Below are 72,089 nucleotides of genomic sequence, written 5' to 3'. Positions count from 1 at the left end.
CAAGATACAGAATGGGCATTCAATGCGCAGTGCAGTTATGACCCATCTTTGCATGACACATGTATGTCTGCAGTAGATTCAGATGTATGGTACTTTGACAGTGGTGCCACTAAGCATATCACCTCGCAGCGCAGTTTATTCACTTTCCTTGAGTCTGCTCCCACAGGGAATACTGTCACTTGTGCCAATAACTCCTCTTATCCCGTTAAAGGAGTTGGACAGATTGTGCTGAATGTTGCAAATTGCAACACCTTTACACTTTTTGATGCATTGTATGTGCCAGGGATCAAAAAGAATCTGCTGTCAGTCTCCGCATTTGCCAAAACAGGTTTGGTTGTAAAATTTGTGGATGACAGATGTACTGTTCATGATCTCTCTTGTGGTGACATCATTGTAGCATCTGGTTCACTATGTCGAGGGCTGTATAAGCTCAATATGGATGGCAAATGTGTAGAGGATTCAGCATGTGCTATTATGGATACGCAGGCTATTTCAAATGCAAAACTGTGGCATGCACGTTTTGGTCATCTGAATTTTGCAAGTTTGCTGCGCCTGCAGAAATCTGAAATGGTGTCTTCTTTGCCTAAGCTTGAGGCACCTGTCAAGCATGTTTGTGAGGGCTGCATATTGGGTAAAATGCAGCGTGCTTCCTTTCCCAAAGATGGATCAGTGAGAGCTGAACGCAGATTGCAGCTTGTTCACAGTGATGTTTGTGGTCCCATGCAAACTCCATCATTTGGAAACTACCTTTACTTCGTGACTTTCATTGATGATTTTACCAGGCATGCATGGGTATATCCTTTGAAGGCAAAGTCCGAAGTGTTTTTGTGCTTCAAACAGTTTTTGGTTATGGCTGAAAATGTGTCAGAAAGTAAGATGGGCACCCTCCGTTCAGATCGAGGGGGGGAGTATATGTCTTCAGAATTTAATGCATTTCTGGCTGAGCGTGGGATAAAACACCAATGTACAGTGCCGTATACACCACAGCAAAATGGTGTGGCTGAGAGAAAAAACAGGTCTCTCATGGAAATGGCAAGATGTATGGTTAAGAGTCAAAGTCTACCACATGGTTTTTGGCTTGAGGCTGTCATGTGTGCCACTTATGTACTAAACAGGTGTCCCACCAAAGCATTACAGGTTGTCACTCCATATGAGGCTTGGCATAGCCGCAAGCCATCTGTTGGCCATTTACGTGTTTTTGGTTGCCTGGCATATGCATTAGTGCCTGTGCAACATCGCAGAAAATTGGATGACAAAGCTGTTAAATGTATTTTTGTTGGATATAGTGCTGAGAGCAAAGGCTATCGTTTGTATCATCCACAGACAAAGCGCATTTTGGTTAGCCGTGATGTTGTATTTGTGGAAGATGCAGTTCAGCCCTTGGTTTCATGTACTAAGGAGACAGATATCAGCTCACGTGATGTCTACGATACATTGTTGCCTCTTTTCAGTGGTGCACAGTCAAGTGCAATACCTCATGAGGCAGTTTTTCAGCCTATGCAGGTTTTAAATGATGGCACAGATCAGCCTATATCTGATGCAGATGTGCATGATGCACTTGAGGATGAGAGACAAGAGATTGAGGGCTCTAGGAACATGCCTAGATGGCTGGTGCAGACTTTGCGTGACAGCAAGTTGGATGCCCCTTTGTCTAGTCGCACTCGTTCTGGCTCTCATGGTGCCTCTTATGCGTCAGATTGTTATGCATTGGCTGTTTCTAGTATGTGCGATGAAAGTGAGCCTGTTTCATTTGATGAGGCACAAAGTTCAGAAAATTGGATGGCTACTATGCAAGCAGAATACGATGCTATTATGAAGAATAGTACATGGTCTTTATGTGACTTGCCCCCTGGCAAGAAGGCCATTGGCACTAAGTGGGTATACAAATTGAAGCGTAAGCCTGATGGCACAGTGGATCGCCATAAGGCTAGGCTTGTTGCAAAAGGTTATGCTCAAGAGAAGGGCATTGATTTTGATGAGACTTTTGCTCCCACATGTCGTATGACCACTGTTCGTAGCATCTGTGCATTAGCAGCTCATAATGGTTGGAATGTACATCCGCTGGACATAAAGACTGCGTTCTTAAATGGAGATTTGCATGAGGAGGTGTATGTATCGCAGCCTCGTGGTTTTGTTCAAAGAGGGCAGGAAAACAAAGTGTGCAGGTTAAAAAAGGCTTTATATGGTTTAAAGCAAGCTCCACGAGCTTGGTATGAAAAAATACATGCATATTTGACTGCACATGGGTTTCAGAATAGTCCAACAGAAAGCACTTTGTATGTTAAACGTGTGGATGGTGTACATCTAATCATTGCTCTCTATGTCGATGACATGCTGCTCACAGGACCAAATGAGAGTCATATTGCTGATTTTAAGGCTGATTTGAATGCCTCTTTTGAGATGTCAGATTTGGGGCATTTGCATCATTATTTGGGGATACAATTTAAGCAGTGTGATGGAGGTATTGCTTTGTGTCAGACAAAGTATATTGAAACATTGTTGCGGAGATTTGGCCTTGAAGACTGCAAGCCTATTGCTACTCCAATGGAGACAGGTTTGAAGTTGAGTCTTCATGATGCTGGAGATCACTTTGATGTCACACTCTATCAGACAGCTGTTGGTTGCCTCATTTATGTATGCATTACGAGGCCAGACATTCAGTTTGCAGTCTCACAGGTGAGCAGATTTATGCATAGCCCAGGCATTAAGCATTGGCAGGCAGTGAAGCGTATCTTTCGCTATTTGAGTGGTACTCGGCATCTTGGGTTGTTTTATCCCAAGGGGGGATCATTGCCGCCAGATTTACATGTTTTTTCAGATTCTGACTGGGCTGGTTGTTATGACACACGCGTGTCCACGAGTGGTTTTTGCTTCATGCTTGGAAGCTCATGCATATCATGGTTGAGCAAGAAGCAGCCTACTGTGGCCACTTCTAGTTGTGAAGCTGAGTACAGGGCAGCTTTCACAGCTACGGTTGAGTGTGTGTGGCTCAGACGCCTTATGGCTGATTTGGGTGTTGGGCAGCCATCTGCCACCACCATCTTCACTGACAGTCAGAGCGCATTGGCAGTTGCGCGGAACCCAGTGTTCCATGCTCGTACGAAGCACATTGAGGTGCACTACCATTATGTCAGGGAGAGACTCTCTGCAGGAGAGATCAGTTTGGCTTATGTGCCAACACAGGATAACCTTGCAGACCTTTTCACAAAGGCTCTGCCTCGTGAGAAGTTCGAAGCTTTTCGCAAAGCTTTGGGCTTACTCCCTTTTGTGGATTCGTCCACATAGCTAGACACTTCCCTATACATGAGTGCTAGCTCTTGTTCACCGCATCACTCCAGGGGGGATTTGTTACCATATTATAGTAGTGATGTGTGTGAACACACTTAGGACCGCCGGGGCACTTTTTCCCTCACTAGGAGGTTTTTTCCCCCGTGCATTGTATATACGCCCATTATCTTCTAGGGCTTGTAATCTTTCATTTTTGGCACTCATAATACACTACTGTGTTGTGCTCAAGCTTCCTCATCTTCTTGAAGTTGTGTGTGCATTCCTGCAACCCTAATTCCAACACGCCTCTCTAACCCCTTCGCCTCCTTCTCCCCCGCCTCTCTTCTCTCCCCCGCCACCTCTCCCCCCTCCGCCTTCTCCTCCGCTGCGCATCTCTTCCCCTCCGCCTTCTCCCTCTCCTCCCTTTCGTCTCGCCCCTCCGCCCACCGCTAGCTCCTCCCCGCCTCAGCTTCCCCCCCTCCCCCCCGCCCCACCCCCGCTATCCTGTAGCCCTCCGCCTCTCTTTTTTCCTCGCAGGGTTGTGTCCCTCCCGTTGTTGGTGACCCCAGTTTCTGGCCTTTTCCCTCTGGAGGACTCCATGGAAGCCGCTCCGACTAACCCTGCCGATTCCGGTCTCCGTCTGGAGTTCACAGCTGAAGATCTTCAGTTGTTTGTTTCCACAGTTTTCGCTCTTGAGGCCTCCTCCTTGGTCTGCAAGATAGTGGGTAGCCGATGCGGAGAGAGCTTCGCGACCTTCTGCAAGGCAGCCTTGTTGGCGTGCCCGCCAAGATCGTCAGCGTAAATTTTTTGGGACGTGGCTACTACCAGGTGGATTTCGAGTCCCCACAGGCAGCTCAGATGGTGCTGGCTCGGAGCCCCATTGCCCTCCGCTCATCCCGGGCGTTCCTGGCGCGATGGACTCATGGTTTCGACCCCGCTTCTGACCCGCTAGAGCAGGCGCGACAGGTTTCCCCGTCACTATCTGCTTTCCTGGACTCCGTAGGGAGTACTTGCCCCTCTTGTCATCCATTGGCAAGGCGTTCGGGCAGGTGGTGGCCTCAGACAGCGGCTTCAGTGATTGCTCGGGCAGTAGGACTCCCGGCCATTCGACCGGAGTCCCTCCCGAAGACGATCCTTCTCCCTTGTCTTTCTGGAGGACATCTGATACAGCGTGTGGAGTATTCGGGCCTCCCCGGCCAGTGTTACACATGCCGGGAGATGGGCCATCTCGCATGCGCCTGTCCCCGCAAGGGGGTTCATCCTTCACGCTATGCCGCCTCTGGACCCCCTGCAGGAGACCCGAGGGGTGGCAATCCACCTCAGACCGGACATCCCTGGCTCACCACAGCAGGCGCCATCATCTGACGAGCAGGCCCCGGCGGAGGATGTCGCGCAGACCCAGGAGGCTGGCGGATGGCAGGAGGTTCGCCGGCGGAAACGCCCGGCCCGCAGGGACCGTCGCAGACGCCAGCAGCAGGCAGCACAGGCTGGCGGACAGGTTGGCGGACAGGCGACTCCGGTTGGCGTACAGGCACCTACCCGCACTTATGCTCCAGTCAGGGATAGGCGACCAGCAGGTCCCACCCCGATGGACGAGGATTCAGACTCAGTGCCCGTTTTGAGGTCGCTGGGCTGGAGCCTCCCACGTGGAGACCCCGCTCCCGCCTCCCCCCGCGGGGGGCCCCGCCCCCTCCTTGGAGCAGATTCCTGAGGATCCCGGGCCGCACTCTTCGACCCCCGGCTCCCCTTCCCCTCACCCGGAGAGCACTCCTTCCACCCCCCCTCTCCCCCCCCACAGCCCCCCCCTCCCGCCTCCCCCAACGGCCCCCCCTGACACCTATCCTCTGGCAGATGCCTCTCCATCCTCTCCTCGCTCTCCCCCCTCCTCGCCGCGAGCCCCCATCCCTCCCTCGGCCTCTCCAGGATACTTCGCCAGACCACCCACTGCCCCGGGGCAGTGCAGCTGGGTAGGCCAAAGCTCAGTCCCCAACGGGCTGTTCCACCGCCACTCCGGGCCGGTGGAGATGGCGATCCTTGCTTCGCCCGCCACCCACAAAGTTCTCTCCAGCCTGGGGCCCCCGCGAGTGATGGGGCTACCAGTGGATTACGGTTTTTTCAGGTGCCTCCAGCTGGATGCTGGCCCGTTCGAGACACTGGTCGCACCCTTGCGAGTTTGCGTGGTGTGCCATCCCTCTCGTTCTCCCTCAGTGGTGAGCAGCATGGTGGCTTTCTCCTTTCCTCTCAGTGTTGCCCCAGACACAGCATGGGATTGCAACTCTGTAGAGGAAGTTTTGCGTGATCAGATACTAGAGTTTTCTCACCACTTCAGTGACTTGGGGCTCACGGACCTATTGCAGACCCGATTACACTCAGCCCGCATGAGCTTGTTTGGTATAGGAGACTGGCGGGCGGATCCGGTCCACACCTCAGTTGAGGCGATGCTTCTGATTCTCCTCCATGCCGCCCCGAGGGTGCAGCCTACCTTTAGATACATATATGCAGAGGATTGGTCTCACGCCTATGCCCTGGACAGGGCGAAGGCGGAGTGGGGCTGGACACAGAGACACGTCACCCTCTTTTTGGAGAGACTCCGCACCCGGACAGACAGTGATTATTCTCCCTCCAAGCCGGTGCCCAAGACTCACAAAGTGGAGGGCAGATCATCCGGGCCAGCTGAGAGGGGTGAGCCAGTGGAGGCTGCTTCACTTGCCATAGCTCATCCATAAGGATCCTCTCATGGAACATCTAGGGTCTCGGTGGACATCGCTGCTACATTGGTCGGGGCAGACTTCGCCAGGAGATCCAGAGGGCTCTCATTGGAGGACCCATAGATATCCTTTTCATCCAGGAGCACCACCTTTCTGCCGGGCGTACCCGCACCTGCGGGAAGATCTTGCCAGGCAGGAGTCACACTTTTTGGTCACCGGCATATGGCTCCCAGGGGAACCACGGTGGAGTATACATCTCAGTCAGCGACGAGCAGCTTCTATCCGAGGTTGTGGACTCTGGCATTCTGGTCCAGGGTCGTGCGCAGTGGATCATCCTTCGGGTTGGGGAAGACCGCATTGGCTTCCTCAACTTCTACGCCCCTCTAATGGGGCGACCGGGAGAGCCGAGTTCTGGAGCACCATTAGGCAGTCCCTCCCCTTGGCAGACCACTGGTGCCTCGGAGGGGATTGCAACATGCTGGAGGATGCAGAGGACAGGATGGGGGGCAGCCAGGAGACCATTCATGGGCCGGAGCTCGCTGCCTGGGAGGAACTAGTGCTTCAGGTGAGAGGCCAGGATCCGTGGACTCTCCCGGAGTTTGGCAGGTTGCAGGGGAGTCTATCTTTCTCGCGCTCGGATAGACGGGCCACAGGAGTTAACCTTTCCCGCATCGACAGGTTTTACATTGATGACTGGGCCTGTGATAGAGGTGGCACAGTGGGCATACTTGCAGGCTCCTCGTTTTCAGACCACTTTCCAGTGCTTCTCCATATCGAGGACCCCACGAGAGGAGAGCAGGGCCAGAGCGTCCGGATTCTAGATTGTCTCATAGAGGAGCCCGAGATTGCGATCAGAGTTGAGCAGGTATGGCAGGAGCTGCAGTTCAGGAGAGGATCGGCAGCCAGCGATCTTGCCAGTGGCTTGCAGGAGATCAGCCAGATGCTCAGACAGGCTGCCTTGGACCGGCTGGAGGCCTTCAGAGAGCAGGAGAGGAGCCTACGGAGGAGTCTCCAGGAGAGGAGCCTACGGAGGAGTCTCCAGAGACTCCTCCGTAGGCTGGAGGCCTTCAGAGAGCAGGAGAGGAGCCTACGGAGGAGTCTCCAGAGACTCCAGGAGAGGGATCCTACGAGCCCTTGGATCTCAGAGAGCAGATGGAGTCATCTCGCACTGAGATCAGATCCATCTCGAGGAGAGGAGGGTGGAGTTCCGATTCCATGCTCGGGCTTCTTTTTGGACACAGGCTGGAGACAGAGTGACTCGGGATTTCTTTGAGGCGACAGGGCCTCGCTTCAGACGAGAGGGTCTCAGGCGTCTTCGGTAGGCTGCTGATGGCCAGGTTGTGGTGGATCCCCCCAGGGTTCGGGCTATAGCCACAGATTTTTACAGGGATCTTCTCTCTGCTGAGCCAGCAGATGACAGGGTGAGAGAGGCTCGGGAGGCAGTCTGGAGCTTCACGAGACCGGTTGTGCCGGCCCATTTGCAGCACTCCCTTCTTTCCCCCTTCTCGGATACGAAACTGGAGGAGGCTCTTCAGGCATTACCTCGAGGCAAATGCCCAGGAGAGGACGGTCTTTCGGTGGCTTTCTTCCAGAGGTATTGGGGCCTCTTACATAGGGGCTTCAGATTGGCATTCCAGGAGATTATGGAGTCAGGAGTCATGCCGGACAGCATGGCAGAGGGGTTGATCCACTTGATCCCCAAAGAGGGAGGAGACAGACTGGAGATTAGACAATGGAGACCGATCACCTTGCTAGGCACGGCCTACAAGGTCCTAGCTAAGGCGATCAGCAGGCGACTTCAGCCTCACCTTCCGGACATCATCCACTCCACGCAGACAGGCTTCATCCAGGATAGGAGCATTCTGGATAACATTTTCTCTTTCTGGGAGGCTACAGCTCTGGCTAGATTTTGACAGGAGGATCTGGCAGTGCTCCTTCTCGACTTCGAGAAGGCATATGATCGGGTGGACTGGGCCTTCTTGGAAGGCACTATGGAGAGGATGGGCTTCCCCCCTCAGTGGATCAGTGGGGTCTCTGCACTCTACACATCGGCTCATAGCCAGGTGCTGATACAGGGCATGCGCGGAGAGAGGTTCCAGCTCTCGCGCTCGGTGCGGCAGGGGTGCCCCTTGGTGCCCTTTCTTTTTCTTTTTGTGGCGGAGGCCATGAGCACTTTTTTGACGGCACAGGATACAGGTTTGCGGGGCCTCCAGCTTCCCATCCGCACCTCGGAGGAGCTCCTAGACTCGGAGTTTGCGGATGACACTGCTGTCTATCTTCAGGGAGGTGAGGAGAACCTCCGCCGCTTCGCCTTAGCCATGGACAGGTTTTGCAGAGCTTCGGGCGCTTTGATCAACTGGCACAAGTCGTGTGGGTTGTGGGTCAGCTCTATGCCCCCCCCCCCCCCCCCGACTTGGAGGCCAGTTGACGGTTTTCAGTGGTGGCTGCCCCCCGGCACTACAGTGCGTTATTTGGGATGCTATGTGGGCATTGACATATCTCCGGAGCAGCAAATAGCCCCCCTTCTTCTGAGCATTCGGAAGAAGCTTCTGTATTGCAGTACCGCTCGTTTATCTTTGGCTGGCCGAGTAGTTGTGGCCAACCAGGTTCTGCTTGCTACTATGTGGTACATCACTTCTTGCTGGGCCTTCTCTCGGGCGTGCATTGGCCAGGTGCAGAGGCTCATCAGGAACTTTCTTTGGTCCGGTGGCGAGACGGGCGGCCCGCCAGGGCCAAGGTGGCATGGGCGGTGATCACTCAGCCGAGGGAGAGAGGCGGCCTGGGCATTGTTGATCCTATTTGCCAAAGCCGATCATTGCTTGGCAAGTTGGTAGTTCGTGGCCTCTTGCCAGGCGCGCTGAGCCATGGAAGGAGTTTCTTGTTTCCAGGATGCTCAGCCGCACCCCTTCTCTTAGCAGCCCCTGGACCCCCAGCATCAGGTGGATCTTTACAGAGCAGCGATCCAGAGGAGTGGGCCTTGGCTTCGAGGAGCGTTTTGCAGCTAGCCTTCTGAGGGCTTGGGCGCATCTGAGGCCATCACTCTTCCAGACTCCCCCGGGCACCGATGAGGAGCGCTTGAGGCAGCCTTTGATCTGGAACCCCTTGATTCGTCTCCCCAGTGGCCATATGGTTGGATCGCGGTCTCGCGTGTCGTGGGGCCCGCTGAGCTCTGGCCCAGCCCAATCCCTAGACGACTGGATAGGTTTTCAGCAGCTGCCTCTAGAGGCTCAGGAGAGGAGACTCAGTGGGATGAGGGGCAGAGAGTTGATGAGACAGGACATTGAGGCGGCCATCCCCCGGGAGTGGCGGACCCCAGTACAGGACCCTCCACCTCCACATTGGATGGGTGTCTTTACTCGGCATGAGATCCTTCTAGCGGTCTGCGGCACAGCGGAGAGAGTCGCCCCACTCACTTTCGAGGTGGGAGAGGGTGGCCAGCTTCAGAGAACACGACTAGATTTGGATGGGCTCCAGGGATGTATTCTTCAGAGGGTGCGGGTGGTTGGCTTTCATCAGAGACAGTGGCATGTAGACCCCTCACCGGCCTCGATAGGGGAGGACTGTTCTTGGAGATTATGGGCTTGGGACAGCAGGCCTCTTATTCGCCTTCTCAGTGGGATCCAGGTGAGTGGTTTTGGCGAGATCCCTACTTGGCCCCTACCAGCCCAGGCATCCCCTTTTTTCAGTACTCAGCGAGGCTGGGGCGACAGATTCAGAGACACAGGATAGCGAGCACCCCGGCGGCGGCCGAGCATTGGCGGCGACAGGGGCTCTCCCCTACCTTTCTTAGGGACTTCTGGCAGCGCCTTTGGGCCAGCTTCCGGCCCCGGAAGGTGACGCTGTTTCTCTGGCTCACAGCGCATAGAGGACTGGCTGTGGGGGCTTGGCTAGCTTTCGGCAGTCACCCAGCGTCCTGCCCTCGGTGCGGCCATGCACAGGAGTCGCAGCGGCACTGCTTATGGGATTTCCCACAGGCACAACAGGTCTGGCAGCGCGCTCTCAGGATGGTTTTTGCAGGCTCACCAGGTGAGATGCTGGTGACGTGGGGTGCGGTGGCTTGGGCCACGGACAGCGGCCCGGCCCTTGGATATGAGGACGTCCCTGGCAGTGCGACCATCCAGGTCTCTGACAGGGCGATGGCGGTGGTTCTGATGCCAGACTTCTCTTCGGCAGCCCCTCAGGAGGGGGTCGGGCACAGATGGGAGATGATCAGCAGCATGACGGCTTGGCACATTTGGAGAGCCCCGATGCAGGGAGGCCATTGACCGCCAGGCGACTCCACCGGCGGAGGTCATACAGGCCCTCTGGGTGGACATCATTCACACTTTGAGTGGGGGGAAACTCCAGGGTGACTCGGATCGCATGAGAGGGCACCGCAAGGCTTTCCTCCGCACTTGGCAGCCTGGCCCTTTCCTCACCGCGAGGGGCGAGGATGTCACTTGGCACTACAGGCCTCCAGTTTGGCTTTTCTCACCTCCCACATGTACTACTAGGTAGCCCCCCCCAGAGAGCGGCCAGCTGGAGCTCAGGTGTTCACTGTGTTTTTTATCCCTCCTTGCGAGGTGAGCTTTGTAGCCTTATGGCGTTTTCTCATTAACTAACAGAAGGAGCGTTTTTCCGGGAAAAAAAAAGGAGAAGAAACAGTGGAAGGGGCTGCTTTACCACTTCTTCTCTGCTGTGCTGGGCAGCAATAAATGCTTGATCAACTGCACGCTGCCTGGCCCTGTTTTGCCTAGACTGCGCTTCTTGCAAGAGTTTGTTGACTAAAGTATCATACTTGACAGCATCAGGTCTGTCCTCATTAAGAAGTCTCCACGTGAAAGCAAAAGTCTGATATGTCTCAGGTAAAGCATCAAGAACAGTCTACACAAGGAATGATTAGGAATAATGATTGGTGTTGATGCAGGTTGGGGTATGATGGACAAAGGAGATAGGCGAGGAGAATAGTATCCCATTTGTGGTCCTTGCCTCAGTGGTGGTGGGCTAATACGTGCTTCATAGGGATCCACATGGTATTTGAGATACATTCCATAAGGCGAATAGTTATTGTACATAGGTGCCGTGCGACGCAAAATGTTCTAGGTAGGCTCTTTCCCTTTTGAGACGAGAGGTTTCCCTTTGAGAGTCTTTCCCTTTGAGACGAGAGGTTTCTGGGCCTAGGTGAGCTGTCTCCTGATCTGGGTTTGTTACACGCCTCCTGTCTTGATACGAGTCTATCTCTACAGTAGTCGGCATGGTTCCCTAGACTAATGGATTAGTCTGAATTGGATGATTGGGGCTCTGATCCATCTCTGGTCTAGGGTCTAGCAGTGGTGTGGTTGCTCTCTCTGGCTGGTGTTTCATGCCTTTGTCCCTAGGATGAGGATCGTCCGACTACGTGTTTCCCATGCTAAAGTTATAGAGTCACGTGGCAAGACTTCTTTGTGAATGTGCAGGGGATTCAAGGTCTTGCTCGAGGATCAGTGGTCTGTCCATGCACTGGGCAGCCAATCCTCCTACCTCTAGGTCAGGGGTAGTGCGTCCCATGTGCTAGGATGTTCTTTGTTCTCACTGGTGCTGTCAAGCACTAACACCATTTGACTCCACACTGTGTTGGACCAAAGGGTCTGATCTCACAAGCAAATGCATGTAGGAAGGTTTAGCATTGTCCCTCACAAACAGAGGGTTGTTTCACACCAATTTTCCTGAACGTAGGTGCATGAATGTGGCGAATGATAGTGCCGGATCACCCTCTGAATAGGAGACCCTCTCTTTCTTTCTTTCTTCTTTTTAGAAAAAGAGGGTGACCATACGTATATAAAGGTACAAGTGTGGCTTAGTGGAAGGTGCGGGCGTCCGCTAAAGTTGGTAAGTGCATGGCTAAAGTTGGTACGGGTGTGGCTTAGTAAAAGGTGCGGGCATATGCTAATGTTGGTATGGGTGTGGATCTGTGAATGGACGTACGTTAGTAAAGGTATGACTGTTCGCTTATGGGAGGAATGGGCGTACGCTTGAGTAGGTACGGGGTGGCTTATTGAAGGAACATGTGTACGCTTATAAGGGAATAGACCTTCACTTTCTCATGTACCACCATACATCTGTAAAGGTATGGACATACGCTTTCAAGGACTGGCAAGTCTACTGAATGCACCAGAATGGCATGTCTCCTGAGAGCTGCCGTGTGATATTCCCCTGATAGTGCAATTGAACCCTCTTTTTACTCCTTTTCAATGCTCTTTATGCTTCCTTTAATGTTCTTTATTCCTTTTTAATGCTCACTGCTCTCATTGATGAGGTAGATTTGGGAAGATCTAGCCAGGAAAAGCAAACAATCGTGGCTAATAAGCGTACGACCGTATGTCTGAGAAGTGAACGGCCCTTCACTTCTCGTAGAAACTAGCCGAAACTGAATGCACCCAATTTCTTCTCTAGATTCTCTCTGATTTTGGCCCTTCCTTGGTGTTTTTTAATGATTTTCTTTTTGTGGATGGCTTAGGCTAATCCCAATGTATCCAATGATGCCTAGAATGCTTAATTAAATCTAATAACCTAAGATTAAGCTACTTATACAAATTTTTATCTAATTTTGATCGAAACAAGAAATTAATAGACTCAAGAGCAAGATTAGGAAACTTACTTTTGTAGCTCCCACTTTTGATGTAGCTTCCCAACATCCCCATGCTCCTCATGCTCCATTAAACTCCATTAGTTGAAGAAAAACAAGATCAAACCAACAAACATACATATCAAAACATACTCCTACCGGTGGCTTTGCATTCCAACCGGGCAAATCAAGGCTCTAGAAAGTGATAGGATGTGGAGGACCCTAAGCTAAATGCGTTCCCCACTAGTAGCGGCACTAAAGATGTTAACCAACATGAACATGCTTCCTTGCACAAGAGAAAGAAGGCTATCCAAGGGTCGGTTCAGGAACTAGCAATTAGCCAACCCTAATGAGGGTTAACTCCCCTATGTGAGGCCGCTAGGGGCTCACACTCCACCACGTCTTGTGTCACTGAAGTGGAACTTCCACAAGCTAGGTGAGGAGCAAAGAGAGAAGGAGCTATGGAGAGCTCAACTTCTACTCAATGCCTTCATGTGTGCAAGAGTGAAAGAGAGAGAGTGAAAGAAGAAGGAGAAGAAGAGGCAAGCAATGAAAACATCACCTTCATGCACATACCACAATCAATCAAGCAAGCAAGCATAGATCTCCACAAGCTTACCACCATAGCAACAAAAAGAGTGAGAGAGAGAGGAGAAGAACTCAAATGTGATAATGGATGAAGAACCAACATTGATTCTTCTAGCTCTATGTACACCTAGGCTCATTGATTCTTCTAGCTCTATGTACACCAACATTGATTCTTCTAGCTCTATGTACACCTAGGCTCATTCTCATGGGTAGCATTACACAAGTCGTAAGCTCGGTTATCCTATATATCTTTTACATGAAACGCTTAGCGCAATTACATCAAAATGAGTTATATGAAGTATAAGCACACTTTTAAAAAATGTCAACCAACGAGTGTGGTTAACACACCCTCCTTCTCGGTAATAATTGCATTTACCTTTCTTCTCAGGCTTATGACCCCCCTTCTCGGCATCCTTTCCATGAGACTAGGCTAATTCTGCCTTTGGCATATAGCTACCGTGAGAAAAAGCTTTGTCTTTACCTTTTTGATTGCTTCTTGGCAGTGAATGCTTGATCTCCCACGCGCACTCTAATCAGTTTTGCCAAGATTTCTCTTCTTGAGCACTATAACCAACTCATCACATGTAAAGGCATTGGGGTTACCCTTCATCATGAGCTAAAGTGTGGATACAAAACCTTAGTATAAATCTAGTAGTAAAGTTATGAGAACAGTAGACACCAATGAACTTGCCGAATAGGCCTCATCAATACATGTTGAGAAACTCATCCATTGAGTCTCCCTCATTCATATGCTTGGACTCTTACTTGCCCATGTAGGCCACTAGCGCATCCCAAGCTTGCTTTGAAGTTTTGCATGAGTGATTATGAGGAATCTCATGTGTGTGTAAAATTTGTTGATTAACGGGAGGAGTTAAAGGTCCTCCACATTTATGTGTGTTTGTAAAGGTTTATTGTTTAAATATTATTTAGTGAGAGGTGAGTGTAAAAAAGGTAAAAAAGGTGAGAAATTCCAAGTGATGTAAGCAATGATGATAATGGAGAGAATCAAGGGTAGCATCATGCATGAGATGATTTAGGTGGTGTGGAGATATAGGTGATTTAATAGAGATAATGTTTTTTTATTTTGATGCTATAAATTAAAGTAGTTGTAAGCTTCTTTGTGAGTGATTTGTGATGAGGCTAGACCTTTATTTATGCTAGGTATTGTGTCCAATTAAGTGTAATAAAAGAATCAATACCCTTGTCTTAATCATGTATTTAATTCACTTACTATGAACTTCCCTAGATTTGCGTAATTTCAAATTGGTATAGTTAATGATTAAAAATTAGCTTAGGTCTAAAATTTGCTCTCCATTTATAGTTTATCGTGTTCAAATAGGGTTTCATTATAGTTGAGAGAGCATGTGTACCTAGCTTTGGTTCTTCATTCCTATGGTGCCACGCATGTGATTAAGCAAGTGCCTTCGACCCTTGATTCATATCAGTCACACCAAGGAGAGGTACTGATTAAGGGCTAGGACTAGATGACATGTCAAGGGACATGAATCCTTAAAGGGGAGTTGTTGAAATATTGAGTCTACATGTATGGGAGTGGCAAGAGTTTGGTCATGTGAGTGTTTGGAATTTGTTGATGGAGAAGAGGCAAGGGTCCTTCACATTTTTTTGTGTAAAGGCTCATTGGTTGAAAGGTATTTTGGTGAGAGGTGAGTGTAAAGAGGGTGAAAAAGGTGAGAGTCCACCAAGTGATGTAAGCAAGGATATGAATTGTCATGGGGCCACGTGGGCTATGGTGAGAATAAAGGGAAGCACTAGATGGTTTAGGAGATGTGGAGATAATTTAGGTGATTTAATGGATATGATTTTAGATCTAAACACTCAATCATGAACTATAAAATTAATGTAACCACAAGCTCATTTGTTTATCCAAATTACATCCTTTTATATGCTAATTATTGTGTCCATTTAAGTGCAATTAGATGTCATTATCTTTGTCTTAATCATGAATTTAATCAGCCTCCTTAGATTCATGTTGTTATCTTTGTCTTATTCATAAATTTAATCATTTGCTACGAACCTTCCTAGATTTGTGTACTCTCAAGTCCACTGAGTTAAATTTTACATATACTTGAATGTTAAGAGCATGTGCACCTAGCTTTGTTGCGATTTGGCCTTCGTTTTTTGTGTAACATGGCCCTACGGTGCCACGTGTAGTCAAGAAGGTGTCTTGGAACCCGTAGGGGAGTTGGTAATTTAGGGTCTAGAAGATGATGTGTCAAGGGACATGTATCCTTGAAGGGGGAGATGTTGAAATATTGACTCTGCATTGTAGGAGTGGCAGGAGTTCACTCGTGTCTGTTTGAAATTTGTTGCTAGAGGGGGCCCTAGACATTTGTGGGTGCTCAAGAACACTATTCGTGAATGATCTTCTCTCCTTCATCTCTTTCATTGGGAGAAAAGTCTACACTCAACTAATTTTTTATGAAGAAAGACCTACAAAAAGAGCATCTTTCAATGTGTGAGAAGTGGAGAATGTGTATGTAAAGGTTTATCGCTACTCAAAGGTTATTTGCTGAGAGGTGGAGAAGTGGAGAATGTTTGTGTAAAGGTTTACTACTACTCAAAGGTTATTTGGTGAGAGGTGAATACAAAGAGGGTGAAAAAGGTGAGAGATTCCAAGTGATGTAAGCAATGATATGTACTTGATGATGTCATGGGGCCACATGGGCTTATGGAGAGAATTAGGGGTAGCAAAATTTAGAAGAATTCTAGGTTATTTGATGAAGACATTAGTGGATATGATTTTAGATCTAGATGCACAATTGTGAGCTACAAATTGCTGTTAGCTTAACCTCATTTAGTGAGAATGATTGCAATTGGATTAGATTCTTGTTTATGCTAATTATTGTGTCCAATTAAGTGCAATTAAAGTAATTCCCTTTGTCTTAATCATGAATTTGATCACTTGCTAGCTATGAATCTCCCTCTATTCATGTAATTCAAGTCCATTGAGTTAAAATTTGCATATACTTGAACATTATCTGTTAACCTAGTGTTTGGTTGCATAAAATCTTAGATGGACCTTGTGTTGCGAAAAGTTTTAAATTCAATGCACATTATAGAAAATGATAGATGAATATAATGTCAAAGGAAGGAGAGATAGTCTAGGTCATGATCCATTGAAAAAAAGCATGTCCATATGCTCAAAGATAAAGTGAATTTATGCATTAAGAGTATACTTGGAGCAAAAGTCTAGGTTAAAAAAAAAAGTATGTTCGTATGCTCCAAGATAAATTGAATTGATGCATTAGGAGTATACTTGGAGCGTAATATGAGGATCTTCCTTGATCTTAGGTGGACTTTTATGCATGTATTTTAAGAATAATTGTTTAAAATTCAAGTATTTGAATCAGTAGTCACATCTAAGAAGCTGTTAATGCATTTGAGCATGGGTCCTTTCATTAGGTAAAGGTGTACTAAAGGCTTGCTTAAGTTTGAAGTTAATAAAGTTGATAAAGGAAACACAAAATAATTGTTTAAAATTCAAGTATTTGAATCAATAGTCACATCTAAGAAGCTGTTAATGCATTTGAGCATGGGTCCTTTCATTAGGTAAAGGTGTACTAAAGGCTTGCTTAAGTTTGAAGTTGATAAAGGAAACACAAAAATATTCCAAGGATATTCAGCACATGATATAAGAAAGGTGTGATAGTAATAGTTGTCAAAGATTGTGTTCTCAAAGAGGAGCAACAAATTTGGTTCAATTAGCATTTTGTCATAAGGAGCAAAATGGAGTATGCTTGTTTGTACATGAATCTATAAGAACTAGGGAAATTTTGACTTGTTGAGAACTTATTTGGTTGCATGTAAGGAGCCAAAAAAGAGAGGCAAAAAGCTTTGTTCATTTATTTTTAACTCCATTTTTATGTGGTAAGGGTACAAGGAGATTGTGGATTATCACCTTCACTTTGATAAGGGCACCATTAGAAATAAATGAATGGACCCCCAAAATTGCACCCATAACTTGCATTTGGCCATATTAGTTTATATTACTTTGCTTACACATTTTTTTTGAGCTAAGAGTTGATGCATGCATCATAATTTGTTGAGGGTCTCAATAGAAGAAATGTAAAGAGGTCTTAATAAACTTAACGACATGCCAATGAAAGGGCGTTGAACATACGTATGAAATGGCAACACCTCAATTTTTTTGCAACATAATCATCCCATCTCTAGCTCCATAATTGCACCCTTTGGTTTCTAAAAAAGGGGGGCCTCAAGCAGGTGCATTGATAGTAATATCTTATTGCCCCCCTTATCCTAATCATGCACTCAAAAAGTACGCTTAGGGAGCTTACACACATATGCTTGGTAATCAACATAGGCCCCTATATAAGGATAAATAAGGGTCTATAGTGTGTTCATGCAGCCTTTTGTTGATTTCATACATGCCAGATGTATGATTGGAGCTGCTTTGATGGCAAAACCTAATTCACAAAGGGAGTTGTGCACTTCTTTTCATCTTCACAAGATCAAATAGATACATGTTTAGGGCCCACTACTTGTGCTAGGAAACATACAAATTTCATGAAAACTCATCCAACCTAAACACAGTAGGATGATGCCTCATGGACAACTCTAGACTTAAAGAGATGAACTCATGATTCATCCTTAATGTGCATGGTACATATGACTTGACCACTATGCCAACCGATTCTCTTAATTGTGATGAGAGAATTATGGGTTATTTATCAAGCGTATTATCTTTGCATGGCCCATTATAGGATCTAAAACCCCCTTAGATTGTGTAGAATGAGGATTTCACTTTTATTGAAAGTTTATTTATCAAGCTTATTATCTTCCCATGGTCTATTATAGGATTTGAAACCCCCTAAGATTGTGTAGAATGAGGCTATCACTTTTATTGGAAGTTCAATGACATCTATGGGGTGTTTTCACACAATATTACAATGTAGGAATCCACATATGATTAGATGTTTAGCTTTGTTCGAGTTCGTGCAATATTAAAGCACTCCCACACGTAGGCCCTTTATAGATGGCTGAGGTCGCTAGTCCATTCTAAATCCACATTGCATTTAGTTTTCCAAGATGGATAGGGCTAGATGTGTAAACAACCTTAGGCTAGTAAAAGTTGGTTATCACCATAAGATGGTGTTCAAAGCAAAGCTAAAGTGGCCGGTAGATTAGGGCCACCAACTTCACTTGCCACAAAAGGTTCACACAAAAAATGTTCAGCCCGCAAGGTGAACACAAAGCAAAAGTTGAGTGACACATTTGTGCATTAATAAGTTTTGAATCTGGGACCTCCAATTTTACCCATAGCCCCCTTCACAAGCGTATGAGGCTTGTTGTTGGTAGATGTGAAGAGGATTTTTAGAAAAAATCATATACCTTGTAAAATTGGGGTGGACAGCGGTGGAAGTCATTCCATATCTGGGTGCCCATTGTCCGAAGCCATCCTTCCCAATGCCCATGAGGTGCAAACCCAACCAACCTTAGGGAGGACAATGGACGTTAACACAGTTTCACATTTTGTCCCCTAATGTGAATGGGGGCGAATGCTACAAAACCTCATGTTTGGTGAGAGACTAGAGTGCTTATGAAATACACAATTCCAAGACATTTTGTGTTGGAATGAAGTAAAACTTGAGGCTTGTGGTGGGCTCACCCCACACACACACACACACACACACACACACACACACACACACAAAAAGCAAGCAAACAACAATTAGAAGGAGATGCCAAAAAGCTTTCCACCTTTCTGGGGATACCACTGTCCACACATCATACATGCAAACACATGGGGATACCACTGTCCACACATCATATTAATGTTCTACTGTGATCTTCAAACCCATCTAACCTAGGAACCATTCATCAAATCTTAACATGAAATGGTAATTCAGCTGTACTTCTGTAGTCACTTAATAAGAGTTAATCCATCATTAGTGATCTGAAATGTCGTGCTTAGCAGCTAATTGGGTTTTTGAGAGCAGCTGAAGTTGATGGATAGGGTGGTTCAAACGTTTCTGTGCGGTTCCCAAAAAGCCTGCAAAGAACCCCAGAAGCCAGAAAAGCTCAGTCCTCCCCCTTGCCACTCAGAGATCTTCAAAGTTCCACAGTGCACATTCGTTCTTTGATCTCGAGTCTCCACTCTCAATCACCTCTGTTGGAGATCTGCACCCATCACAAGGATCTCTCTTTTCTGTCAAAAGGAAAAAGACCATACTGAGGCGCAGTAAGTGCACCCACCATCACCATCTCTGCAATGCTACCATTTATAGCTCTCTCTCCTCTGTAACCTTCTCTCCATTCTTTATCCGAGCCTTCTTTCTGCAGATTTTCACCCCCTGGGCCCTCCTCTTCTTTTCTCGGTTTCCTCCAAGGGCTCTCTCTCTCTCTCTCTCTCACACACACACACACACACACACATTTTTTTTTAGTGAACACACACACACACACACACACACACACACAACCTTCATCCCTATCTTCTCTCGAGTCTCTACCTCTCCGCTCTGCTCGCCCAAACCCTTTATCTCCCATCCTGTCACTTCTGCATGCTCGCAGAGTTGTGCACACAGTGCCGAATTTCTGACAGTAGCCCATAGTGGGCACCATCCCACAGTGGCCCTATATCCACCTCTGTGCTTTTCAATCCTCGCGTCGTCATTCGCCCACAAATTTTTATCTAATCAGGCCACAATTGTGTGAAAGAAAGCTTCGAAGCGGATCTTCACAGCAGCAGAATTTCGTTATTTTTACAACTTCCACCCACCTTCCTCTAATTCCCCTTCTATTTAGATCTCCTAGTACACCACCTAACTTGTCAGTTCATGTGCTTTGGTAACTGAAACGCCATATCTAGCAACCTATTTGGGCCTTGCCACTGGTCATTTTGGTGGTTTTTTTGTGCTTTTGCATCATGGGCGGGCAGGTCCAGCAACCCAGTACGGCATCGCAATTTGAACAACAACATGGGAACCTCTTCCCTGGTTCGCACGCAGGGGACACAACCGACGCTGTCATGGCAAGGTGGCTACAGTCTGCAGGCCTGCAGCATTTGGCCTCCCCAACGTCTTCTCCTGCTCTAGATCCTCGCCTTGTACAAAATTTGCTGATGCAGGTAAATTTTAACTGCCCCTTCTTTCCCTTTCCTTTCACATCACAATGTAGCTATGATATAACAGGAGTTTTTCATCACAACCCAAATTACACATAAAGCAAGGAGTTTTTATTGCCTCTTCTATAGCCCCTCTTCAGCTAGCTGTTTTGACCATGCAAATGCACTCCTCCAGGATTATGCCAGACATGGTGTACAAACCTTGGAGGACAGACAAAAGCTTTTCAGGCTTATCAAATCCATCAGCAGTGGGGCGGAGCCTGGTAGTGAACCCTTGACTCCTCCCCCATACGGATCTGGAAGACAGAATGGTGCGGGTGGGCTCTCATCTCCTGAGCTTCGTGGAGAGATTGGTGCTGGAATCCTAGACTTGCACTCCATTGACGATATCGAACTTCTATCTGAGGTGAGCTGTCATTCTCTTCTTGAGTTGTATAACAAGTGAGTGAAGGATGTGTAGCAAGCGAAGGTCATGCCACAAGCCCACCCACCCTTACCTGTTTTTCAGATACTTCTAATTAAGTAAAATAGAATCACACAAAGGGAGATCTCAACCAATTGGGGGCACTCTGCTGTCATTAATGCCCCGTAGGAGTGGAGGAGAAGAAAATACCATGGTTCAACCCTCTCATAAATCTGCTGTATTTTGTCTGCACAGCTCTAGAAGATCCCTGTATGTGGGCCCAAGTGGCCAAAACAATGTGAACAGTGGCCAAAAGAATGTGAACAGTGGCCAATACATTGGGTGTCATAAAACCTTTGAAGGCCTCTGAGCATCTGGTCTTCCAGATATGCCACGCTGTGATACTAGCAATAATCTCGCAGCAGGTGGTGTCAATACTCAACAAAGGTGGTGTGTATAGAATACGTTTTGCATTGCATAACTTACTCTTTCCATCTTCCTTCAGTATATTCAAGCGTGAAGTTGGAAACGGGGAAATGTGGTTACCTATGAGCTGCCTGTTTCTCCTGAGATCAAAATACCTCACTGTATGATTCTGTAATTGACTTGACCTTGTTTGACCAGCTGAAAATGGGAGCAAAAAAGAGCACTCAAGCTCTATGATAGCTTGCCAGATTCATTTTCCCTTAACTTGACAATACAGAGTGAACTGTTTGAAAGGTTCAGTTCTTAAATTGTATTTCTGTACTGCTTGTACTTTTGCTTGAGATCCCATCGTTGGAAACTATGAAGCCCAAATACTCAATGTGATTAGTATGTATTGCAGGGATTTGGGCTGTGGAATAAAGATTAACATGGTGATTATAGGTGGGCTTTGTAGGACAGCTAACTTGCCAGGTTCTTTATCAGACATTATTCCATAGAGGGCCAGCAAGCTAGCATGGTCCCTGCCTGTCAGTTTTTCCCCATCATACCCAGCCTTCAGCAATTTGTTTTGCAGCTTTACCAGTCCCTGAGCAGACTGTTTTGCTCGTCTAGCCTGCATGCATATGATGATTAAGCCAGAGTACAATTTTTGCATCTTGCCCCCCTGAAGAAAGCATTCACAAACTTTGGTTATGGTGTTAAGTTCTTCAGTTTCTTGGCATGCTCTCTGCTAGAGCTAGTCCTTGACACCCGAGTGGCAGATCCTTTGTAGCAAGCTATCCAAGCTTCTTACAAAAACCCTCAACCCCAGACACACAAAGTCCCCCCCCCCCCCCCCCCCCCCCCCCCAAAAAAAAAAAAGTAAAAAAAAATCCCCCCCTCTGGCAGTGGGCCAGCAGGCTCCTCAAAAGCTGTTTTATTTCCCAGAAAATCTGGCCAATTCAGCTTTTACTTTTTAACAAATGGATTTTTATTTGAGGCAAAAGTTGCTTCACAATTCTTTAGCAAGCTGTTGTGACCAAGATTTTTGCAAAAGACAACTGCTTTGAAACAAAGAAACAGTGCAATAGTTCTTTTCATCCCTTTTTTCTACCCTATTAAAGATGATTTGTGATCAGAATTTTAAATTCAACCAGCACACTTTTTGGCAGGAGGCTGCAAATGATCCTTTTCAGGCCTCTCCCTTTGTCGCTGTAACAGAGAAAGGTTTTGAAAATGAATCCGATGTTTTTTGGTCCACTAATAAGCCACGGAGTAGCAAGCACAGAACCCATGATGAGGGCAGCCCAATGAGAGCAGCTTTTTTCGAGAAGGAGCTAACAGGAAAAGACAGTACAAGTGGCCTTGCAAGGATCAAAGTAGTGGTATGTGTTGTGTCATTGGTGTAGGCTCTGATTGGTCCTCATTGTCTACTAGTTGCAGCTCCTTGTCTTTTCTTTTCATGTTTATGTTTAAGTAGACATTTTGATTTTAATTTTAGTAGCACACAAACCAAAGCTAAAGCATTGTGGAATACAACTGAGCAGTGTGATTGAGTTGATGTTTGTTTGACTTCTTTGCAGGTCCGGAAACGACCTCTAAACAAAAAAGAAGCTGCTCGCAAAGAAGAGGACATTGTTACAATTGATGGAAATGGGTGTTCTCTATCTGTTCACGAGCCCAAGCTAAAGGTGACGATTGTTTTAGCACGCACCACAAGCATGACCAGGCAGAACTTACTCCTGTGCCAGAACTTCTGAGTTTGTCAAAGGCACTTTTGGTACAATATGCCTGTGCTCATAGGTTTTATTGGATGCACCACTGGGCCCCAACAATTTAACTCAATGCAAATTCCTTAGTGTTTTAAGTGTTGTTACTCTTGCTATTAATCTGTGTGAAGGGGTAGAGATGCTAGATTGATTTAGAAAAATAATTTTAGGGCTTTTTATTTTTTTAAATGTAATATGTACAAGGGTTACATACAGTTCTGTGCGACCTCAAAACAGCTTCTAATAACTTGTGTGGGGTGTAGGTGGACTTGACAGCATATGTGGAAAAGCATGACTTTATGTTTGATGCTGTCTTGGATGAGCAGGTCTCAAATGATGAGGTATTAGCATTACCATGTATGGTCATACTTCATGCTTTGTTTTGTACAGTGCAGGATTGTTCAGGGAGTAAACAAGGCAATTCTGCTATGGTGTGTCAGCTCTTTCTACCTTTCAGTTGTTCTATTTATACAATTATGCTAGTTATATTGCACTCCTTGTGGTGCACAGGTGTACAGAGTAACTGTTGAGCCAATAATACCCACTATTTTCCAGCGTACAAAAGCAACCTGCTTTGCTTATGGTCAAACAGGTGTGTCATCTAACTGGTCCAATCAGAGATTTGGAAGGCAACGTCTAAAAAATATGGATAAAACTTTGATTAAATCCTATGTTCTTACATTCTGGACAAACATTCGCGGCATTTCAGGGAGTGGCAAAACGTTCACAATGCAGCCTTTACCTCTAAGAGCTTGCCAAGATATTCTGGATATGATGCAGCACCCAGCTTGCAGAAATCAGGGGCTTCAGCTATGGCTTAGTTTTTTTGAGATTTATGGTGGAAAGCTGTACGATCTTTTGAATGATAGGAGGTGAGTATGACTGTCCAGAGGAATTCCTCCTGTTTCAAGTAGGTAGCTCCCTCCCTCTCTCTCTACCCCTCCAACACCCCAAAGTTCATGTGGTATGTGATTTAGTTCAGAACAAACTAGCGAATTCGACATGTGAACAAGAGAAATGCACCGTAAGAGCATGTTTGAACTACACATTTTTCAAGACTGTATATTGTGAGTGGTTATACAATGAATTTTATGAACTTGAGAAGCTATTGCTGAAACTGAAAATTGGAATGCTGAGCTGGTCGGTTGTCCTGTGCAATATGTTTTTCAAGGAGCTCTCAAACATTTGTAAAAAAATTGCTGAGCTTGTCAGTTGTGTTTTGGGAGAGCTCTCTGTAGCCAAAAATCTTACATATCCTCCCCCCTCCCCCTCTTCTCTACAACATCTCTGTCAGAGACAAAACTCTTGATGATCCATCATCTACATACCTGTCGTCTTGTCTCCACATGAAGTATGCTTGGCAAACCTAAAGCTACCACAAACACGTCTCGAGTGGAGTGTGCAAAGAGATCCCGTAATATTGGATGTGCTACTGTTGAAAAACAAGGGCACCACTTTGTGTAGGATCTACTAACCCTTGTAGCTTCCCACAGATAGTAAGTGCAACATTGTCTAGAGAAAAGTGTCATTGGTATGGTTGCTCCTTATGCTTCTGTATTGTACTTTGATGTTCAATTTCTGACTGGCACAAAAATTCCACATCCAGGTCGTTCTCAATTGTTAACAAGATGGGAGAGGAGTGCATGATCATCATCCAGATTAGGGTGTGATACTCTTGGATGTGGATGTTATGAGTTTGGATGTCATAGCACGTAGTCTATGCTATGCATGATGGAGTTGATGATTTGTTTGTGAGGAGACTTACGGAGTCAAGCTTGAACTTTTGTTTTTGTAAAATTTGGGAAATATGTAAAGCTTTTATAGCTTTATTAACATGATTAAGACTTAATTAATGAACATAAGACAAATACTACAGGAAAAGACTGAGTTGTTTGCATTGAGACAGGGGCCTTTCTTAAATAGAGGCCGAAAGGGTACAAGTGAAGAGACACATCCCTGGGAAGGGATGTGGCTCTTGAATCAATGGTTATGTCCTTTGGACTTAGGAGTGTGTCTTTTACTGAATAGACATGTCCTTTGATAGTGACCCATGTGTAAGGTTGTGACCCTTTACAGGTGTCCTTTCAGTTAATAAGGGATTGAGGAGTAATTAAGGAGAGATTAAGAGAGTTAGTCACAATCTTGACATTCTCTCCCACTTAAAATAAGACTCCGGCTAAGAAGAGATGGTTGTCTTTGAAAGAATTCCCGAAGAAGTTCTGGATATTCTTGTAAGTCTTTATCACTTTGCCAAGTAGAGTCGGAATCATCAAGATCTCTCCATTTAACCAAAAATTCTGTAGTGAGCTTATGTCGTGTTTCTTTCTGTCTGACATCAAGAATTGTCTCTGGAATTAAGAGTATGTGTTCATCTTCGATTTTTGGAACATAATCCAAAATATCTAAAACTGGAAAATCACCGTCCACAAACTTCTTGAGCCAAGAAATATGGAAAGTTGGATGAATTCTACTCCAAGAAGGCGGTAACTCCAACTTATAACTGAGAGATGAGTTCTTCTTAATAATACGAAAGGGTCCATAATATCTTGGGCGAAGCTTTGGGAAGATTGATTTCACCGTCTTGTATCGATGAGGGGTAATATATAATAATACCAAGTCTCCTTCTTGAAATTCAATGTTACGATGACGCTTATTAGCTGTGCGTTGATATTGCTCTTGGACGCTGACCATCTTATCCGTAATCTGTAATAGAATATCTTGCATTTCCTGAATGAGTTGGTTTGCTAAAGCCACTTTATGTTGAAGAACAAAGTTGGCAGGAACAAGGGGAGTATGGCCATAAGCTGCTTGAAAAGGTGTCATTCCAATAGCTGAATGATAAGAATTACTATACGCAAATTCCACCAAAGGTAAATATTCTTTCCATGAAGCTAATCGAGATTGAACATAATGACGCAGCATTTCTTCCAGAATCTGATTAACTCGTTCCGTTTGTCCATCTGTCTGTGGATGATAAGCAAAGCTAAAGAGTAAATTTGTACCAAGAGACTTGAATATTGAAGTCCAAAAATGTCGTGTAAACTTTGGATCTCGATCAAAAACTATAGATTTTGGCAATCCATGAAGTTTGAAGATATACTGTATGAACAGTACTGCAATATCTGAAGCCTGGGCTGCTTTCTTGCACGGAATGAAATGTGCCATTTTAGAAAATCTGTCAACCACCACAAGAATCTGTCTATTGCCTTTAGAAGAACGTGGCAATGAAGTGATAAAATCCAAACTAATACTTTCTCAACGTTTATTGGCAATTGGAAGTGGTTGAAGAAGACCAGCTGGAACTTGTCTGCAAGCTTTCATACGTTGGTACGAGAGACATGCTGTAACAAACTTAATAACATCTTGCTTCATTTAAGGCCAATAGTATGTAGCTGTCAAAAGACGATATGTCTTGTTGACGCCTGGGTGTGCAGCATAAGTGACCTCGTGATGTTCTTTCACCAATACTCTTCGAACATGAGTATCATGAGGTACAAAAATACGATCCTGATAATATAATAAACCATCCACTATTGTATATGCTCCATAAATCTTCAAGTCGAAAGGAGTTGCATTCTAAGAATTGAGAATTCGAAATGCATTTCCAAAATCACGATCCTTTGAATAATGGTCCTTGAAACTTTGAGGTATATCCATTTCAACTGTAGAAATAGCAAAGACCGAAGCTGGCGGCATACGACCGAGGGCATCCGCAACCACATTGGTAAGAACGGGAACATACTCAATTGTCATATGAAAATTGGCTAAGAATTCGACCCAACGCGCTTGCCTAGCATTCATAATTGGCTGTGTGAATATATATTTCAAAGAATGATGATCTGTTTTCACCACTAAATCTGCACCAAGGAGATAATGTTTCCATGCACGATAGGCATGAACAATAGCCAAAAATTCCTTGTCATATACCGGGTATCTTACTTGAATTACAGAGTGCTTATGACTGTCAAACGCAATAGCACGTCCTTGTTGCATCAAGATGACACCAGTGGCAATATCAGAAGCATCCGTATAAACATCAAAGGGGAGAGTAGGGTAAGGAATAGGAGTTGTTATCAAAGCTGCCTTTAAATTTTCAAAAGCTTGTTTTGCGGTTGCAAGAGCGGACTTTAGAAGTTCTGTGAGAGGAGCATCTATTTCGGAAAATCGATGAACCTTTGTGTGTGATAGAAGTTAGCAAGTCCCAAGAAAGAACGAACATCATGGATGTTTGTGGAAGTTGGCCAATTGACAATAACCTGAATTTTCTTTGGATCCACGGAAATACCGTTTGCTGAAACAACATGTCCAAGGTACTCCAAGGATGTCTTGAAGAATTCACTTTTGCCTAGATTAATATAAAGAGCATTGTCATGAAGCACCTAGAAAACGATCTTAAGATGTGCCTTGTGTTCTTTCATATTATGATTGAACACCAGGATGTCGTCAAGATAGATAATGACGAACTTGTCCAGAAACGAAAAAGATCATTCATCAGACTCATAAAGGTTGCCGAGATGGGAGAACCGCAGGAAGCTCTTGAGGAAAAAGATCCAAGTATGGAGCAAAGAAAGGTTGCCTGAGGTAGATCACCTTTGTATCTATGTCCTCGGGAGGATCGTTGGCTGAATAGACCATTAAAAGTGCTGAGGAACAACCACTCTTGCGAACCCACCGTTTCACTTGAAGAGCTGAAAGGGTTGGTGTAGAAGGTTGGTCTCTGATTCCTTCGAGTGCCACAAGCATATCATTTTCAGCAAATTGTATGGAATGGTCCCGGAAACTGATCAGGGGATCATATTGAAAGGGTTGGTGTAGAAGGTTGGTCTCTGATTCCTTCGAGTGCCACAAGCATATCATTTTCAGCAAATTGTATGAAATGGTTCTGGAAACTGATGAGGGGATCATATTGATACAACCATTCTTGACCAAGGATCATATCATAATGTGCCAAATTCATGACTTGGAAATCCAATTTGTCACGATAGTGAATTCGAAAGAAGAGGTGTTTGGCAACGGTGTCACACAAGGATGTGGAACCATCGACAAGCTCTACTTCATAAATAACAGCACTTTGAGAAGTCCAAATCTTCAATCTCTGAGTCAAGGTGGTTTCCACAAAGTTATGAGAACACCCACTGTCAATGAGCACATGAATAGGGTGACCGGAAATAGAACCTTGAAGAACCAAAACCTGAGTAGACCGCTGGGGCAACGGTGAAGAGGCAGCTTGTGTTGTGGCAGCAGCAGTGATCACTGAAGCATGTGCAATAGCATGGTGATTAACTGCAGGCTTTTCTTTGTCAGCAACTAGGGGTTTCTCCTGGGAAGTGGAGGGTTCAGCATTAGAATTCTGTCAATGGGTTGGTCTTTTGGGGCACTCAAACCAACGATGAGGTCCATTACAAATTGTGCACAATCCTGTCTTTTTGTTGATCCTGTTCAGAAGGAATAATGGAAAGACGAGGATTGCGAGATTGGTCACGGTCTTGGTCCTGTCCACGATCGGAACTGCGTGGTTGGAAGGATTGAAAATGTCGGGACCGAAAAGAGGACGATCCTTCTGATCGGCGAGGGTGTTGAGAATTATTCCATTGGGGATTAGGTCGGGAGGTAGAAGCGCTAGATGATTCTTTGCGACTATCTCGGTTCATACGAGATCCATTGGCTTTCTGAAAGGCATTAGCTCGACCGAAAGAGGCCGAATTTCGAGAATTAATGTTTGCAATGCGCTTGGCGTATCGTATGGCATCGGCAAGATCGACAGGGTTATATTTCTGAACATTGGCACGCAGTGTGGGGTTAAGACCTTTAACGAAGGCATGAAGTTTGTCCGTTGGGGACAAAGAGTCAATCTCCAGTATCAAGTTGGTGAACTGGGAGATATAAGAGGCCAAGGAACCAGTTTGGTCCAAATGGCGTAAGCGAGTACGGGCTTGGAAATCCGCATTGGCAGGTATGGACTGCTTACGGAGGACCCGCTCGATTTTTTCTCACGTTGCAACCGATTTTCCTGCGTGCTATCATCGTTGCCACCACAATAAAGCAGTGTCTTTGAGGAGGGATACCGCAAAAATCACCTATTTGGAATCAGAAAGGGTCATGGTTTCAAAGTATAACCGCAGTTTGTAGAGCCATTGGTCTAAGATGCGCTTATTGCGCTGACCACCATAAGAGTCAGGGGTTTAATTTCCAATTTCTTTGTTTTACTGGCTTGCAAAAGACGATAAAGAGTTTTAAGGTCGTCACCTTCTACCTTGGAAGGAATGACGTTCGTTTCTGCTGGTACTGTTGCTGGTACGGAACTCGTGTAGGAGTGGCGATCCGTGTGGAGCTGCTGGATCTGCGAAGCCAAGGATGCCATAGACTACCGAAGTTGCTGTTGGAACTGCTGCTGAAGTTGTTGCAAAGCTGGCTGCCATTCCGGAGGGGCTGGTATGTCAACAGGTTCTGCCATGAGAGAAGATGTTGATGTAGAGGCTTCAGGGTGACGAGGCTCTAGGGGTTTTTGCTGTTGATGACGCCGTTGGGCTCTAGTAAGAACCATCGGTTGGAGGGTGCGGCATCTGGAAATCCCGAGAGGAGAGGCTACGTACTGGTGAAGCGGCTATAGACCATCCAGTATAGTAAGGGCGATCCTCTGGGATTGGGCTCGCACGAGAGTCTGCTATTGGAGATGAAGGTACAGGGGTAGGGGCAGCTACTGGTGTCAAGGGTGTATCTTTTGGTGTAGAGGGGCGCTCCGTGAATGAAGATGGATAAACGTCCTCAGAATAGGTGCAATATTCATGAAAAATGATGCTACACTCGGGGAGGATAGCGCCTAGATAAGGAGGATAGCGCTGTTCATGAAGGGGTGCCGCCTGAAGATGTAAACCTCTTGATTGAAGGCTTTTTTTGTTTTTATCTCCTTTATTCAAGAGTGTCGTGCATATGGCTGGCCCAAACTTAATCAGGAAAAATTGGGAGTTGGGGACTGAATTTGATAGGGCATTCTCTCCTGCTCTTCCATTCAACACTTGCTACACCCAATTTTAGGGTTTGGGCGGGCTGATTTTAGGGTTAGGGTTAGGGTATGTCACAGGGCGGAAAAAGTTTGCTCTGATACCACTGTAAAGCTTTTATAGCTTTATTAACATGATTAAGACTTAATTAATGAACATAAGACAAATACTGCAGAAAAAGACTGAGTTGTTTGCATTGAGACAGGGGCCTTTCTTAAATAGAGGCCGAAAGGGTACAAGTGAAGAGACACATCCCTGGGAAGGGGTGTGGCTCATGAATCAATGGTTATGTCCTTTGGACTTAGGGATGTGTCTTTTAATGAATAGACATGTCCTTTGATAGTAGTGACCCATGTGTAAGGGTGTGACCCTTCATAGGTGTCCTTTCAGTTAATAAGGGATTAAGGAGTAATTAAGGAGAGATTAAGAGAGTTAGTCACAATCGTAACATTAAATAGCCTGAACTCTCGTAGGTGTGATGCATGGCTGTGTTAGTGGATTGAAGAAATATAAAACTGATTACAATTTTATCAAGAGAAGAAAATGAAACCAAGAAAATGAAAGGGGGGTGGAGGGCGGGGGCCATGGCTGGCTGCTACTTACCTTGTTGGTCGTGAACGTAACACTTTAGCATGTCGAACACCAGTTGATTGTAAATCTCCGTCTCGCCGTTCACCGTATGTGGGTGGAATGCATTGGAAAAATTCAACTTAGTCCCAAAGTTATCAAACAATGCCCTCCAAAAATGACTGGTAAACTTGGCATCTTGATCTGACGCAATGGTCCTAGGCGTGCCACCTATGGGATACCAATGCCGGATAAACAACCTAGCAACGTCTTTAGCAGTAACGTTAGCCCTACAAGGAATAAGCATAACTAATTTGCTAAAACGATATCAAACACTGTGTATTATGCTTACCTGGATTGGGAGTTAGGTTTGTTACAAAATCCATCGAGATATTTTGAAAAGGTCCTTCAAGAACAGGTAAAGATTGTAACAACCCAATCTTCTTCCCATGGGGAGCTTTTACTTTTTGACAAACCAAACAGTGTTGCACATGAGTGAACATGTCTCACCTCATTTTGGGCTAATAAATTTGCCACTCTAACTTCTCCAACATTGAGATCGTGCCTCTATGATTGCAAGTGAGACAGCACACATCATGGGCATTGTAGAGAAGAGTTGCCTGGAATTTTTTCAACATATAAAGTCACTTTTGTAGAAAAGCCAACTATCGCGTACCAAGAAATGGCATGGTCGTGTGGCATCGAATGCTTGTTCCCATTGAGCACCAAATTCCATGGAATCCACGTACTTGTGCTTCATTTCATCTAGTCTTGTACCAGCAAATTTTGTGTGTGTCGATTGGATGTGGGACACGGTTCCTTTTCTTTTCAAGGCGTTAGCTACGGGGTTGGCCTTGCCCAAAAGCATACTTGTCTGTGGGACGCGTGCTGCACCACAGGCACGTAAAAAAATGACATGAAGCAAAACGAGGGGCATGGGATGAGACCAAAACAGTTTTTTTTCCAAGGGCATTTCGAAATTCGCACCAGCTGTATGGACATTTTGTACGGTATGGTATGTTTTTGAAATGTTCATGTCGAAAAAAATTGGCCGTTTTTTTTTTCCGCCCGTTTTTTTTTTGGGGAACATTTTTTTGACCATTTTTTGGCTGTTTTTTCTTGCCGCTTGGGGCGTGGGCCTTGGCTCTCTTATATAAGCTCTCTCTCTCAAGCTCTAGTGACTAGTCTTTCTCAAGTACTCTCTCTCAACTTTCAAGCTCTAGTCTCTCTCTGTCTCTCTCTCTCAAGCTCTCAACTTTCAAGCTCTCCCTTTGGACTCTGGAGTCCCGCCCTCTAGGGCCTAGGCTCTCCCTCTTATTTGTGTGTGTGTGTGTGTGTGTCTCTCTCTCTCTCTCTCTCGTCTCAAGTTCTCTATCTCTTTGGCAATGAGGTCCGGAGGAAAGAAAAAGCATGAGGCTTTTGCCTTATGTACCACCACTGGTGAGAAATCTACCGATAATCCCGGGTCATGGAAATGGACTTGCAACTTTTGCGGGAAGGGTTACACAAGTAGCGCCATGAGGCTTCTTGCACATTTGTCCAAGCTTGGTGGAGAAGTTGCACCACGCAAGGAGATTCCTCAAGAAATTGTGGATGGTATAGTGAAGAAGTACTCACTCATCCGCAACCAAGGCAAATGTGGGCGTGGAGGAGCTTCCATGTTCAATACCTCCGTGTCTGTGAGTCCTTCCCTTGCCCCATCCGGCTCTGGCTTCGCCTTGTGGCCAGTTCCAACTTCCAACCAAAGTGGCCAAGGGGTGAGAGCTCTCCCGCAATGAGGCAAACCGCCATCGGTGCAAACATAAACAACCTCACATAGGTGAAGGCGAAGATGAAAGCCACGAATGAGGAGATTGTGTGCACAGTCATCAGTTGCAATCTCTCCTTCCATGTGCTCAAGGTCCCACAATGGCACAAGATGGTGAAGAGCATTGCGGAGGTGGGGCCATCTCATGGCGATTGGCATGGTATCACCTACCATGAGATGTGCACCACCGTGCTTGATGACAACAGGCAAAGAATCAACGACAAGCTCACACCCGTGCGCGTAGGATGGGCAAAGTATGGTAGCTCTATCCTCTCCGATGGATGGAGTGATTGGAAGAAGAGGGGGATCATGAATATCCTTGTTTCATGGGCTCTCCGCACATACTTCTTGCGCGCCGTGGATACTGGAAAGGCGGGGCAAAAAACATCAGGTGACTAGTATGCAACCTATATGCGCAGGGTATACAAGAATGCAATGCAAATCTGTCTAGCTCCAACCAGTACCATAATGGGAGTGTAATATGTGATACATAGGCGATGGCAAGGCAAAAATAGCTCGGAGCATGATCTCCGGGTGTGAGTGTGAGTGAGCTAGCCGCTCTTGGATATGGTGCTGATGTTGAGCCCGTATCTCTGTGATCTCCCTCTGATGTAGTCTGGGAGTTTGGTATACTACAGAGATCAGTTTATGCGTATCTCAGCGGATGGATTCATCCAGAGACCTGGATACATGGATGTGTACATGCCTCACAGTGCCCGAGTGGTGATTGGCCAGCTCAGAGTGTCATCACACCAGCTTGAGATTGAGGCAGGTAGGGCAGCACGGATCCCCAGAGCAGAGAGGATATGCAGACTATGCCAGGAGGAGGTTGAGAGTGAGGAACATTATGTATGCAGATGCAGAGCATATAGTGTCATTAGAGAGAGAGACACCACCATCTTCAGTGGACATCCCCTCACTCCGCCAAATCATGGAGTCCGCAAACCAATGCAGATTTGGCCAGTTCCTGAATACCCTTTGTAGGGCTCCCACCACGAATGGTGTATTTGCTTTATTAGAATGATGCAAATTAGAAAATAAAGATTGAAACTTGACCTTCTTGGCTGAGGTAAAACTCCTGCCCTTGACCTTCAGCTTTCCCGTTGGCTATCCGGGCCCTTGAGATGCTTCAACACTTTGTGAATGATGAGATGATATGACTGAAAACGTGGTTGGCTTTTTATACTCTCTCAGGTACCCATTCGGCCAGCAAACAGAAGTCGGGTGGCAGCCAATTCTTTCCACGACGTGATAAATAAGCATTTAATGCCTATTAAATTGTGTTTTCACACCTTTCTCTAGATTGGCCATCCACGCACCCTGCACGGCAGCCTGTGTGGGCTGTCCCCCACACTTGGCCGACAGCCCCTATAGGGCGTGGGGCAAGGTCGGCTGGCTGCCTACTGGCCATAGAATTGGCCGACAGCCCCTATAGGGCCTGGGGCCAAGTCGGCTGGCTGCCTATTGGCCATAAAATTGGCCGACAGCCCCTTCCAACCCAACTCATGGCTGGTGGGCACAGTTGGGTCCTCCTGGCCCCTTGGGGGTGGTTCTACACCTCCCCCATGCCCACACTAATAGTCTTGGGGTAGCTCGATGGGCTGACCCCATCTCTACATGCAAACCTACCTGCCTACACAGATGTGTGGCATCGAGTTGCAAACCAGAAGAGAGAACATTTAACATCATTCTAGAGGGTCCATCACAAAATGGAGTTGCAGAGAGGAAGAATAGGACCATTATGGAGATGGCCCGTGCTATGCTCGAGCATTCTTCATTACCTCGACGTTTCTGGGCTGAGGCGCCTTCCACTGCTGTCTACATTCAGAACAGGTCTCCTACTGTTGCCCTTCCCGATAAAACTCCATATGAGGCTTTCCATGGTGAGAAGCCCTCCGTTGTTCATTTCTCTCAGAGCATGACTTTTCTCGCATACAGCACTGTGTCCAAGGCATATCGTCTTTATGATCCTCAAGCCGGTAAAGTTAATGTGAGCCGTAATGTGGTGTTCGACGAGACTCCCACATCTTCAGAGGGGGTTGGTGAGCTTCTTCTTCCTTCACCTCCGTCTCCGTCTCCGCCTCCTTCTCCTCCTCCTCCTGCTCCCGCTGCTTCTGTTACACCTCCAGCTGAGGACACTCAGTCAGATGATGATGACCTTGCTCCTCCTCCTGCGAGTTCGAGCAGATCTGTACCTGGTTGGTATTATCATACAGTTTGTGATTCTGGGTTACGTGAGCTTCCTTCTGCTCCTCCGCCTGGTTCTCTTTCGCGTTCTTCCAGAGTTACAAGGAAACAAATTCATGAGGGCAACATGTTTGTTAATTATGCTCTTATGTCTACTATCATTAGTGGTCCTTCTGATTCCACTTCTGTAGACGAGGCTCTTTCACATGAGCCTTGGCGTCGTGCTATGCAGGCAGAGCTGGATGCTATTGAATGGAATGGCACTTGGATTTTGGTGCCTTAGCCACTGCAACGTAAGGTGATTGGTGTGCGTTGGATCTACAAATCAAAGTTCCAAGCTGATGGCAGCTTGGACAAGCACAAGGCGAGGTTGGTTGCCAAGGGTTATGCTCAGCGTCCTAAAGCCGACTTCGATGACACCTTCGCTCCGACGGCCCGGATGACTACCATTCGCACCGTTCTTGCACTTGTAGGACATCATAGATGGCCCGTTTTCCAGATGGACGTCAAGTCGGCTTTCCTGAATGGAGAGCTTACACAGGAGGTTTATATTGATCAGCCACCAGGATTTGTTGTTCCGGGCAAACAGGATCATGTGTACCGGCTGAAGAAGGCTTTATATGGTCTAAAGCAGGCTCCGCGAGCTTGGTACCAGCGGACTGATGATTTCTTTCAGAAGCTCGGCCTGTGCTGTTCTCACACAGATTCGAACCTTTATATCCTCCTTGAGAGGGGTTTGATTGTTATCATTGTGGTCTATGTTGATGACCTCATCTTTATAGGTTCTTATTGTGTGCGGATCCATTGTGTTATGGATGCTTTCGAGACAGAGTTTGAGATGACGGATCTTGGCCTCTTGCATTATTTTCTTTGCTTTGAGATTTGGCAGACCTCAAAGGGCATTTTCTTCTCTCAACAGAAGTACACTCGGGAGACTCTCGACAAATTTCAGATGACTGGGTGCAAACCAGTATCTTTGCCTATGGATATTCGTGAGAAGCTTTCTTCACTTGATGCTTCTCCAGGGACCGATCAGGGACAGCACCGGGTTCTCGTCGGTTGTTTGGTATGGTTGACCTACTCCTGATTGGACACATGCTTCGCAGTCAGTTTATTGAGTTCCTTCTCATCTAAATCCCGTCAGCAGCATTGGTGATGTGCTCTTAGAGTTCTTCGGTACTTGTGTGGCACTCTGGATTTTGGCATCTCTTATGGCCAAGGACGCACTCTTGTTGGATGGTCTGACTCAGACTAGGCTGGAGATCCAGATACACGTTATTCGACCACTGGTTGTGTTTTCTCACTTGGGTCTGGAGCCATTTCTTGGAGCAGTAAAAAGCAGCCTACTGTGGCGCTTTCCTCTACCAAGGCGGAGTACCGTGCAGTTTGTTATGCTGCATGTGAGGCAATATGGTTGCGAAGATGATTGGAGGAGCTCGGCTGTCCTCCTACCGGATCTACTCTTCTTTGGTGTGACAATCAGAGTTTCATCGCCATCGCCAAGAACCCTATGTTTCATGCTTGTATGAAACACATTGAGATTCAGTATCACTATGTTCGTGAACGGGTTCTTGCTGGAGATTTGTGTTTGGAGTATTGTCCTTCCACGAAGAATGTTGCAGCTTTGTTCACCAAGCCGGTTTCTCAGGCTTCCTTGGCTCCTCATCTTCGGATTCTCGGAATTTGTTTAGCATCTTGTGCTGAGAGGGGATGTTAGCACATTCATCCCCAGATTCTGCTCTTTTATTGTGCCCATTTGGTCCCTTTTGCATGGCCCTTGCTTGTGGGTTGGCCACCCCTTTTTCTAGTATTTTTTTGGGATTTTTCCCATCTTTTTTGGCATTTTCCAGTCGGCCTGTCCAGTAGCTCCAATCGGCCTGTTTTGCAGCTCTAGTCAGCCAGCTTACCCCTACTATAAATAGTGGGTGCTGGCCTCTCATTGTTCATTGAGTCTGGTACATATTTTGCTCCCTCACTTATGAGACTTGTAGTATCTCTTGCTTGGGACTGTTTTGCTTCAATATATATTCAGCATAGTTTTCTCCATATCTCTCTCTCTCTTGCACTCTCTGTTCAGCACATTCTAGTGCCACTTTGCTTCCGCTCTGTGCACTCTTTCAGTTTTATGGCTTCTTCTGCCGTAGCCAATCTCACGTCACCCCCACTGGCCGGGAGAATCATCAATTTTTCACAAGACGAGCTCACCTCTCTTCAGCACGACATTGACCTTGAGGTCCAGACCACCCTTGTTGCGGGAGTTTATGGTTCCCACCCCTCTTGTTCGCAGGCCCATGAATGGCTTCTAGTAGCTCTCCCTTGAGAGCTGATTGTGCACTTTCAAGATACTCGTTTGCTTGGTCGAGGCTTCTTCCAAGTGGACTTTCATTCTTCAGAAGCTACTTCTGAGGCTTTGGCTGGCAGCCCCTTCTCTCTTGGTCCTAGGAAGATTTTCTTCTTTCAGTACTAGGTGGGCTTTGATCCAGTGGTGGAGGATCAACGCCTTACCCCGGTCTCACTACGGTTCCCTGCTCTTCCTTGGTCCCATTGGAAGCTTTTAGCTTCCATAGGGGCATCCTTTGGCCAGGTTCCAGAGGTACCAGTCCTTCCGAGCTCTCCCGCCTCAACTTCCGCGGCCATTACCGCCACTCTTGATGGTGTACCCCGGGTCCTTGTGCTTGTTCATGATCCATCGATTACTGATGATCATGTTATGCTTCAGAGACTTGACGGATCTCATTTCCGCCAAAGGATGGAGATTGAAGGCAGACCTGACCAGTGTCGGATTTGTCGTCGACAGTGTCACATTGCTAGAGATTGTCCCAGATTGAGGGGCCATGTTAGGAGGCTGCATGGTCCTCCCCATCAGAGGCCTTCTGCAGATGCCGAGACTCCAGCTGCTCCTTTGCCAGCAGACCACACAGTGTTGGGTTGTGGTTAGGAATGGTAGGCACCCTCGGACCCCCATACCTGCCCCTTCACCCACACCCCTTGTGGAGCACCCTAACCCCTATACAGCTCTTGCCTCACAAGATGTTGATCCTTCTTTGGAGGATGAGGCCTTGCAGGCACATGATCTGGATCCCTCACAGGAGGATGCTGCATTACAGTTACAGGATGATTGTACCCTTGAGGATGATGTTGCGCATTCGCATTGTTATGGTACCTCTCCAATTCAGAGGACTAGCCCTGGCTTTTCCCCGGAGTGGGAGAGAGAGGTAAGGTTTACATCGTCAGATTTTCCCTCCCTTACCTATGCGAGACGTACTTCCACCTCTAAGGGGGGTCCTTCGTCGACCACAAGATTTGGTCGTTCCTACTCTAAGTCCTTATGAGGATTGTCTCTTGGAACATTCAGGGTCTTGGGGGTTTTTTTCCGCGTCGGTGGAAAAAAATTGTAAAAACCCAGCTTCATTGTGTAGTCACAGGTGGACCTATGGATGTATTGCTCTTGCAAGAGCATAAACTAGATGCTAGTTAGTGTGGGAGACCAGGCAAGCTTCTCTCGGGACAAACCTTTTTGGTCACCGGCTGATGGTACCAAGGGTGGTGTTTGTATCTCTGTTTCAACTTTGATCTTGCCTTTGCATCATTGGACATGGTGTCATTTTGCTTGTGAGGGCGCAGTGGATCCTTCTTATGCAGGGTACTACACGCATTGGTATTCTCAACCTCTATGCTCCTAAGACTCATAGCACGGACGGGCACTGCTTCATGTGCAGGACAATGCACACCTAGCCTTGGACACATAGAGTGGAACCTTGGCTGACTCGTCCCGGATTGGGCTCACATGGGACTAGTTTTCGACTCCAAGTCCTACACCTTCTTGTTCAGATATGTCCACATGGCATCGGGGATGCACGTGACATCCCCTTTTCTTAACTTGACAGAAGCTGTATAGCCTCCGAATAGTCCGTCAATAAAGTCGGATAGTCGTCGAAGAACACTTTGTCAAGTCATATTGCTTCATGGGTCCCTCAGTCGTCCTGAAACTTTGTGAGGAATTGTCTTTGTCTGCAGCCTAAGCGATGCTTGAAGCGGTGCAAAAGGATCTGTTATGGAACCATCACTTCAGCTTCGTCAACTATATCTGGTTCGGCTTTCATCTTTCACTTCTGAAGGGATTGGACCTGCATATGGTTTTAGGCAATTGACATGGAACACATCATGCATAGTCCAGCTCGGAGGTATCTTCAACTTCATTGAAACCTCGTTAATCTTTCTCTGGATGGGAAAAGGTTCGAAGCTCCTGAATGATAGCTTTGGGCATTGCTTGCCCACCTCTGTGTGTGTGTGTGAGAGCATATCTTGATACAGAGTTCTACACCCACTATTGGGCACTGATGATGCTAGTGGGGATGTCGTAGTATCTAGTCCATACCATGCATAATGGAGTTGATAGTCATATAGTCTTGTGGGTTGACTACCATGAGTATATAACTTGCACGTTCCTAAAAGGTGAATTGGGCATGCTCCTGGATTCATCTAGGTATATTGCTTACCCACCTGTTTCAATCTTTGCTTCATGATCCGAAGCAAGGTCACCGTGAAATGTTTCACTGCTGAAACGAAACGTTGCTGAAATGATTTATTTTGGAACGACACATTTTAATGTCGGGCAGGTGGACAATGAAATGATAGACTGAAACGATCATATACATAAAATTTGAAGGCTCGGGGCTCAAATCTGAAATTTCACATTTGGGCCTTCAATTGGAGGGGAAAAGTGCATTTTTTCCCTGCAATTTAGGGAAAATTTCAGATTTGGGCCTTCAAGTGGAGAGGAAAAGTGCAATTAGCCTCTCCAATTTGGGCTGAATTTATTAAAGTTTCAAATTTAGGCCTTTAAACTTATTTACTATTTTACTTTAATACTTACAATCAAGAAAAGAAAAGTACCAAAATCCAATAGCGAATAACCAAACAAAGTTTAAAACTACGATGCATTGTTGATTATATCCATGAACAATTCTGAGTGATTTCCTCATTTTGAGTCATACTGTATACATATTACATAAATAAAAAATAACATGCCTGGAGCCGCACAAATCACAATAATGTTCAATATTGAACGTTTTTATTTCTCCCTTCTCGACTTTTCAGTTGCCCTGAAACGTTGGACGAAATGTCCATGACTGAAACGTTTCAATAGTGAAACGCGTTTCACGTTTCAGCAGCGACGAAACGCGTTTTTTTTATAGAAAGAGACTTCTATTAAGTACGAGAAAAACATACAACAATCACAGCTATAAGCCGGAAAAGAATAGAATCACCCCAATATGTAAGGTGATTTCAACCACTGAGGAGCATCATGATGCCATGTAAGACCTGTGGTACTAAAGGAAAAGAAGATGCCATGGTCCCATTCCGGCATAAATATCACACGCTTCGCTTGCGCAGAACGAGAGGGCCCTTGAATGTGAGCCCAAGTAGCCATAAGAGTATGGATGATGTCACGCCATATAGTACTAATGCACTGAGACCCAAAAATCTGGACACCCTCAATAGCCTCCGTGCATCTAGCTCTCCAGATCTGCCATGTTGTAATACTGGCAATAATCTCTCAACTGGTGTCAATCCTCTGTCTAGGGGGTGTATAATCAGAGTGAGGAACATCCTGCAATAAACCATGCTGGGCAATACCTCTATGAATGAAAATAGCAAAATCTGTACCACTGCCCTCATAAAAAAGCTGCGGACCAGACTGGGAGAGCCAAGCAACTGCCCCCTAAGTCATGCATGGCTCGGCCACTCAATTTGCCCATAAGTTGGGCTACAGAACCCCAAATCTGCTGTGCACTGTTGCATCCCCATAAACAATGTTGTACGGTCTCAGAATCTGCCGCACACCTAGGACAGGAAGGTGCTACACTGAAAACTGATCTCCACTGATTGGTGGGTAGACCACCATGTAAGAATAACCAAAAGAAATGAGAGATCTGGCTCCTTTTGTATGAGTGCCAAAGTCTATGCCAATATCTGCGCTGTATCACTGGAGAAATATCATAGCTCTCCCAATGAGGCCTGAGAGTAGGGATCCTATGCATCTGTCAAGTGAGGAGAAGCCTGGCATTCCGAACAGTGAAACTGAAAAAAGGAAGGCTTTAAAATGTGTGCTGGGCATCCAGTCTCTCCCAACCCTGGGTGTACATCTGACAATCTGAGACAAGAAAAAATCCTTCCAAGGCTCAGTGCCTGGTAGGAAACCTCCGACTACAAGTTTGCAAAGCAACACCCTGCACTCAATATCTGGATCGATAATATTCAAGCCATCCTCTCTTTTGGGCTGAATAACTGTGAGCCAAGCTACCCTGGCACGAGTGTCGGAGGTGCCATCCAAACCCGACCAGAGAAAATTGCGGATCAATCTCCGCAATCGGCCAATGCACGCACGAGAGAAGCACCAACAAGAGGCAATAAACCAAGCTGAGCCAAGCAAAACCTGATTAGCCACCAAAGCTCTGGGGGCTAAATCTAATCTCGTGGAGCTCCAATGGAGGAGCTTCTTCCTGATACTCATAAGTACCAAAGTAAACTGCTGTGCAGGAGAAATATCAATCCCAACTTGGCATCCCAAATATCTAGCAGTGCATCCTCTGTTGATCCAAGTAAAACCAAGCCTTACACCCCAATCAACTCTTGGTGAATCATTGACCCAAAAACCAACAGATTTGTGCCAATTAATGAGTGCCCCTGTTGCCAAACAGTACTCCTCTAGTGCTACCCGGAAGGAACATAAGCATATATATGAAGCCTCCAAAAACAGGGCTGTGTCATTAGCTAACTCAGAGTCAACCAATTCCTCTTGACTACGAAGAGGCAACCTCAATCCCGAAATACGAGTAGTGGAGCGGAGAAAGATGCTCATGACCTTTGCAACTATGATATATAATAATTGGGCTAAAGGGCAGCCCTGTCATACTGAGCGAGAAATCTAGAACCGCTCTCCTTTATCACCACAAGCGAGAACTCTACTGTGGGCATCACGATACATGCATGAAACTCCCTTGATCCATCTCTGAGAGAAGCCCATATGGCTAAGAGTACCCTCAAGGAAGTCCCAATCCACTCTATCATAGGCCTTCTCAAAATCCAAGAGCAGAATGGCTAAGGGCTGATTGCTTGCTTTAGCCCATTCGACGACCTCCCAAAATGAGAAAATGTTATCAAAGATGCTCCTGTCGTGTAAGAATCCATTTTGAGTATTATGAATGACATCTTGCAAAATTGGGCAATCTGATGCTCACTGCCTTAGCAAGAATCTTATAGGCAGTCCCAAGTAAAGTGATAGGTCTCCACTGGCCAATCAATGTCTTATCCCGGCTCTTAGGAATAAGATAAATAAGCCCCTCAGTGAGAGAAGAAGGCATAGAACCTGTGTCCCACATCCCCTGCAAAGCCGATGTGATCTCAGCCTCGATCTCATCCCAAAAAGTAATGAAAAAAATAGGGGAGAGGCCATCCTCCCCTGGACACTTACTAGGAGGTAAGGCATGAAGAGCATGACTGAGCTTCTGCATAGAAAAAGGGGCATCCAGAGCGGCACACATCTCCTCAGTGATCAAATGTGGCAATGCATTTCAAACCTTCCTCTGTGCCCTGTGTCTCAAATCAGAATGCGGCTTAGCACTAAGAAGTTGGTGATAGAAATTAGTGGCAATCTGTCTAACCATAAGAGGATCTGAGTGAAGAGTGCCATGTGAATCCTGCAACTACTTGACACTATCTCTGGCATGAGATGGGCTGTGAGAAGCAAAGAAATGTTTGTTACATCTGCCACCCATCTGTGTCCAAAAGGATTCTTGGGTATGGGAACGATACTCCGCGCGCTGCTCAAGAGATTGATGAAGTTCTGCCCTAACAGTACATAAAGAATCTGCAACCCATTGAGCATGAGGATGTTTCTCGTGCTCTTTCTGCAAGGCAACCAATCTACGTCTAATAGCCCTTTCTAAGTCCAAGGCCTCTTGCCTCTTAGACATGGCACATGTGTGATAAAAGTCACTAATATCACAGAGAGCAGAGGCCAGGCTTTGAGAGGCCTATAAGAAATCATGAGATCTCCAAATATCAAGCATACGACGTGATAGCTCTGTATCCGAAAACAAATGATCAGGGATGCGTACATGGGGTGCTGATCCATGGCAATTCGGATCTCTAATACATAAAACCACTGGGCAATGATCCGATTTGGAGGTGCCTGTAGCAATAAAAGTATGTCCACCTCTGTCAAGCACCCTATCATCCACATAAAATCTGTCTAACCGTGCATAGATACATCTTGCATCTCTCCTCCTGTTAGACCATGAATAAAGAAGAGTGGATGGACTCAAAATGTCATCCTCATGCCAACAATCTCTGCCATGAATGGAGAGTATAAACTTCTCCCAAGACACTCTTTCAAGAGGATGCACCAAGCCTTCATGTCCACCTCTTTTATCCATTAGCATCTCAACCATGTTAAAATCCCCACCATCAATGTAGTGAGAGATTTCCAAAAGGCAATCCTCTCACCCACAATGACTGCTTGTCTGTGTGAATTAGGCATCCACACCTGCATCTCATAACTGAAACTCTCTCTTAGTGTGTGAATGTAGCAGCATAGCCGTGTCAGAATATGCAGCGGAGATGAAGATAAGATCTGAAAACACAAGAGCAAGTGCATTGCAAAAAAACACAGCAATAGAGAGGGAGAGAGAGAAGCGTATAACTCTGCTATATACACAAGAAATCCGGAATACCAGAATACAATGTGTGTGGAGGCAAGGGGCCATTTTATATGGCCCCTATCAGCCAGTCGGCCAGTAGAAAGACAGCCAACAGCACCATAAATGTCCACGACCTGCTCAGCCCTCCAGTCGGCCAGCATCTATCAGGCGGCCAGCAGAGCAGATCAAGTCGGCCAGCTACAGAGGGCAGCCTGGGGGGGCATCAAAGTTAGTCGGCTACCATCTATCAGGCGGCATATAGAAAAAAAAACGAAACCTTGGTGTTTCTTAGCCGAAGGCCGAAACGTTTTGCCCTGAAATCCCAAAAACCCCGAAATGTGAAAAACCCCAAAACGTTTCTGGTGACTATGGGACTCGTAAGACTCCAAAACAGATTCCATCATTACCTTCCATATGTTGTAGTTGTTCCCGTCCAACTGATGGTCCACTGGGAACGTGGGGAGTGTCAGGATCTTCACGTGCTTCTCAGCCATCTCAAGTAAATTTGCCATTGCAGGGGTGTAACTGAAAAGGGAGGGTGGATGGGAAAAATTGAGGAACTAAACTTGCAAGTGGCTGTCCGGCAAATCAGCCCGCCTTCCTCTTGCTTCTCCTCTTCCCGTACGGTCGAAAACAGTCCTCCAATCAGCAACAAAACAGCCCCCTCTTGCTCACACAGTTCCCAAGATCTTCCAAGAGCCTAGAGCTCTGATACCATGTCAGCATATGCAGCGGAGATGAAGACAAGATCTGAAAACACAAGAGCAAGTGCACTGCAGAAAAACACAGCAATAGAGAGGGAGAGAGAGAAGCGTATAACTCTGCTATATACACAAGAAATCCCGAGTACCAGAATACAATGTGTGTGGGGGCAAGGGGCCATTTTATATGACCCCTATCAGCGAGTCGGCCAGTAGAAAGACAGCCGACAGCACCATAAATGTCCACGACTTGCTCAGCCCTCCAGTCGGCCATCATCTGTTAGGCGGCTAGCAGCAGATCAAGTCGGCCAGCTACAGAGGACAGCCTGGGGGGGCAGCAAAGTCCATCATCTGGATGAGCCAACAGCCACATGACAGCCTCCCACACCTAATGAAAAATAGGGAAAAATATGGAGAGTGGGGAAAAATGAGAAAACACCTAAAACGAGCGGGCACACCCACAACAGAGGCCCTGGTGTAAATATACAGACAGGAGATGACTGCTAACAAGCCGCCGTGTGGGATCCTTGAATTCCATCTCATGCTTAGATCTGTATGCTGCTCTAGCATTCCTTTTACTACAAAATTATCCTCTCCTTGCACTCTGATCATTGGTGTCTGCAAACTTAGTATCTCTATCCATGTAGGTCTCTAGAATGTTATAATTGTTGCAATTTCAAACTGTTATTTGCAGTCTGCTTGTGGTTTCATTCTCTCTTGGATGTTTCAATTCTCTCTTGTGGTTTCATTCTCTCTTGGATGTTTCAATTAACAATAATTGATTAATTAACCAAATAAAGGAGAAACACTTATGTATGTTAACATATGTTTGTGCGCGCGCTCATGTGTGTGTGTGTGTGTGTGAGAGAGAGAGAGGAGAGAGAGAGAGAGAGAGAGAGAAAGCTGAATTAACGTCTACTAGAGGCCGAACTTGACCTATGAGACAAATCAATGTACAACTGTCAATGTCTTCTGGATGTCCAGAAAAAAAAGGACAAAATGAACATGAAATACAGTATGAAAGTACTGAGCTAGTGGGGGGGTGTGATGGATGGAGCACTACTGCTAGAGGCTCAGTATGCAACCTATATGCGTAGGGTATACAAGAATGCAATGCAGATCTGTCTAGCTCGAACCAGTACCATAATGGAGGTGTAATATGTGATACATAGGCGATGGCGAGGCAAAAATGCCTCGGAGCATGATCTCCGGGTGTGAGTGTAAGTGAGCTAGCCACTCCTGGATATGGTGCTGATGTCGAGAGAGAGAGAGAGAGAGAGAGAGAGAGAGAGAGAGAGAGAGAAGTGATTTTCTACGTGATAAGTATGCATTGACCCTGATGCTCATCACAATGAAGTAATGTGGCCTCTGCTCTAAATTTGCAGGAAGCTTTGCATGCGTGAAGATGGCCGCCAGCAAGTGTGTATTGTAGGCTTAAAGGAATTTTCTGTTTCAGATGTGGAGCTTGTGAAAGATTACATTGAGAAAGGCAATGCATCGCGGAGTACAGGTTCAACTGGGGCAAATGAAGAGTCATCCAGATCGCATGCAATCCTTCAATTGGTTATCAAAAAGCACTCCAATAAGAAGGAAGAGAGGGGAGGGAAACTGGTTGGCAAGTTTTCGTTCATCGATCTGGCTGGCAGTGAACGTGGGGCTGATACCACTGATAACGATCGTCAGACCAGGTATTGTATCTTATAATATAAAGTTTTGTGTACTGTGGCAGTTCCTAATTTAACAAGAGTTTGGTTGCTCTGCAGAATTGAGGGGGCTGAAATCAACAAGAGCTTGCTTGCTCTAAAGGAGTGCATCAGGGCACTTGATCATGAGCAAGGCCATATTCCTTTTAGGGGAAGCAAATTAACCGAAGTTTTGCGTGACTCTTTTGTTGGTGACTCTCGTACTGTTATGATCTCTTGCATTTCTCCAAATACTGGTTCGTGTGAGCACACACTCAACACACTCAGATATGCTGACAGGTAATCCTATCATCCAGCGGTAAGAGAACCGAGTGATCATGAGTCACTCTTTTGGTTGAGCAGACATCATCTTACGTTGCTTGTCAGTACTTAAAATGCTCCTTGCAAAGGATGAAATTAAGTAGAGAGAAAGAGAGAAAGAAAGATATATTCACAAGAGAGAGAGAGAGAGAGAGAGAGAGAGAGAGAGAGAGCTGTATTAACGTCTTCTAGAGGCCGAACTCGACCTATGAGACAAATTAATGTACAACTTTCAATGTCTTCTGGATGTCCAGGAAAAAAAAGGACAAAATGAACATGAAATTAACTATGAGAGAGAGAGAGAGAGAGAGAGAATCTTATTAATGTGTGCAAAAGACCAAAATGACATATGAGACACAAGATATCACAAAGACCATGTTGATCTTGATATCAACTAGTAGATCTATGATGCCAAGCATAAAAAACAATCATTTGGGTGTGGTTCTTGTGTTTGTTTTGGTTTGGGTTTACGAAAATCCTCAACAAGAGCCTTCCGCACGATAAACTGCCCATATGCCTTCTTTCAGAGCTCACACTCGCACACACACATGCACGCACGTACACACGTATAATCTCCAAGCACACATACACGTATAATCTCCAAGCACACACACATACATTAAAATTGTACAAAGAAACATATACGCTCACACCCACCCATACATGCACAATCACAAAACACACCCGCTTGCATGTGAACACATTAATACACCCCTATACAATATAGTAAATGAAACAAATGAAAACCAATAGATAGATCTACAGATAGACCATTGTCCAAAAGCAGTGCCCAAAGCCCTTGGGGCTCTGGTGTCTCTTAGGTATGGTAGCACTAAATCCCATTCGATCATTGGCACAGCTTCCCATTACTGGTCATCAAAGTATCCCTCCTCGTCTTTATCTTGGTACCATCCTAGAGAGAGAGAGAGAGAGAGAGAGAGAGAGAGAGAGAGAGAGAGCAAACAAAGAAAAGACCATAAGGGTCTATGAAAGACTTTACTCACTTTGTGTTAGGCTGCAGGGTGAAGGGGCTGTCCAAGAATAGCAACTCCAAGAGGGATCCAAGTCCAAATACAGGGGTGCAGACTCAGAGGGATTCGGCTACTATTTCTCCCCCCTCGATATCACCAGAAGTATCTGATAACATTATGGATTACAGGGGTACGGAAGCTAGTAAGAAATCAGTGGAACGGGTAAGCTGGCAAACTCAGTCAGGAGAACCAGATGGATGGTCTTTTTCCTCATCAAATCAGCGCTTTGTAACCAGGGAAGACAGTAAAGTGGCATCTTTTTCAACAGACAAAGACTGTGCTATGGTTAGGGACACAATGTCCAATAGTTTCAACTACCAGCGTGACCCCATGCTAGAGAGGAATGAACAAGAGAGGGTTTCTCCACCTCGGCGCAAAGCTGTGAAGGATGATAAGCCAGACAAATACGGGGACTATCTCTCAAACGATGAGCCCAAAAACCTTACAGTGCCGAAACGGTCATCTTACAAGGAGGAGCCTGTTCACACTGCACAATTAAGGTCAAAAAATGCCTCTGACATGGTGATCCCACAGAATGGATACGATAGCCACATTACTGCTATTTTGGAGGTAAAAGGGTTGAATAATTTCATTGAGCTGAGCTTATGGGTCGTTTACTTCACAGTGTTCTTTTCTCTGCCAAATAACGTAGTATGAATTGTAAACCATTGTTTCGATCACCTCTGTTATTACATAGTCTGATATATCTCTAGGTAGTTGTAAAATTTATATAATCAAAGAGGTAACACCCATACATTCATAGCAATTTGTTCCAAGAGAGAGAGAGAGAGAGAGAGAGAGAGAGAGAGAGAGAGAGAGAGAGAGCCCTTAACGTCTTACAATAGACCACAAGTGTCAATGAGAGCAAGGTAGTACATCAAAAGTGCATCGCATAGAAATATGTAAAAAAGGGACTAACCCATAGAGATTCAAAGTGCATGTGATATACGAGTTTCTAAGTAGAAATGAAATGAAATGAAATGTTATATTAACGTCTTCAAAAGGCCATAATGACCTATGAGACCAAAAGTTACATCATGGTGGATCTGATACAATGTCTGGATAAAAAAACCCAGAAAATGAAAAATAAAGATGATCCTACAGGCACCTAGAAAATGAAACTGGAAATGGAAGGTAAACAGAAACCCTTATAGGGTGTGAATATAGTGAGGGGGGGGGGTACGCTATGGAGGTGAGTGGAATATAGTGAGGGGATACAATATCATGTGGGACGGAGGGGTACACTATGGAGGTGCCTCCATCTCATAATATGTGCCGCATCGGACGCTGGCGGATCTCCTCAATATCCTCCATGGTGAGTACTCTGACTGGACGTCTCCCATGCCGTGCTAGTATGGTCCTGATCCTCTGTTGTAGTCTCCGCCGGTGTCGAGATGGGCCTCTCATCTTGGGGCGCCTGGACTGCCCCAGCTCTATAGCCCGATCAATCAGTGTACCTCTGGTGCGGCTGTGCTCTGGGGCTAGCTGCAATGCCTGCTGACCTGACTGCTCAATCTCTGGTCGAAAGAAGTCTGTAATCTGCCTCTGTAGGTGTCTCTCCCTCTCTGATCCCCTCCCTCTCAGGAGACCCTCTCTATGTCTACGCAGCTCCAGCAAGTACAATCCAAGGCATCTCTGATCCTGGTATCTCATGACTCTAGAAAGTGGTCCAAAGCCCTCTCTGAACAGGCAGTGGAAACGGCCTCGTATCTCATAATATACTGGACAGTGACATATGTAATGTAACTCTGTCTTTGGCTCCATCTGGCACAGCTGACAAATCCTGGCCTCAGCTGGTACTCCTCTGAATCTGCCAGTCTCAATCTCTAGCTGGTGTGAGGATGTGCGCATCTGACCAATAGCACACCGTACCCCATGAGAAAGATGAGTATCCATGTAGCTGGGTCTAATCACAAACCCATCCTCCGTGAGCTGGAGAAGATGATCTCTATAGAAAGCCATCTTCGTACCAAGCTCGTGTGTCGGCTGTATCCATGTCCTCCTAGTGTCCAGCTGAGTCAAGTCCTGCCTGATAAGCCTGGTAATCTCTGCCCGTGTGAGAGAGAGGGAGGGTGCATCCAGGGAGTACTGAAATGGAGGTAGCCTGTCCATACTAAAGCCATGCAGTTGGAACCAATCTGTCATCTGTGCATACCAACATGATCCGTCTCCCTGTGATGCCAACTGTCGTGAAGACTCCAGGGAGGAGATTGATCGAGTGAGTGCCTCTACTACCAATGGGGGGGCAGCCATCTCTACACGGATAATATCATGTGGTACGGAGGCCTTGGCCCTAATCATCCGGGAAATCATAGAAACCAAGGGCCTCTCCATACGTCTCCATCCATCAGTGCTACCAGCTCGGCTGTGGTGATCCACTGAGGGTCCCCATATCTCCACTCCATACAGCATGGCTGAAGTGACCAAAGTGTCAAAGAGCCAGAGCTTTGTTCGAGGTTCCTGAAACTGAACCTGCGAACACATCCTCTCTAGTCTCCCCAATGCTGCATAAGCTCTGGTCAATCTGGTCTCCGCTGCTCTCCTCAAGGAAAATAGTGGGCCACTAAAAACCACACCAAGGTAAGTATATGCATCTGTATACTCCACTGTCTCCTGACCATATGTAAAGGTGGGCATTGACCTCCTAACCCACTGTGCTGTGGTGTTAAACACCATCACCTTGGTTTTACCAAGGTTAACAGACAATCCACTGTCCTCTGCAAACATGTGCAATGCATCCAAATGACGCTGCATCCCCTCTGGAGAATCTGAGATCAGCACAATATCATCAGCATACAATAACAGCGGAATCCATGTCCCTGCTAGCTGTGCTCCTCTGTCACCCTCCCGCTCTACATAGTCCGAAACCTCATCCACATACATCCCAAATAAGGTGGGGGAAAGGGGGCAGCCCTGTTTCACCCCAACAGTGGAGTGAACCATCTCAGATATACCCTGGGTAGTACGTACTTGCCCCACAACTGTCCTGTATAAAGCCATGATTCCCCAAATCAGCTCTGTGGGCACTCCCATCTCCTGTAGTCTGCGCATCAGCCTGGCTCTCGGTACTGTGTCAAAAGCTTTGCGGAAATCCACAAAGCAACAATAAATCCTCCTGCCATATAATCTGCCCTCCTCAATAATAGCTCTGAGTGTCAAGATATGGTCAAGAGTGGAGAAACCTCTCCTGAACCCTGCCTGCCCTGATGCACGTATGCCCTCTCTCTCTGCCCATCTACTCAACTCCTGCTCAAGAACAGATGCATATAATCTAGCCAATGTGTGACCAATCATGATGGTACGATAATTCCCAGGAAGCATGGGATCCCCTGACTTGAAGATAGGCACAATCGTGGACATATTCCAAGTCTCAGGAAAACCCTCACACATGGCTCGGTTAAACATCATAGCAATAAGCTCTGCAAGCATATCTCTGGCATGAATAAAGTGCTCTGCTACCAAACCATCATGATCATATGCTCTCCCAGTCCTCATCCTGTCAATAGCTTTCCTTACCATCTCAGCAGTAAAGAAAGCACATGTCTCTGGGCATGGCTCCGATGGGTCTGGCAGGGGCGGCTGTCCTGGTGCTGTGTACAGGGATGCTGCATACTCACCCCAAATCTCTGTGGAGGTAATGGCTGGTGATGGTGAATGCTCATGGAATAGTCTCCATGCCTCGCCTGAGTCCTGACTCATAAATAACTGGTACAAATCCCTCTCTAACTGAGCAAGATAAGCTCTCTTCTTCCGTCGCACTAGGTGCCGGAAGGTAATCCGTGACTGTCTGTGAGTGGTAACACCCATGAGCACCTCTCTCTGTAATCTGATCCTCATCTCTCTGCACTCCTCATCATACCAACTGTTCTGGGGCATGTTCCCAGATCGTCTCCGTGTAGGCTGACTATGGGGATATGCCTCTGATGCTGCAGCATGAAGCGTCTCTATCAATATCTGAGTGAGCTCATCTAATGGCCGTCCCGGCTCCTCGGCACATAGGCGTCTGTATATCTCATCCGTGTATACGGTGTCCGTCTCCCTCGTAAAGGTATAACGAGTGTGTGTGGAGACCTGTCCCAATGTAGCGGTGCTGAACTGAAATGTGAGAGTGAAGGACAAGATAGCATGATCCACTGCTATTCCAACCGGCCTAGTGCCTACCATAAAATCCTGAAAAGAGGGAATGAGACTGGGCTGAGCCATAACATAGTCCACTGTACTAGCACCATGCCGATGTGGAAAGCTAGTGAAACCGCCCGATGTCGGGAATCTCTGTAGGCCATTCAGGATGGCCAATCCATGTGCAGTCCCCATGTCTATCAAATACCGCCCATACACTGTATGTTCCTCATCCTGTGAGAGTCTAGATAGGCCCATATCCCTAACATCAAGCTCCCTCAACATCTCCTCTGAGGTATCATAAAATACTGTCTGGTTATGGGCGGTCCTAGCATTGAAGTCCCCCAGGAGAATGATGTCACCATCCCTGGAGAACTCCCAAATGTCATCATCCAAAATAGAAAAGGGAGACTGCCCGCTAGGTGATGCATACACTGATGTACTAGGAGCAAAATAGCATATAGCAATGTAGAGATATCTGCCGGTCTCTGCCCTCAATCTAACCCACATGTACCTAGCCTGCTCATCTCTGCGGACTATATGTATCAGTGGCTGTAGCTCCTCTCTAAACAATACTGCCACTCCTCCTGAGCCCCGTCCTCTATGCTTTGAACGAGTCTCCTGTCTACAAGCTGTCTCCCATTGGTATCCACTAACATGTGGCATGGACTGTCCAGGAGCCTGATGCGTCTCACAGTAGAAGATGATATCCCTCCCAGTGAAACTATCCTCAAAAGCCCCTACATCAAGGCGTAGAGATCCATTACAATTCCAAGTAGCAACTTTGAGTGTAGTCCCATAGGTCTCGCACCGTCATGAAGAGCGCCTCTCCATAATCACCACTCTACCATCTCTATAGAAGGCCACTTTCCCTTTCTCTCGGGCTGCCCTTATCTCGGGCATAACTTCTTTCATGTGGGCAAGTTGCGAGAGTGTGAGGTCATCTCCAAGAAATATTCCCGTTTGCTTGAGTGTAGGACGTCTCTTCAAGAAGTCCTTCTTCGCTTCCATGGAGGGGAAACGAATGATAAGTGCTCTCTCCTTAGAAGAAGATTCGCCACTACCTTCTCTCTTCTTTCCCACTCTCCATGCCTTTGTGTGCGTGGCTTCAATGCCCATCATAGAGAAGAGCTCCTTGGTTTCCCCTTCCGCATCATCACGGTCTTTTAGACCGGACACTCGTACATGTAAGGCCCGGGTCTTCCTCCTTTGCTCCTCTTCAAGGGTCATGTTGATGATGGTGGGAGTGGGGATGGGTGGCGATTCTTTACCTTTCCCTTTCTTGGCGACCTCGATCCATTTCTCGGCCTCGTCCATCTTCTTTTGTGTCTTTGTGATCACCTCCACCCATGAAGATGTCTTCTGTTTATGTTGCTCCTCCTCCTCTCGAATGATCTTCATTTGTTCCTTGATGGTATTCAGCTCTTCAATAAAGGAGGGCTGAAATTCTCCATCCTCAAGCTTGCTTTTTGAAGTGGCTTCCAACTCCTTTTTGAGGGCTGAGATTTCAGCCGCTTGACTTTTAGCATGCAGTTTGGCCTCCACTAGTTCCTCCTTTAAGGCTGAAATCTCAGCCTCTTGCTTGGATGTTCTCAACTCGAGCTCTTGGATTTTGTCAAATCCCTTCTCAAGTTTGGAGAGGCGGTTTATGATTGCGGTAATGGAAGAGTCGACCATCTTCTTGTTTTCTTTGATAGTTGTGCCGAGCTTGTCCTCCACTTTCACGAGCTCCTCTTTAAACCCGGTCTTGGCCATGACCTTTTGCAAAACTTCTCACAGCCAATGGATTTGAAATTAATCCATGACACAAGCGCGAAACGATAGCAGCAGCAGGGAGAGAGAGGGGTTCAAGCCGAGAGTTATGTTGCTGCCTTGGGGGCCTGAGGTAGGGTGGGTGCGGTAACGGAGGCGCGGAACGTACAGAAAGAGACGGGCAGACGCGAAAAGTGGAAAAAGGGGGGGGAGGCGGAACGTACAGAAAGAGACGGGCAAGAAGGGGAGGCGGGCGGCGGAACGTACAGAAAGAGACGGGCAGAGGCGAAAAGGGGAAAAAAGGGGGGGAGGCGGAACGTACAGAAAGAGACGGGCAGAGGCGAAAAGGGGAAAAAGGGGGGGAGGCGGAACGTACAGAAAGAGACGGGCAAGAAGGGGAGGCGGGGAGGCGGAACGTACAGAGAGAGAGAGCGAGCGAGAGGTGTGAACGCTGGCGGGCGTTGGTGTGCTGGACGTGGGCTACCGGAAGTTGTAGGCGGGCAGGCATGTAAGCAGCTAGGCCTACGCAGGCGGCCAGGCTGGCAGCCGGCCCTGCTGGTAGGCGCCTAGGCCTACGTAGCCAGGCGCCTAGGCCTATGCAGCTAGGCGGCCAAGCCCAGGCGCGCAGGCCACCTGAGCGAACGTAGGCGCCGACAGAAATGCACCTAGCAACATCGCAGGTGATGGCAGCAAGGCGAGGTGATGGTAGAGAGAGAGAGAGAGAGAGAGAGAGAGAGAGAGAGAGAGAGAGAGAGAGAGAGAGAGAAATGAAATGAAATGTTATATTAACGTCTTCAAAAGGCCATAATGACCTATGAGACCAAAAGTTACATCATGGTGGATCTGATACAATGTCTGAGAGAGAGAGTGACCTTAACGTCTTACAATAGACCACAAGTGTCAATGAGAGCAAGGTAGTACATCGAAAGTGCATCGCATAGAAATATGTAAAAAAGGGACTAACCCATAGAGATTCAAAGTGCATGTGATATACGAGTTCCTAAGTAACCTGGCATCTGTAAAAGCCATAGTTGTCAAAACAATCCAATGGAATGAAAAGGGCAACCCCTAAAACGTTTTGAAAATGGCAAAAGAAAGAAAAGAAAATGAAAACAGAATGCCATGTCATCATGCCATGCCTTAGGATTAGTTGCGTTCGCGTTCAAATAGGCTGACATGGATGATCATGATCAAGGTTGATGAATGTTCAAGGTCACGTGAGAAAGAGGTGCACCACAATGGCAATCGCACAGCTGCACCTACATTGGTGCTGATGATCTTTGGAATGATAACTAGGCAAGGCATTATTTTTGTAAGGCCAAGCTTAACATGATGTAGCAATGTGACCTTTCCCAACTTGCCAACCAATGCTGCTTGGAAAGGGTTGGCTTCCAAGCGCAAATGTCTCAATGGGGTTGGCAATGGCTCCTCCTGTGGCCCGCCAGACCGCTCTGTCAAGTGTTCAGATGACAAGTGTTCGCTAACAAGTGTCCCGTTGACAAGTGTTCGCTAACAAGTGTCCAACTGACGGGTGTTCAGCTGACAAGACAAAGTGATCCACTTACAGCCCTCTCCACCTACTTCTGACACTTCTACTGGGATCAGCGGTGCATTCCAGCGACTTGCATTGATGGTGCCACCAGATTGGCAATTAGCGGCAACCGCGCTGCAATCACCCCTTACTCATTGCCAAACAGTGCACCTATTGTGGGATGACTACTTGGATAAACACTCTGGAATTGCCAGAGAGAGACTTTTGGATGAATCAAAGTGTTAGTGTTTTGCTTTCATGTTCTGTACTGTCCCTTGTGAGTCATCTTGTTGATTCTCTCTCTCATGTCACTCTCTAGTTTTGGGTAGAATAGTGTCTTGTGAGAGTTGTGTGTAGTCGCACGTCTCCCTAGTCAAGTAGCAACTCTTGGAGGCAAACTACCATAGAGTGAACCCGTGACACCATCTAGTGCCACAAACCCTAGTGTGCCGGGCAGCAAGGTCTGCTACAGGTATGGTACAGTTTGACGATCCTCCCGCAGAACTCTTAACAATCAGGAGTTCCTTGTGAGTTCTAGAGTCTAGTGCTACATGCCCAACACAGGCTCCCGGTGATAGGATAAAAGTTGTTTTAGTTTTTCATGCACTAAATGTGTACATGGGTAGGCACATAGGTACATACACCTAGTGTTGTAGTGAGTTTTAGATTTGGGGGAAGGAAATCGAAAGAGTGGTAAATTCAGTTTGCCGAGGTGGCTGGCAGAATTAGAAATGAGCATGTGCATGCAAGTTGACTAAGGAATGGAGAATACGTGTTCCTGGGAGGAGCATGAGGTGGAACTTGGGTTGCTGCTAGATAGAGAATAGCGCAGGATTGTAAGAAGGGGGAGACCTCGTGTACTCTGTTGCATAAGCTGATAAGGTGGCTGCTGGAAGGTGACGGAGAGAAGATACAGTCCATCTTAGATATGCTGCATTTGTGTGCTGTTTTTACAGAATGTGTGCCTAGGAAAATGTCGAGTGATTCGATGGGAAGCTATCCTACTGAAGGTGGTTGATTCTGTGTATGGCGTCTTAGTATGTGAGAGAAGTTGTGAAGCTATTTGTTGAGAGCCACGAGCGCTTGGTGTTGACAAGCTAGTGTCTTCTTTGCTGGAATTGATGAGGGGATATGCAGTAATCACTCTTCTGAGGAAGCTGATTTCGATATGCAGCAGAATGTGATTGAGGTTCTTGTGATCTTGAAGAGGTTTACATGAGAGTTGGTGTCAGGCTGGTTCAGCATGTTATTGTGAGTCTATGGTTATGTTGGTCAATCCATGGTCAGTTTTTATTGCTCTGGACACTGGTTGCCTATGCTCGTACCTTAAGAGCAACCACACCGTTGCTGATTCCTTAGGAATTCCAACTTCAAGAATCTTTGCCCGAGTTACAGTAGGAGTTGAAGCACGATTTTGTCTGTGGAATTAGGCCCTGAAGTGCTTGAGGTTTCTTTCAGAGGATTTCATATTGAAGTGTTGTTTTTTTTTCTGAAGTTCATGGTGATGTATGGTCTGTGTTGTTGAGGGTGGTGGATGACGAGTGGACTGAGGTAGTCCTTCCTGATGAAGAGGACCTTCTTGAGTTTATCTATCACCTTGAGTTTTGTGTAGAGGAGGATTAAAATTGAATCAAAGGTTGTGAGTACTGGTTGTCTGGGGGTGTTTAAAGTGTTTCCTCTTTGCTCTTCTTTTCCTTTCCTCTCTTTTTACCTATCACCGGGGTGGGTCGAAAAGCCCCTAGTCAGTTCATTGTTATAGTTGTAGGAGACCAAATTTCAACTTTGTTCTTGTCATAGTCCTCCCCCCTCCCCATTACTTTTATGCTGCTTGTTCTCGCGCTTCCATTCTCAACCCCCTCCTCCCGGCTACTTAAACTTTTTTCAAGGAAGTGTTTTTCAACTCTCATATTCTTGCTCCCCCTTACGCCTCTCTCCCAACATTACTGTTAGTCACCCCATTACCCTTAGTTTCTCTGTTGTGCAATAGCCACTTGAAGCTTGTGATGGGGTGAAGCTGTGTAGAGACAGAGGGAATCCTGACTTTGTGGGGTGTGGAATGCAATTGTGTGGAGGCATCGAATTTTTTAAAAAATGGGGAAGCCCTAACATGAATTCCTTGAGTTTGTGCATGCCACTTTCCCTCTCTTCTCATCGTCTCTCTCCCAACACTTCCACCTTACTTTTTTGCATGCCACCTTCTCTCTCTCTTCGATCCCATCCTCCCTCTCTTCGACCCCATCCTCTCTTTTCGACTTGTCCACCTTCTACTTTTATGCACGCCGCCTTTCCCCCTCTCTTTGATAGCTTCTTCTTCTCTCTTTGACACACGCCATATGCCAACCTTTCCCTCTCTCTGTCTCTCTTTGACACACGCCATATCCACTGCCTTTTCTGAGAGGGATTCGGACCACTCACACGGGTGATACAATTTGAGGATCAGAGGTGCTTGGGCATGTACTTGATGGAGCTCAGACGACACAAGGATGTAGTGTTGAGGCAGAATGCTGAGAGACAGCCTCGGCTCCGACAGGACACCTCACAGAGAGCCATCACAGATTTCTTTGTGGTACATACATCCACATCGGAATCCACTGCCCACAACAGTTCCTCTACTACGACATTAGAGCCCACCACCCGTCATGCCCTAGCTCCATGCCCTAGAGGAGTTCTTAGTGAGAGCTCGATCCATTCTGCGAGCCAGATGTCCCCGACCTAGAGCATAAGGACCATCCACCACACAGAGACAGATTCGTGTGGTTCTCTGCTGACATGTCACGCTCCCATCACAAAGGCGTGACATTCACTCCACCATCAGATCGGTTCTGGCAGAGGTGGGTATTGTCATTGACAACATATCTCACTCTACACAGGATCATCTGCTGATCACATGTACTATCAGTTTTCCATGGCTCAGTATATCCATGGTACCATTGTATTACTTTTGGTCTCATAGGCCCTTGGGGTCTTCCGTAAACGTTAATATATATCTCTTTCTCTCACAGTCTGACGTGTCCACCTTTTGCTTATGTGCCGCCACTTCTGTCTTGTGCACGCTTGCATGCTAGGGACAGGCAAGCGGATAACGGGCTAGAGTGCTATCTATGGGAACAAGGGTCAACTGGATTGGTTTTTATCTGTAAACGGTACGAGTTGAGTAAACCGGCTACGAAGAAACCCAAAAGAGTAGTAGAATCCATCTTCGTATTCATCTGCAAGTCTCTAAATTTCTAGAGGTAGACCTCATAAGTGAGGTTCTGTGAGGTCATGGTCAAACTGGCAAACTGAGCAACGATATTGTAGTCATCCTCCTTCTTGAGGAATTCTTTCTTGAAGACTTCTTTAAACTGTGCCCAGGTTGTTGGTTTTAGGTTTGAGTTCTTTCCACCAAAGCAAAGCTCTGCCTGAGAGGAAACCTGCTGCCAAGTGAATCTTCTTGCCACACTTCTCCTCGTACTCTTCCTTGTTCAAAACCAAGCTTTGCTCTCACTTGTCCTCTTCAAGATGTCGACCCAAGAATCGGAGATGGAACCCATTACCGAATGTGAAGGGAGTATGTCATGTGCACGCTTGCATGCTAGGAATAGGTAGGCGGATAACGGGCTAGAGTGCTATCTATGGGAACAAGGGTCAGCAGGATTGTTTTTCTCTTTCTTGCTTTTCCGCTATTCTTGGCGTGTGTGCGCTTTTCTTGGCTTTTTTTGGCGGACACTCTTCCCTGAGGCTATATAGGGAGGGCCAGGGAGGAGCAGGGCATGGAGCTAGCAGGGCAAGTTCACGAGGCGGTATGGGACGCCAAGGGTAAGGTATGACTTGCAGGGTTGGCAGTTCCCATGAGGCTCTCTAGCCCGGGCTCAGGGGGATGCTCGGATTCTATGGGTTCTGGACTCGTGAGTATCATGGTTGGGTGGTGAGTTGCCTGCAGATGATTTTGGTGTTGATGACCATGGTTTTGATAGGGTTCGATCCTGTGAGGACGTGACTTCCCTCTCTCCTTGACATATGCCATATGACACCTCTTCCCTCTTCTCTTCGACACTTCCATCTTCTCTATCCTTGACCTCCATCCTCGCTCTCTTTGACATGCTGGTGAGCCTCCAAAATAAGTGATTGCTTTCTCGCCAGGTGCCGCTCCAACGGCCTCCCAACACACCAAAGTTTTTCTCTCCCCACTTCACATGTTTGCACTCCCACCGGTCTCTCCAGCACCCTCCCTTCTGCGTTCACCATCGCCATCAACATCATCCACCCTTTCCCCCTCTTCCTCCTTGGCTTCCCTTTGTGGCCTCTCCATACCTCTCTAACAGCTTGGCCTGAGCCTTTCTTCTCCCACAGCCTTTTCTTGCTAACAAGTGTTCAGCTGACAGGTGTTCAGTTGAGAAGACAAGGGGGCATCAAATACCCACTTACAACCCTCTCCATCAGCTACCTACTTCTGGCACTTTTACTGAGATCAGCAATGCATTCCAGTGACTTGTGTGGATGGTGCTACCAGATTGGCAATTAGCGGTAATCGCGCAGTGATCATGCCTTACTCATTGCCAAGTGGTGCACCTACTATGGGATGACTACTTGTATTTAACTCTGAGATTGCCAGAGAGAGACTTTTGGATGAATCAAAGTGTTAGTGTTTTGCTCTCATGTTCTGTACTGTCCCTTGTGAGTCGTCTTGTTGATTATCTATCTCTCATGTCACTGACTAGTTTTTGGTAGCACAGCGTCTTGTCGGAGTTGTGTGTGCATAGTGTTGGAGCGGGGCAGTGTAGTTGTACCTCTCTCCTGGAGCCAAACTGCCAGAGTGAACCCATGACACCGTCTAGTGCCACAAACCCGTGTGCGGTACAGCAATGTCTGCTACAACTCCCAGACAAAAACATGAGTATGTGGTTGGGACCCTAAGCTAGGCAGACATCCAGACTCCTTTCCTGCTGCTAGAAGAAAACGGAGTGGAAAAAGAAATAAAGACTTTCTTCCCTTCAAACTAGCTTGACAACGGAAAGTTTAACATTTATGGTACAAACCCATATTCTATGAGTATAAGTAACTGATCATCATGGGGCTTACGGTCTTTAGTTGTTTCCATGTCCTATAGATGTATATCTGCCAAATGTCATCTCTCATGACTCTTGCAGTTCCTGGCTGCATAGTGTGAGGATGCCCTTGGTACTGAAATGGTGCTTCAGTCTCTATGGAGAGGTCGTGTGTTGCCATCCATGTCGATTTTCTGGTATACCATTAACTGTCTTCTCCTTGCAAGGACAAATGTATGGATGAAGACAGAGCCAACTGTGGGAGTTCCTATCTCCCATCTGTTGTGTTTCCAAACCTGTTTTCCCTGTGCTTTTAAGTGACAAGCTGAAAGGAGGCCCTGTATGGTGTGGCCCGTGGGGTGCGAAATAAGACGTGAGAGCATCATGATCTGCACTCTTTGGATGCTACTATACAAGTCAGAACAACATGAGTTTTGTGGTATTAATTGCATAAATGCCAATAACAGGGTAGTTGAAGTGCATTCTTGAGGTATAATCTCAGAAAAGTTGGTTGGGGAATGTAACTTTGTGTCTTGTACTTCTTGGGATGGAACATGATTTGCTGGAGTGTAAAGTAAATTTTCTCTAGTTGTGGTGAATTCTATGTTGCATAGGGATCATGTTTGTATGCCAAACGCTACGTTAATTACATCATGTTTCTTCAATTTTTCACTTGCACCATTCTCTTTTCCAGGAGGAGGAGGACCTGATTTCTGCTCACAGATTGGAAGTGGAGGATACTATGGAATTGGTTCGTGAGGTAATTGTTCGCAATCATAAAAAGTGTTGCTTACGATGTAGTGATTTTCATCAGTTGATGACCAGTGTGGTACAGACTACAGGGACACAGGATGTAAAGAACGATTGAAATCATTCTATTAAATTCCAGAGACCTATGGTTGAGTATGCAGTAGATAAATGTTTTGTGTAGATGCTCCAAGCCTTACTTCTGCCTTTTGCGCTTTGACTGTCTTAGATTCAACCATCAAGTGTTCCCTGTTTGTGTGCACGCGCGTGTATATATATACTTCATGGAATCAGTTTCACTTTTGATTTCATTGAGCCTTTGATCTTTTGTAGACGTTAATATTACTTTCTTTCTCTCTTGACTGCTTTTATAAAAGAAGTGGAATAACTGGCTTGATGGAGTGGCAGCTCCAACGTAAGAAGTGAGTCTTAAACTGGACTCAACAAGGCATATGAAGCCTTACTGGAAATAAGAGGTATGATATATTTGAGAATAAGTGTGGGAGTTTTTCAACAAGGGAGATAATTTGCTGATTTTGCAGCAGACTAAATGATGAGGTATGTGCATAGCAGCCTTCCCCACAAACATCAGGACTTAGGGGGCCCCCTTTTTAGTTGTCATGGAAAGCCTCAAGAAACTCACAATTGCAAAGGCAATTGAATCTACAAAAATGCAAGCGGAAATGTGCTCATGGTTGGGAACATTCGTTTCTTTACTATTAATGTGTGTGATGTGAACAACTTGGAGCCACCATGAGGCAAGGTTACTAAATTAAGTCCTGGGTAAGAGAGGGAAGTGAACTTAGCAAGTTTAGAAACATCAGAGTTAAGTTTTAAAGAACCATAATTGAAGAGAAAATGGAGCATATGTTGGTGGACAAAATGGGCAAGGGTGCATGGAATCTGGATAGGCTAGTTTTCAGACTAGGATCTAGTACAGTAAACATCTGGATTCTGGCTACTCCCCAAAGAATGTCATAGAAATACATCGCAAGAGAATTTTCTGCCACAAATTATTCTAGCCCTAGAGGCTACATGCAAATAAATTGAGTGCAAGGCATTCCAAGATGAACCTTATGTGAACCTGCCTGAATGAAAAACAACTTTTGGGGTGAGCAGTCATCCATACTGCATTATAGGGGAGAGCTTATCCTTCATACATTTTTTTCCGAATATCAGTGTATATATGGTATCATCATGTGAAGCATCTCAGTGAAATTGTCTGATGTACTAAGCTCTACCAAAATAAATGCCGAACCATGGACATCATGTGCAGACTCTGGGGACCATCTTCAATATGTCTTTTGGGGGTTCCGAAGGGCCTCAATGCTTGCCACATTGTTACATGAGACATGATATTTACAAATTGGGTTCTTGGCAGCACATTTCCAGCAGAGTAGCTTCCCAACAGGCTCTGGGAATTGATTTTCTAGACCCCACAACCATTCAAAGAAGCAGATTCATTTTAAATAAGGGTTTATTTCGAAGGTGGTGATTCTGCAGAGGTTCCTAAAGGACAGTAGGAACATTGCCAGGGAGGTGTATTTGGAGTCCAGACCAGCTTGAAATTGAAAAAGGGCATAGAAGTGGATGAGGTTTTTAATCTTATAAGTATGTTTTATTGGCCATCTATCATTACCAAGATATGTGTTGCAGTAAGATTTCGTCTGGACATTACACCCTCTGCGAGGAAAGAACTACTTTGAGATGCCCTATTTCACACGAGATGACCTGCAATATTAGATACACTCCTTTGATTGATCTTGACCGATCATTGTGTAGCTGACGACTTTGAACAGCTCCTTCATGAAACCAGGCTATGCAGTGACAGAGAGAACACGCACGCGCGTGCGCGCGCGCACACACACACACACACACACACACATGTGCACATGCCTACTTCAGAGGTTGAAACATGGACACACGATCCTCTGGCCCGATGGACAAGGGGGATCACCTCAATCTCACAACGAGATACGGCTTACTATGAGATACGAGGGAGATTCCACTGCCTTTTCTGAGAGGGATTCAGGCCCACTCGCACGGGTGATACAGTATGAGGATCAGAGATAACTGGACATGTACTTGATGGAGCTCAAACAACACATGAATGTGGTGTTGAGGCAGCATGCTGAGAGAGAGGCCCAGCCTGGCCGACTTCAGAGCCCACCACCCATACCCATGCTCCGGCTCCACGCCCTAGAGGAGTTCTTAGCAAGAGAGCTCGATCTATACTACGAGCCAAACGTCCCCCACCCAGAGCATCAGGACCCTCCCACCACACAGTGACAAATCCGCGAGGCTCTTTGCCGACATGACATGCTCCCATCACAGAAGGGATAATAGGATAATTGTCTGCTATCTGGATGGATACACAATGGTGTTTTTCATTTCCTTTTCAGTTCTTCCATTGCTCAAGTGTATCCATTGTATTACTTACAGTCTCATAGACCCTTGGTGTCTTCCGTAGACGTTAATATAACTCTCTCTCTCTCTCTCTCTCTCTCTCTCTCTCTCTCTCTCTCTCTCTCGCGTGTGGTGATCACTTACCGACATTGTTTGGCCTCTACATCGATGAGGCATCCAACTTTATTAATAGGTTGGGTAGCATGGGCTCTTCACTGGCATAGACATATTAAACTCCATGTTGCTATATGCAGATGATATACTACTCATCTCAGACTCAGCAGAGGGGCAATCACTTCAATGTGCAGTTAACTGGCCAATTTTCACAAAAGCCCCAAATTTCTGCAACTGAAAGAGGCTCAATTTGCTGATTTTGACCTCAATTTGAAAAACCCCCAAATTCCAAACCAAACAGTATGAATGGCACCACCTGCAGGTTTTTTTGGCAAAGGGTAATTTTTGGCAAACCCCTAGAATTTGGTTTGAAGCTGACCTGCCCTGAAATGGCTGCAAAATTTGTATTTTCATGTGAATAAAAATCTGTATAAAAAGTACCTGCAGGCCAGTACCCAGATGGTACAGTACGGAATGGGCGCGATTGACAGGTACAAAGCAAGACTTGTGGCTAAAGGCTACTCCCAGAAAAAGGGAATAGATTATGAAGAGACTTTTGCTTCTTCTTTTTTTTTTGGTCCCCCGAGAAAAGATCCTTTCATTAGTTATAAAAAAAGCTCACTTGGCTACAAAACCCCTCTCCTGCTCTTAAGAAGGCAGAGCAGAGATCCAATCAAGGTAGCTAGGGAGACTCTCCCTAGGTGCAGAAAAGTACAAATAAAAGTACAAATAGCTGAGAGGCTATATCATACATTAGGAGGGGGGAAAATCCAAACAGGTGGCGTGTAGTGCTAGCGGGGGGTACCCGCGTGTAGAGTATAGAAAGGGCCGCTGCGCCAAGTGGTCGGCGCCGCAAGATCGCTCGATCCAAGTCGCCCCGAATGCGGTCATACTGTCCTCGCAGGGTGTGAGTCAACTCGTGCCAGATAGCCCAAACAGTCTCTGCTGGTGGCTCCAGTCTCCCCTCAAAGGCCCTGAAACAACGGGCTCTCCAGGTGAACCATATGGTGAGGCTGCTGAGGAGCTCCCATCGTATATCCCTCTCCTGTGTCCGGTCGGCTGTCGAGAAATCCGGTGAAGGAACAAGGCCAGGCTGGTCCCCAATGAATCTGATGGCCTGGCTCTCCTGCTCCGTCTTGTATCCCAGAGCTGGCCCTGACGAAGTCGACCAAGCAGCGGCTCCCCACGTATACATGCCCTCTGGAGAGAGGGGGGCCAAAATGCGCAGCATCCTCAGCCAAATCTGCTGCGCCTGTGGACAATCCCATAGGCAATGTCTCCGTGTCTCCAATGGGTGGCCGCATCGGACGCAGGCCGGCGTAAGGCCACCGTAGACAAGCCAGGTGCCAACTGCAGAGCCCCTGTGGGCAACCAGCCACTGGAAAGCCGAGATCCTGCGTGCCTGTCTGCTAGCCCAGAGCCTGGTCCAAAAATCCTCTAGGAACTCCTGTGAGAGTCCCTGAAGCCGCCAGTGCTCCGATGCAGCTGGAAAGACCGTTCTCCTCGCAGTCAAAATATGCCTCCCTAAACGAACAGTGTACTGGAAAAAGGTGATCTCTGTGGCCTCAGGGGACGCATAAGGAACATGCCACTCGTACTCGCCAGGGTCCCACTGGAGCCGGGCCAAGGGGCGCGCAGCATATGCCCATATGCGCCAATCAAAGTCTACATCTGCAGGGTCTGGATCAATATGCCACTTCCGAGAAGCGGCGGCCACTACCCGTATCCTCTGAAAGATGCACTCTGCAACCAAAGGCGACTCCGCCTCCACTCTCTGAAGTCTGCCCTCATCTTGCCTCTCATAGTAGAGGCATCTACCATCCTCAGTGCAAGCTCTGACAGCAATCAGGATCTCCAATTTTGTAAAGGCTTCCATCCACCGTGGGGCCGCTGGCTCGAAAGGCGTGAACCACTCCTCAGTGACTGCCTCCTGAATGTCACCCCTCATAATCAGCCCCCCTTTGAAGTGACTCAGCCTCTCCGCCTGGATCTCCTCCGGGAGACTGCAAAAGGCCTACCAATCTCCAAAACTGCGTGCTCGGCCCGCCGCCAATGGTCCCCAGGCTAGACGAGGCCGAGAACCCAGCATATGACCCTGCTCTGTGCATACCACGGGGCTCCAGATGAGCGGCTGTCTGGCCCGCTCCTCATCACAAGTGGGAGGTCTTTGAGAAAGCCCCGGTCTCAGCAACTCCCAAGCTCGCAGGATACTCAAGGCAAATCTGTCCTCCCATCCTCTACTGAGGCATGTCCTCCTCATCTCTGTGAAGATCCACTGAATCTCTGGTGCCCAAGTGCCCCCTGCTGGGGGAGCTCTAGCCTGCAGCCGTTGAAAAAGAAGCTCCTTCCAAGGCTCATCGCCTGGAAGCAGCCCCTGAACAATAAGCTTCCCCAACAAGGCTCTACTCTGATCAGCTGGATCTATAATGCCCAAGCGCCCCTGGCCAGCGGAAGAGTAATAACTGCCCAAGCAACCTTAGCCCGAGCCGGCTGACCATCCCGCCCAGACCAAAGAAAGTTCCTGATCAGCCTCTGTACCTGGTTGATGCAAGAGCTCGAGAAAATCCAGCAAGACGTGATATACCACATAGTCGCTAAAAACACCTGATTTGTCACCACCACCCTCCCAGCCAAGGATAGCCGAGCTGTACTCCAATAAAAAAACTTCTTCTGAATGCTCAGAAGAAGCAAGGCGATCTGTTGCTCAGGTGACAAATCAAGTCCAATCTGGCATCCCAGATATCGCACTGCTGTGTCAGTAGGAATCCAATTAAAACCCAGGTCTGGGCTCCATGCCGGAGCGGGAGCGCTACTGATCCAAAAAGCCACTATCTTGCGCCAATTGATCAATGCTCTCGAAGCCACACCAAAAACCTGTAGCGACTGCTCTGCCCTCTGTAGATTGGCCTCCTGGCCATGCAGAAACAATCCCGTGTCATCAACAAACTCAGAATCGAGCAGGTCCTCTCCCCGGACTGGAAGCTGGAGTCCTCTCAAACCAACCTCCTCTGCTGTCAGATACATGCTCATAGCCTCTGCAAAGAAAAGAAAAAGGAACGGGGTGAGAGGGCATCTGTGACGGGCTGATGTGGTCAACTCAAAACTCGGCCCTCGTCCTCCTGCCATCAACACCTGGCTACGAGCTGTGGAATATAGAGCCGCCACTCCTCGAATCCAGTCTGGCTCAAAACCCAGGCGACAGGGGTTTTCAGTATGTTTTGGACACTGGGGTGATGCAACAGAGTTTTTCAAAGGGCTTGATCTTTCTTATCCCCAAGGGGGAGGGAGTGTCAGATGATATTCGGCATTGGAGGCCTATTACGATCCTCAATACTGTCTACAAGGTCCTAGCAAAGGCCTTGAGTTTGAGGATCCAGCCCTTCCTTGGGGATTTGATTCATGCTACCCAGACAGGATTTGTTAAGGAGCGCAGTATCCTTGACAACATTTTCGCCTTCTGGGAGGTGACGGCCCGAGCTAGATTTCTCGGTGAGGACTTGGTTGTTATGCTTCTCGATTTTGAGAAGGCATACGATAGAGTCGATTGGGGTTTTCTAGAGGGCACTATGCTTCGGGAGAAGATCCCGCCAACTATACGGCAAATGGTGGAATGTGCCTGGAGGCGTTCCACCTCTACGGCGAGGCTGCTTCCTCTTCTAGCGAAAGAGAGTGCCTGATGGGGGTATCCTCAGGGGCGGGCGAGGGGGCTGCGGAAGAGTCCCTCTGAGGTGGGGCGGGAGGAACCTCCATCAGAGTCTGAAGCTGAGTCGAGGGTGAAGCGAAGACGGAGGGTCCTGCAAGAACCAAGCTGCACGAAAAAGCGGAGCGGGGAGGGGAAGAGGGGGAAGGGCGGTTCATGTATGAAACCCCAATTTCATTCGCATTTTTCTCCAACATTTTCATACGTTTGCCTCACCAACCATTTGTGAATGATATGAACTATGGTATGGCTGCTGCTGGCCTTTGTCCAGTGCTGCCAAGGTGACCTAGATGCTGCCCGTCTGTTGTTATACCTGGCTGGCAGCTCCAGCCAGCAGCCGCCACTGTCACGTGGCACTTCTTCTGTAGCGATGCATCACAATGTCACATGCCATCTGGATCAAGATTTTGCAGATCCGACTTTCATCACATGCCTGGGAGTGGAGACAGGAAGAGCAGAGGGTATCTAGACTCTGCTCCTTGGAGGTCGAGACAAGGGAGCACTATATCTGCAGGGTCCGGTGAATTATGAGATACCTGGGAGGTTCCACTGTCTTCTCAAGGAAGGGTTTGACCCACTATACAGGATCATGGATCTCCCAGGTCAGCATTGCCTAGGTCTCTAGTGGATGGAGCTATACAGACATAGAGAGTTATTTTCCTTGTGACATAGAAGGGAAATGTCTGGTGATGGCCTCGTGTGGGACCAGATTCAGATAACTTGCCTAAACCGTCACATTGGCGATATCAGAGCCACAGTGGCTCCCAGAGACCACTCCAGCTACAGTGAGCTAGGCATCTATGCAACAGCTCCAGTTTTGGGAGATTCTTCAAATAGAGAGATTCGGACATAGAGAGCACTCAGCATATATGAGATTACAGATTCAGCTCGAGCACAATAACTCCCCCATATATCTGTATGGGCATTTTTATGACAGCCACATGGCTACCTTGCAACTCTCTAGTCACATGGCTAGCTTGGATTTATTGCAACACTTGGGGTTTCATAGACCTTTAGGGTCTTTCATGGACATTGATATATCTTTCTTTTTTTCTCGATCGGTTGATTCTTAAGCTTACTGCTTGTGCTCTGCATGGATTTTTGTCTCTACTTTTGTGACAGCCTATCAGCCTCCTCTTCCACCTAGCTTTCTGTTTGTGATTTATGTGTAAGCTCTTAGCTTGGTTTACTATTTCTCACCTCAGCATTTGGTATGGATTGCCTCATGTGTTTGTGTGCATGTGTGTGTGTGCGCTTTCATGTCTCAGGCCATGGAAGTCTTATGGAGAACTAGACATCAAAAGAAAGCTCTTAGACTCTTGACATTTGAATGGATTTGTCCGCCAAAGATGCACGGAGGGCTAAATTTTGGCAGTTTAGGAGCCAAGGAAAGCATATTTTCTATCCACTAAAAATATTCGTCTAATCTAGGATGTCGTCTCTCCGGATGGTAGAATACTAATATTCCCGCAGGCATAGAGGATATGGAATTTGGGTATGCATTACAAGTCTATCTGGCAAAAAAATAGAGCTTTGTTGCAGGAATTTGAAGTGATTCCACCTGTCGTTGGAGAGAACAGACTGTTGGATTGGATGCTTTAGAGAGATGAGTGTGGTTTTCCCAAAGTACCTATCTCATATCTCACTGCTGCTTGAATATATATATTAATTATTCCCGAGCCTGGGATTTCTCCTTATTCGAACAGGCTTTGGATAAGACAGTCTATTTGCTACTTCCCTTAGTGCTAGGCTTCATTATGGCTAAGTCTGCCCTGCATCTCCGGAGGTTTGACAGAAACTCAGTACGAAGGGCTTTGTGTGAATATATGGTCTTATGTGTGTGTGTGTGTGGTGTGCGTGTGTGAGAGCATATCTTGATACAGAGCTCTACACCCACTATTGGGCACTGATGACGTTAGTGGGGATGTCGTAGTATCTAGTCCATACCATGCATAATGGAGTTGATAGTTATATGGTCTTGTGGGTTGACTACCATGAGTATATAACATGCACGTTCCTAAAAGGTGAATTTGGGTATGTTTTTGGATTCATCTAGGTATATAATTCACTCGTTTTAGTAGACATGCGGATTTCACATTGTGAAGTTTTCGTCCGAGTTGCGGCCAGTTGATATTGTGCTTACTCTTTCTATCTTTAGTGGTGCATTGCCCTATCAACTACTTATTTGCTGTACTAATTCTTTCTATTTGCTACTTCCCTTAGTGCTAGGCTTCATTATGGTTGTGTCTGCCCTGCATCTCCGGAGGTTTGACAGAAACTCAGTACGAAGAGCTTTGTGTGAATATACGTATACCTAGGGGTTACCTTCTCTGCATCAGCCACACGCTTCACCATGGGTTCAACAGCCAGAGCTAGATTGACACGGGGATATGCAGCATTGGCTATGGGGATGTCGTAGTATCTAGTCCATACTATGCATAATGGAGTTGATAGTTATATAGTCTTGTGGGTTGACTACAATGAGTATATAACATGCACGTTCCTAAAAGGTGAATTTGGTTATGTTCCTAGATTCATCTAGGTATATATATATATATAGACTACAAGAGATGGATCAGCTGCAGTTTCGTCACCTTTGAGGGCTTCTTCTCTTGTACACTGAAGTAATAGAACACTGTTTTTTACCAAAAAAAAGTGTGTGTGTGTGTGTGTGTGTGTGTGAGAGAGAGAGAGAGAGAGAGAGAGCATGGACTCTTTTTTATATCTGCAGGAGATGAAACTTCTTACTGAGGTGGACCAACCTGGGAGTCGCATAGACAGATACGTTTCCCAATTAAGCTATGTTCTTTCAAGGAAAGCAGCTGGCATTGTAAATTTACAGGCTCGCCTTGCAAGATTTCAACGCCATCTGAAGGAACAGGAGATTCTGAGCCGCAACATGAGCAACGGTCAGCAGTGACAGCAGTGACACACACCATCAAAGCTATGGTAGAGCTGGGATCAAGCTATGTGAAAGGTTAAGAGAGGCTCTGACATTTTCAGGTAAAAGCTGTCTATTGTCATTCGATGAGTTTTTCATAATCTGCCTTCTTGAAGTAAACATTGCACTTTAATGCAAAAGAAGGAAAATGACCAGTCTACAATGGCAAGCTTTATGCGGGTCGATACAGCTAACTGAGAAAAATCACCATGAAAGCGTGCAGTCATAACTGACTGAAATGGTGACTCCAGCTGCTACACTGGTTAAGGTAGGGTGTTTTGGATTGGAATTAATTACTGAGACACAAAAGGCATACAAGACCATTATGAGACTGAATTTGTTGCTGGAAACATAGTGATGTGATTGCTTTACATTGTACACAAGAAATGAAAACAGAGTCAAATTGTGCTCCAGTATCAGAGCCTGTTTTGTCCTATGTGAGCTGTCAAGCAAAATGAATAGCTCGCTTAACAAGTGTGTCTTCAGGAATGGGTGAATGGCCTCATACGATTTTGGGACAATGGGAAATGTTATGTGATCTAATTCAATGTTTAGGGAAGAGAGAGAGCTGATGTAGTTTGATGTTATCATTACTAAGTTTAACATATGATGCATTTCACTGCATGGAGGAGAAAATCACATTCTTGTTGTGGGTCATGGGAAAGACCATTTGAACTGTTCAATCTTGAGCTCTTCTTCCCAATAAAGTTTACAAGATCCATATACACGCCACCAGCAGTCCTACCATGAATTCCGAAAAAACTGTCATGGCAGAGCTTCAATGTCTCAAATGTCACATTACCTCAAGCCTCAAGGAATGCTGAGTTGTCTTCCATTTGTTCATTTAAACGTTGTCACTGCTAATCAGTCCCTACTCCCTTACTGATGTGGATCCACGTTTTTTTTACATAGAAAAAGCCTGTTTTAACTGAGGGTATTGGAGCTTTGCTGACGGGCTTCGTTTATCTGAGAAAAAGCTTCCTCATGCCCCTTTCATTGAAATTGTAAAAATAAGATTGTAGGGAATGGCTGTGATGGGGTAAATGAAACTGTAGTGAGTGGGTGTCATAGTTTTGCAAAAGCACATGTGATACCAATCCCACAAAATGCTTCGTATGTTTTTTTTTCTTTTCATGGGGCTGAAAGCCCTTAGGTTTTCCGAAGCAAAAATTGATTGAATCCAAACAACGCATGGATGGACATCAAGAGTGTAGCGGGCAGGAAGCCATAGGAAAAAAATAACTGCAGGAAAAAAGATAAAGGAAAACATTACTGTGCCAAACTTGTAGCAGTTAAAAGACAAGCCCTTTTACAAGAGAGCTGAGTTGCACAAGACAGTGTGCAGGAAATAGAAAGAGCATCAACCCTCTTCAAGTCCTTACCCTTGCCGGGCATATGGACATATGCTCTTTCAAAGGATTTGTGGATGTCAAGTAGACCTTGTTTTTAAGAACTGTCTGGCCATACAGTCCATAATGCTATCGACCTTGGGTTTATGAGATGATGTTATGTGCCAAAAGAACTTGACATGAGGCTTGTGCATGCCTTTCATGCCATAGCCAATCATTCCCTCAAACACATGCATTTTAATATTTTCTCAGCCCATGACACATGACCGAACCACTAGGAGGTTTGATCCAAGTTATAGTTGTCTCATTATCTTGACTCATAATATTGGAGGTTTGATCTTATGTCATAGATTTTTCCCATGGTAAAGATATGATTCTAGCTTTCCATGATATCCTTTAACTAGAATGAGTGTCATTTTCTATTTTAGTGTTTATTGATAGGTCAATCTTCCAAGTCGAACTTCTGCAAGTAACCAGATTCTCTTACCAAATCTAGTTCATTTGCCATTTGATTGGATGATCTTCCACAAGTTGACATTGCCATGCATGTCCATGCGGATGGACTATATTCCTAAGCAACCATATAATAGATACCTTTATGTCTATTTCTTTGTGTACATCTTTTCGTGTACATCTCATATTTCTATAACAAAATTGCACTTTTCCTCTTGATTCATGAATTCTTGGATCTCCAACCGGTTATCTCGAGGGTCACACCAGCTGTGTATAGCATGATCTACTAGATTCCTAAGATATTGGCACGCTTTCTTCAGTGTAGTTTGGGAGGCATTTGTGGTTTTGTAAAGATCAGTATCCATACTTTATCTTGTGCCAAAGCCTTCTTGGCATTATGCTCCCTTCTGGTCCAACTTTGGAAATCTAGGAGCATGGTGTCCTTGATTTCTTGGTGCTTGTATAGCTAACTCTTTGCATGCAGGGGTGGGTGCTTCCATGATAGCTTTGAGTTTCACTAGGTATCCTTCCCACATTGCTTGGAGTTCTTCAATTACATACTCTTACCGTTCTTCCACTTTGGGCTGCATCCAGCTCATGCACTTTTGCAGTGGTCTTGGCTTCAAACTACAAGCCTAGTCTCTGTCTCAATTTTGGCTTTGTCTGCCCTTGCATGTATGTCCTTGACTGCCTCCAAGTCCTCCATTAGCACCTCGTCTATCTTCCTTGGGATGATGTGGCTTTGGCAATGGTGGTGGCATCTAGCCCTTCCTTGAGTTGTCTTTTTTCTTGCTCTTGCCTAGCCATTGTTACTTTTAAGATCCCAATTTCTTTTGCTCTTGCCTTGGTTGGTTTTCATCGAGTTGTCTTTTTTCTTGCTCTTGCCTAGCCATTGTTACTTTTAAGATCCCAATTTCTTTTGCCATGCCTTGGTTGGTTTTCTAAAAACTATGCATTTGGATCTTTTCATGCTGCTCTCAACAATTCAACCTTCAAGCGTAACAGCTCTTTGTGGTCCTCTTTTGCTTTGATTTCTCTTTTCTTCAAAGCATCTCCTCTCTATGTGTGTGTGCACACACGTCATCTTACTTGCGTGAACGGATGCAACTTTTGTAAAACA

At 46.3% G+C, this 72,089-nt stretch overlaps 1 protein-coding gene across 1 annotated transcript; it reads left to right on the top strand.

Moving 5' to 3' along the window:
• Nucleotides 1–19,140: 19,140 nt before the first annotated feature.
• LOC147612954 (kinesin-like protein KIN-13A) lies at nt 19,141–69,580 on the top strand. The gene is made up of 12 exons (XM_086782228.1): nt 19,141–20,254; nt 20,427–20,657; nt 22,232–22,444; nt 22,643–22,750; nt 23,092–23,169; nt 23,339–23,420; nt 23,538–23,700; nt 45,182–45,484; nt 45,560–45,778; nt 46,821–47,400; nt 59,954–60,019; nt 68,958–69,580. The coding sequence occupies exons 1-12, from the start codon at nt 20,054–20,056 to the stop codon at nt 69,144–69,146; spliced, it is 2,433 nt and encodes an 810-aa protein (XP_086638354.1). The 5' UTR covers nt 19,141–20,053; the 3' UTR covers nt 69,147–69,580.
• Nucleotides 69,581–72,089: the final 2,509 nt, after the last annotated feature.

The sequence above is a fragment of the Cibotium barometz genome, chromosome 44, assembly GCF_041138505.1.
Source record: "Cibotium barometz isolate CiBa-2024 chromosome 44, ASM4113850v1, whole genome shotgun sequence".
In the NCBI taxonomy this organism is placed as follows: domain Eukaryota; kingdom Viridiplantae; phylum Streptophyta; class Polypodiopsida; order Cyatheales; family Cibotiaceae; genus Cibotium; species Cibotium barometz.
The sequence above is the reverse complement of the archived record's forward strand: the minus strand, read 5'-3'. Positions and strand labels throughout refer to the sequence as shown.

Bases quoted from the DNA above. Each gene is read 5' to 3' on its own strand.
- LOC147612954 (XM_086782228.1), top strand. From the start codon at position 20,054: ATGGGCGGGCAGGTCCAGCAACCCAGTACGGCATCGCAATTTGAACAA. The intron at 20,658-22,231 runs GTGAGCTGTCAT...ACTTTTTGGCAG, and splicing joins ATATCGAACTTCTATCTGAG to GAGGCTGCAAATGATCCTTT. The intron at 23,421-23,537 runs GTGTGTCATCTA...GCGGCATTTCAG, and splicing joins CTTTGCTTATGGTCAAACAG to GGAGTGGCAAAACGTTCACA.